A 58,816-nucleotide genomic window follows, 5' to 3' on the forward strand; every position below is an offset into this window, starting at 1 on the left:
CCATTGCTCCTAAAACAAAGGTGGGTTCTTCGCGGAGGCCTGCACGGTCACCCATTTCTCCCGCCTCACTTGTCCCCGCCTTCTTCGTTGCTTCAACCCCGTGGCCTCCTTGGCAACTTCAGCCACCACAAGCCCCTCCCGGCTGTGGGTCCTCCCTCCCCGAGCCCTGCTTCACCCACCCTGATGCCTGTGGTGCAGCGTGTTCCCTGTTGCCCTTCCCTGACCTCCTGGATGAGGCCATGGGGACGACGTCCCAGACCACCTTCTCCTCTGGAAGAGAAGCGAGGGGTCTCTCCTCCCTAGCACTGCTCCCCATTGTAATTTTGCCCAGCTGTGATTTCTTGCCTGTGTCCATCCCCATGGACATTGGATTCTCCAAGGCCCAGGACACTTGTCTGTCCCCCCGCCATGACTTGTGAACACCCAGCACGGTGTCCATGGGTCAGAGGCTCTCGGTGGCAGTGTGTTGGATGTGGAGGGGACCGTCGTGCTTCTGGGAGATGTGCTGTGGGGCCGGGGAGGTTTCCTGAGTGAATTTCCACATCCCAGTGATGGCGAGGGCTCCTACGTCTCTGGGAATAAATAATACCATCCAACAGCATCAGTACCAGAATCAACATTTTTTTTTCTTCTTCTTTTTTTTTTTTTTTTTGAGACAGAGTCTTACTCTGTTACCCAGGCTGGAGTGCAGTGACACCATCTCGGCTCACTGTAACCTCTGCCTTACGGGTTCAAACAATCCTCCCGCCTCAGCCTCCCGAGTAGTTGGGATTACAGGCACCTGCCACCATGCCCTGCTAGTTTTTGTGTTTTTAGCAGAGACAGGGGTTTCACCATGTTGCCCAGGTGGGTCTCAAACTCCTGACCTCAAGTGATTCGCCCACCTCAGCCTTCCAAAGTGCTGGGATATACAGGCGTGAGCTGCTGCACCCGGCCAGAATCAACGTTTTCTTTTGTGCTGAAGGAGCTGACAATCCCCCTAGAGTTCTGTTCCCTGCTAAAGATGGCTTCTGGTTTTCTCGAATTCCTCCCGGTTTGCTGGACCAGCAGGGCTGGCTGGGCAGCAAGACACATCAGGCCTGGGGCTTTATACGTCTTACGTTTACCGCAGCAGAAGCTGGGCCTGCCTGATACTTACAGCGAAGGCCTGTCTGTAGCAAGGAACATCTCTGTCCTCAGGTTGTGATTCCAGGGAAGTCTGACTTGGTTAAAGACTGCTGACTTGATGCCTTTTGTATTTTGTGGAACACAATCACATTTCATGTATTGATTAATTATTCCCCATTGCCTAAAATCCTGGCCTCCTCTCTCTTGACAGAGAAGGTTATCCCCAAAGTCCAGGCCTAGAATCTTTGACTGGAAAGATGGAAAGACTGTCCTCAGAGTCCGGACCTCCTCTCTGACTGAAAAGACTGTCCTCAGAGTCCGGACCTCCTCTCTGACTGGAAAGACTGTCCTCAGAGTCCGGACCTTCTCTCTCTCACTGGAAAGACTGTTCTGAGAGTCCAAACGTCCTTTCTCTCACTGGAAAGATTGTCCTCAGAGTCTGGACCACCTCCTCGCTCTGACTGGAAAGACTGTCCTGAGAGTCCAGATCTCCTCTCTCTGACTAGAAAGACTGTCCTCAGAGTCCAGACCTCCTCTCTCTGACTGGAAACATTGTGCTCAGAGTCCAGGCGTCTTCTGTCTGACTGGAAAGACTGTCCTCAGAGTCTGGACTTCCTCTCTCTGACTGGAAAGGTTGTCCCCGGAGTCCAGACCTCCTGTCTCTCACTGGAAAGATTGTCCTGAGAGTCCAGGCCTCCTCTCTCTGACTGAAAAGATTGTCCTCAGAGTCCAGACCTCCTCTCTCTGACTGAAAAGACTGTCCTCAGAGTCCGGACCTCCTCTCTCTGACTGAAAAGATTGTCCTCAGAGTCCAGGCCTCTTCTCTCTGACTGGAAAGACTGTCCCCAAGTGACTCTCCCGCCTTGGGCTCCCAAAGTGTTGGGATTACGTGTGTGAGCCACCACCCAATTTTTTATTTTTGTTTTTAGAGACAGGGTCTTGCTCTGTCACCCAAGTTAGAGCGCAGTGGCTCACTGCAGCCTCAACTTCTGGGCTTAAGTGATCCTCCCACCCTAGCCTCTTGAGTAGCTGGGACTACAGGCATGCGCTACCACCACCTCCTCTAACTGCAAAAAATTGTCCCTGAAGTCCAGGCCTTCTCTCTCTGACTGGAAAGATTGTCCCTGAGGTCAGAGCCTCCTCTTTCTGACTGGGCGGATTTTCTTCTCCATCTGAGGGTCCTGACTCAGGAGGAAGAGGAAGGGCCCCCTCCGGACCTCCTGGTGCCTGGGGCAGCAGCCTTCATGGGCAGATGCCTTCACCCAGGTGGCTGCGTGGATTCAGAAAATGGAATTCTGTTTGGAAGTCTGGGGCAGGGGCTGCTGAGCAGTGGAAGGTGGGTGTGGTTTGGTTCGGATCTTTCTCTCTCTTCTGAACCATCTTTTCCTATGGGACCGTTTGCGAGCCTGAGGAGCGGGCTGGCTGGAGGAGTTGGCAGTTGCACTTCACTGTGTTAGTGTTTGCCTGAGACCCCTGCCATGCCCACCCCTGAAAACACACGGCCCTCCCACCATCCCCAATGACCTTTGCCCTCCCTCTGGGGGTAGTGCTGGGGTTGAAGCCAGGAGCCACCATGAAGCCACTTTCCCGCCTCTCCCACCCCATCTCTGGATGGGCCAGCCCATTGCACACACGTCTGCTGTGCTCACAAAGTTCAAATGTGCTGTGGTTACTATTTCCATGTAGCTATCAGTTTTCACGATTCCGGGGTTCCCCGCCCCGTCCAGTCTTGGCTGGGAGTTGAGGGAGGGAGGAAACTTTGAGTTTTTGCTTGTCTCTGTGCTGACTTGGGGACACAGCAACTGTAGGATGTACCTTTGGCCCCATCCCAGAGCTAAGTCTGAACTTCTAGGTGTGAGCGTTTTACCAAAAGCTCTCCAGCCGACACTTCCACAGCGAAGCTGAGACCTGCCACTCTAGCTGACGGGCATGTCCTGCTGGAACTTACCTTTGGGTTAAAATCTGACATATTAGGAGCTAGGAGCTTTTTTTTTTTTTTTTTAGACAGAGTCTTGCTTTGTTGCCTAGGCTGGAGTGCACTGGTATGATCTGCAACCTCTGCCTCCCAGATTCAAGCAACTCTCCTGCCTCAGCCTCCCGGGTAGCTGGGACTACAGGCACGTGCCACCATGCCTAGCTAATTTTTGTATTCTTTTTTTTTTTTTAGTAGAGTTGGGGTTTCACCAGTGTTGACCAGGTTGATCTCGAACTCCTGACCTCAAGTGATCCACCCACCTCAGCCTCCCAAAGTGCTGGGATTACAGGTGTGAGCCACCATACCCAGCCTAAGAGCATTTTTCCCACACTAAAAGGTAACACAGTCCAGCTGGCTTGCTTTTTAAACAGAGCATTACAGGGTCACCTGTTTGGAGGAGGCGGACTGAGGTCAGAGCAGGCTCCTGTCAACTCCAACGGGACATTTCACAGTGGCCACAACAGGCTGACCTCTGTGTCCTGTGTCCTGCTGAATGTGTGTGGAGGCCTCAGAGGGGCTCTTTCCCCTTGCACAGAGAGAGAGCACTGGCTCATGAGCCTTTTTTCTGCACTACCTTACCTGGAACTCAAGTTTCTGGGACTTGCCATGCTGGGGTAGAGGTGACTTTGATCGTCCTGAAAACAGCCCTCATGCCCCCACACCCACATGGAAGAGGAACTGTTCCATGGTGGTCCATATCCAAAGTCACTAGATCTTGGCCTGCCATGGTGGCTCATGCCTGTAACCCCAGTACTTTGGGAGGCTGAAACGGAGGGATCACTTCAGCCCAGGAGTTTGAGACCATCCTGGGCAACATGGCAAGACCCCATCTCTATAAAAACAACAACAAAATAACAAGAAGTCACTAGGTCTTAAAGCACTAGATCTTAAACTTGTGATGGGTAATTTCCTCGTCAGTTCAGCCAGGCTCTGATACTCATGTTTCGACCAAACGCTCGCCTGGGTGCTGCTGTGAGCCGCGTGGTAGATGCGGTCAGCACTGACGATCACGGGCTGGAAGTAAAACGTTCTCCTCTGCGAGGTGGGTAGGCCTCATGCAATCGGTTGAAAGGCCTCAAGGGCAGAACTGAGGTTTCCCTGAAGAAGAAGAAATCCTGCCTGGGGACTGCAGTGTCAGCTCCTCCGGGGAGCTTCTGGCCTGCTGGCCTGCCCTCTGGATTTCAGACGTGCCTAGCCAGCCCCCACAATCACGTCAGCCGATTCCTTGAAATAAACTTAATCTATATCTCCTTCTGGTTCTGATTCTCTGGCAGATCCTCTCCCTAAACGGTGCCCGGGACGGGGGAGGAGCTGGCGCGACTTCATTTCTTCCCTTTCACACAGACATGCTGACTTTTCAACCACTGTCCTTTTCAAATGTTCTCTCTTCCAGGGAAGGGCTGACTTTTTTTTCTCCTTGTCAACAGCCCCTTTGGGATCTGTTACTGGTCTCAGCCTTCTCCTCCATCCCCTCTTTTTCATTATTTTTATTTTCATTTTGTAGAGACAGTTGCTGAAGGTGGGGTCTGCCTGTGTTGACCAAGCTGGTTTTGAACTTCTGGCCTCAAGTGATCCTCCCACCTTGGCCTCCAAAGTTGCTGGGATTACAGGTGTGAGCCACCACCCAATTTTTATTTTTAGAGACGGGGTCTCACCCTGTCACCCAGACTGGCGCAATCATGGCTCCCTGCAGCCTCAACTCCTGGGCTCAAGCAATCCTCCTGCCCTGGCCTCTCCAGTAGCTAGGACTACAGGCACGCATACCACCTTCCCTGGCTAATTTTTAAATTTTTTTTGTAGAGATGGAGTCTGGCTGTGTTGCCTGGGCTGGTCTTGAACTCCCCGCCTGAAGTGATCCTCCCACCTCAGCCTCCTGCATCCTTTCTTTCCTCCCCACATTTCCTTCTTATCAACAGGTGCTGGGGAGAGGCAGGACAGGCCTGTCCCCCGAGTCCCCTCCGGATGCCGTGGACCGGCCAGCTGTGAGTGTTTCTTTGGCAGTGTCTTAGCTGGTTGTTGTGAGCAATAGTAAGGAAGCAATCAGCAAGTATACTGCCCTAGAAGTGCTACACATTGTGGGGCCTGAGAGGGAAGATGAGGCGAGAGATGCCCAGACCAGTGGGAGACGCCAGGACTTCGGAAGCTCTTCTGCACCACGGTGGGTGGTGAGGGCGGCTGGGAAAGTGAGCTCCAGGGCCCTGGGAGCAGCCTGCTCGTGGGTGCGGAAGGAAAAAGGCACAGGGGCTTGGTGTGGGCGGCTTTTGGCTGGGAGAAGTTTGCACGTAGGGAGAATAGTAGCCAGTGTTTGCAGAGCACTTACTATGCAGGAAGGCCTGTCCTAAGCATTCTAAGTGTATGACATCATGAACAAGTGTCTGTGATTAGCCCCGTCTTGCAGAGAAGGAAACAGAAGTACAAACAGAAAATGTAACTAAGCATGCACTTAATAAAAAGGCACCAGGTTTTGAACCCAATCAATCCGGCTCAAGAATCTGCGCCCAGCCACTGGCTCCTGTTCTTAGAGATGAACGTAGTGTCCTGGAGCCTGCTCCACATTGTGACTTGATCATGAGTGTACGCGCTTCCTGTCCCCAGAGGACAGATTTCCAGTGCAATCATAGAAAGTGCCTGTGTGGGCTTCAGGAGATGTGTCTGCCTTGGGGAGAATTTTCCTTTTCAGCTAGAGCCAGGCCCAGGATGTTGACGTCAGTGAGACGCTGGTGACGTTCTCTGATCCAGTGGCTGATAAAAGTTTCTCCAAGACAGCTCAGTCTTGAAGTCCCACTGGCTTCACCTACAGATGCAAACTTTGAGGCCAGTGAACTGTGAGGCCAGCTGGGCTGATTGCCATGGCAACAGGAATTGGACCCAAGTCACCGGAGGATGGAGAGGGAAGACACAGTGGCGGCTTCCCCAGGTCTTGGACCACAAGGCACAGCCGTGGCCTCCAGAAAGCCTGAGAGAACCCGTTAGTGGGTCCTGCACTGTGACACAGCTCACGCAATCAGCCTCTGGTCCTCGCCCTCCTCCCATTGGTGTCGTTGTACTCTCTGACAGTGACATTGAGCAGTGAGTGCTCCAGATCTCGTTCTACTGATTTTTCCCACTGTTCTCCAGTCTAGCGCTTTCCAAAATTCATCCAAACTTAAGAGGTGACGCCAAATGTCAGTGGCTTATACCTCAGACCCCATGGACTAAGACAAGCCTCTGGGGTCCATGTGGCACCAAGGATGGGGTCTTCTAGTACCTTTCAGACAGGCCAGGGATAGCACCTGCTGTGAACCCCGCCCCCAGCCTCTGCTTCTTCTCCCATTCCCCTTCCAGCCACTGCCCTGGGCACCTCCCCTGTTCCCACCCCCCTGCCTGGGCCCATCTTTCTGCCTCACTGATTGCGGGGCTCCCTAGCACTGGAGGGGAAGGGAGCCTGCTTCCATTCTCACCACTCTGAAAGTCAGAGGCCCCGCAGAGAGATTTTCTGGGATTTGGAGCCTAACCTTGGTCTTGACACAGTCTGGCTGAGAAGGCCATCCCCCAGTTAAGCCAGCCCTCCCTCCCTCTGCAGAGGAAACAGGCAGCTAGATGCTTCAGCAAACGGGAATTGTTCTTTTTTTCCTCAAATAGACTGGAGTGCAGAGGACTTGCTTCAGAGAGAGCCCCTTTGTAACGCACATTGCACGGGCCGTGCCCCATGCCCACTCGGCCACAAACTCCCCTCAGCTGCCCAGCCCCGTGGAGCCAGGCGTGGGCTGAAGTGGAGCCAATGAAATGCTTGGAATGCCAGCCGCAGCGACAGGCCAGCACTCATGCCTCTTGGGAGTTCTGAGCGAAGCACCACTGAGGACCGCTTCAGAGCAGATGTCTACACCATTTTCTCCAGTTTTAGGCAGAAGTAAAGAATGTCTCTGCCTTCTCCCAACCAGCAATTGATTCAGAGTCCTGAGCTTTTAAATGAAAAGGACCCCTCTGTTGCTTTATGCAGTAGCCAGCCTATTCATTTGAGTTCAGGTGAAATCATTTTCGAGTAAACTCTTCCTATCCAGCTTTGCTTTTAGTTATGCTGACATAAAAACAATAAAAATTGCCCTTCTCAGAGTGCACCTGTAAAAGTTCCTGGATAATTAGTAAGGAAACAGAAACAGCAGACAGTTGTTGCTTCAGATAAAATGATGTCTGGGCTGGGCATGGTGGTGCATGCCTGTAATCCCAGCACTTTGGGAGGCCGAGGTGGGTGGATCCCTTGAGCTAGGGAGTTTCAGACCAGCCTGGGCAACATCTCTACAAAAAATACAAAAATTAGCCGGGCATAGTGGCAGGCAACTATAGTCCCAGCTACTCAGGAGGATGAGGTCGGGGGATGGCTTGAGCCCAGGAGGCACAGACTGAAGTGAGCTGAGATTGCGCCACTGAACTCCAGCCTAGGCGACAGAGCCAGACCCTGTCTCAAGAAAAAAACAAAACAAAACAAAACAAAAAAAAAAAAAAACAAAGTAATGTCTTTGTGATCATTTAATTAACTTCTGCATTCTTTTTTTTTTTGAAATGGCCAGTGGTACCATCTCAGCTCACTGCAACCTCTGCCTCAGGGGTTCAAACGATTCTCCTGCCTCAGCCTCCCGAGTAGTTGGGATTACAGACGCCCGCTACCATGCCTGGCTAATTTTTGTATTTTTAGTAGAGACGGGGTTTTGCCATGTTGACCAGGCTGGTCTCCAACTCCTGACCTCAGGTGATCCGCCCACCTCGGCCTCCCAAAGCACTGGGATTACAGGAATGAGCCACTGCACTCGGCCTACTTCTGCATTCCTTAGAGTACATCCTAGCTAGGATATATTCAGTTGTCTTTAGAGCTAACAGCAGAAGAAAGGTACTTGGATACATATGTGGCTGTTTATCTTTCTAGAAATTCTAGAAGATGAGAGGGGCAGTGGTGGCTCCAAGGGAGTGATTTTAGGATGGACTGGGACAGAGAGGGGCTACTTACACATACACACACAGAGGCCATTAATTTAGGGAGTTCAAGGTTCAGGAGGTAGACGGTATCCAGGCCTGTGGCAGAGTGCACTCCTGCTTTGGGGAATGGATGGGCAGATTCTTGCCTGTCGTTGGAGGGTTAGAGAGAGGGATGAATAATTTCATGGTTGGACTTGAGTTTGGAAGCAAGTGGAGTTAGATACAAATTCTATGTTTTTGGGGAAAGTATTTGATCTTCTTGGCTGTGAGGCAAAGCGAGATTTAAAAATATTTTTGGCTTAAAATATATATATGCATGTATATTTAATACCATCTATGGATTATGCCAATATCTGTTTCATAGTTTTGATATTGTGTAGTCATACAAGGAGTTACCACTGAACAAAACTGGGGGAAGGGTACACAGAATCTCTGTACTTTCTTTGTTGTTGTTGCGATTTCCTGTAAATCTATGATTATTTTAAAATAAAAAAGTTAAAGCATACATATTTACATTTGATTAAATGCAGTGTGATATCCTGGGTTGGATTTTGGAACAAAAAAAAAGGCATGAGTGGAAAAGCTGGTAAAATCCAAAAAAGCCTTTAGTTAAAAGTAATACCAGTGTTAATTTCTTCGTTTTGACAAATGTGCCATGGCTGTGTAACATGCGAACGTTAGAGGGAACTGGGCGACGAAATTGAGGGAACTCTCTGTACTACTCTTTGCAGCTTTTCCGTAAATCTAAAATTATTCCAAAATAAAAGTCTATTAAAAACGTAAGTATACACGCACACATTTATATTTGAACACATCTAGGCAGCCAATGCCCTTAAAGAAGACACTCTCTTCAAACGGTGCCTCTGGGATGGGTGAATAACTAAGGGCCCCTTTGACAGCTGTGCTGCAGGTTATGTTACTCCCTAATGTGGCTGTCTGGGCTGAGGGAACCCTAGAGAGCTTTAAAACCAAATAGAGCTGGGCACGGTGGCTCACGCCTGTCATCCCAGCACTTTGGGAGGCCGAGGTAGGCAGATCACCTGAGGTAAGGAGTTCGAGACCAGCCTGGCCAACATGGTGAAACCCCGTCTCTACTAAAAATATAAAAATTAGCTGGGTGTGGTGGCGGGCGCCTGTAATCGCAGCTACTTGGGAGGCTGAGGCAGGAGAATCGTTTGAATCCAGGAGGCGGAGGTTGCAGTGAGCCGAGATAGCGCCATTGCACCCCACCCTGGGCAATGAGAGCAAAACTCCGTCTCAAAAAGAACAAACAAACAAACAAAAAAAGGAACACTGGTCACATGTCAGAGAGAGTTAATTGTAATACAACCCCATTTTCCAGGCTAGAAACTGAGGCACAGTTGGGAGCTGATGCAATTAGATTGCAATTTCCTGGAATATTTAAAACCAAATTATTTTCTGTTTTCCAAACGTGTGCTTGCAACATACAAAATACAAATTGTAGTAGCTGTGATACATTAAAAAAAAAAACAAAACAACGGAAATGACCTTTGGTACTCTTCTTAGCACTCCTCAGGATCCGTGGTTAAAATTGGTGGGTGGGGGCCGGGCGCGGTGGCTCAAGCCTGTAATCCCAGCACTTTGGGAGGCCGAGACGGGCAAATCACGAGGTCAGGAGATCGAGACCATCCTGGCTAACATGGTGAAACCCCGTCTCTACTAAAAAATACAAAAAAAAAAAAAACTAGCCGGGCGAGGTGGCAGGCGCCTGTAGTCCCAGCTTACTCGGGAGGCTGAGGCAGGAGAATGGCGTAAACCCGGGAGGCAGAGCTTGCAGTGAGCTGAGATCCGGCCACTACACTCCAGCCTGGGCGACAGAGCGAGACTCCGTCTCAAAAAAAAAAAAAAAAAAATTGGTGTGTGAGGTGGGGATCCAAGCAAAATGCCAAGTATTAATTCAGCACTTACCCTGTGCCTTGCATTTGGCAGGATGCTTCCAGGATGCTCAGGACTAGTAATCAGGGGTTTTTGCTGCCCAGCTTCCATTCCTCTCCTAGCAGCACCTGATACACTGTCAGGTACAGTTCAGGGGTCCCCCACCAAGATGCCTGCCCTTCCCTGGTCAAGATGACCCCAACTTCGTGATGGAATGTGAGTCATCAAAAGCTTAGCGTGCAGAGGAAACATGCTCATGCTCACTGGCCCCATTGAGAGCTTGCTATATGTATGTATGTTTGAGATAGAGTTTCGCTGGAGTGCAGTGGTGCAGTCTCAGCTCACTGCAACCTCTGCCTCCCAGATTCAAGTGATTCTCATGCCTCAGCCTCCTAAGTAGCTGGGATTGCAGACGTGCGCCACCACGCCCAGCTAATGTTTTGTACTTTTAGTAGATCTTGAATTCCTGACCTCAAGTGATAATATTTTTTTGAGACAGAGTCTCCGTCACCCAGGCTAGAGTAGAGTGGCATGATCTAGGCTCACTGCAATCTTCACCTCCTGGGTTCAAGTGATTCTCCTGCCTCAGCCTCCCAAGTAGCCGGGATTACAGTCACACCCCACCATGCCTGACTAATTTTTGTAGCTTTGTTAGTAGTAGAGACAGGGTTTCAGCATGTTGCCAAGGCTGGTCTCGAACTCCTGGCCTCAAGTGATCCGCCTGGCCTGGCCTTCCAAAGTACTGGGATTACAGGTGTGAGCCACTGCGCTGGGTTGAAACTCACTGATACACCTCCCGTGTGGGGAAGGGAGCGGGGAGGAGCGGGAGGAGCTGAGGAGGAGGAGGAGGGGGAAGGGGGGAGGAGGAGGGGGAAGGGGGGAGGAGGAGGACAAGAAGGAGAAATGGACTCTCACTCTTCATCCCAAGTGCCCCTCATTGTGTTCATCATCCCCCAAGGTGGAGAATTACCTGAGGCCACTGTGGACCAGCCTCTTCCTCCTCCTTTGGAACTGAAAACATCAGAGTAAACTACCAAATATGAAGGCCTCTGGACTCCAGTCGAGAAGTACTTTGTGTACTCCCGAGTATTTCTGCAACAGTGGTGCAGGCTGGTGCCACCTCTCCCCTGCCAGGACCCTTGATGCTGCATCATTGCAAAACAAAGCATGTCTCAGTCTAATTTTCTTTTCCTTTTTTTTCCCTGAGACAGGGTCTTGCTCTGCTGCCCAGGCTGAAGTGCAGTGTGCGATCATGGCTCACTGCAGCCTTGACCTCTTGGGCTCAGGCGAGCCTCCCACCTCAGCCTCCTAAGTAGCTGGGACTACAGGTGTGCACCGTCACACTTGGCAAACGTTTACATTTTTTCTAAAGACCAGGGGGAGCTCGTTATGTTTCCCAGGCTGGTCTCGAACTCCTGGACTCAAGCAATCCTCTTGCCTCAACTTCCCAAAGTGCTGAGATTACAGGTGGGAGCCACCACAGCTGGCTCTAATTTTCATAACTGCGACTGAAATCACAGCTGTCTGTCTTTAAATTGGTAACCTTGAGGGAGTTGTTTTTCTGCCTGGAGTCACTTACTCCTGAAATGAATCTGGTTAAGAGAGGAGAGATGAGAAGAAACGATGAACAATGTGGCAGCCTCATGGACTCTCCCTGTGTCTGGTCTTGGAAGTTTCCACCCCGCTCAGATCAGAACAGGCAGCCCTCCTGATGACTCAGTGGCTCCTGGTGACATCATTGTGCCCTGGACACCCTTCGGCCTGCCTGTTCCTCTCTTTGCTGTCCCCCAGCAACAGAGCTGGCTTCCTTGGGTGTGCAGCCTGGATGGCCACACAGGGACAGGGCCCGGTGCCTAAGGGGTCCATGTTTGGGGTGTGGCTATGTTGAAATATGTGAGGATTATTTGGATGAGGGTCCTGTGAACGCAGGAGCTGTTTCAGTGGCCTTACCACAGGGCTCGGCTGGCCACAGGGATCCTACCATCCTGCACCATCCCGGATGGGATCAGGACTTGGTACCCACTTCCCAAGAGGGTCGGGGTGAGTAGGGCTGAGTGAGCTCAGAATCCTCCCTCTCACCAAACCCAGGGCTGCCCGGGGACACACACACATAGAGAGCCCCAGGCCCTGTGTACGGGCTGCTGGTCCCCGTCAGAAGCTCCTACAGGTAGTTCCTCAGGATGCAGGAAGGGATCTTACTGGTTGGTGAGTTGCAACCATTTGCAACCTCCGCCTCCCAGGTTCAAGTGATTCTCCTGCCTCAGCCTCCCAAGTAGCTGGGAACACAGGTGTGGCCCACCACACCTGGCTAATTTTTGTATTTTTAGTAGAGACGAGGTTTCACCATGTTGGCCAGGCTGGTCTCAAACTCCTGACCTTAAGTAATCCACCTGCCTCGGCCTCCCAAAGTGCTGGGATTACAGGCGTGAGCCACTACCCGCGGACCCCCAGGCCTCTCTGCTTGGCTTGGAGATGCTGTCTTCTTGTGTCTCCACTGGTCTTCCCTGGGTTCTTATCTGTGTCCCTGTTTCCTCTTTTTTTTTTTTTGAGACAGGTTCTTACTCTGTCGCCCAGGCTAGAGTGCAGTGGCATGACCTGGACTCACTGCAGCCTCAACATCCCGGGTTCAATTGACCCCCTACTTCACCCCAAGTATCTGGGGCTATAGGCGTGCGCCACCAGGCCTAGCTTTTTTTTTTTTTTTTTTTTTTTTTTTTGAGACAGAGTCTCGCTCTGTCACCCAGGCTGGAGTGCTGTGGCCGGATCTCAGCTCACTGCAGGCTCCGCCTCCCAGGTTCACGCCATTCTCCTGCCTCAGCCTCTGGGTAGCTGGGACTACAGGCGCCGCCACCTCGCCCGGCTAGATTTTTGTAGTTTTTAGTAGAGACGGGGTTTCACCGTGTTAGCCAGGATGGTCTCGACCTCCTGACTTTGTGATCCACCCGTCTCGGCCTCCCAAAGTGCTGGGATTACAGGCTTGAGCCACCGTGCCCAGCCTTTTTTTTTTTTTTTTTTTTTTTTGTATTTTTAGTAGAGATGAGGTTTCACCATGTTGCCTAGGCTGGTCTTGAACTCCTGAACTCAAGCTATCTGCCTGCCTTGGCCTCCCAAAGTGCTAGGATGACAGGTGTGGGCCACTGCACCGGGCCCATGTTTCCTCTTAAGGACACAACCATGCCGGATTAGGGCACCCTAACCATCTCACTTTAACTTAGTTGCCTTTTAAAGAGCCTTTCTCCAAATACAGTCACATCCTGTGGCACTGGAGGCTAAGATCTCAAAATATGAATCGGAGGCTGGGCATGGTGGCTCACACCTGTCATTCCAGCACCTTGGGTGGCCGAGACCAGCCTGGGCAACATAGTGAGACTCCATCTCTACAAAAAATTTTTAAAAAAGTATGACTGGGCACAGTGGCTCATGCCTGTAATCCCAGAACTTTGGGAGGCCAAGGCAGGCAGATAGCTTGAGTTCAGGAGTTCAAGACCTTTGGGAGGCAGAGGGGGGCAGATCACCTGAGGTCAGGAGTTCAAGACCAGCCTGGTCAACATGGTGAAACCCCATCTCTACTAAAAATACAAAAATTAGCCAGGCGTGGGCTGGCTACAAAAGTAGCCAGGGCAACAGAGTGAGACTCCATCTAAAAAAAAAAAATGCTGGAATTATAGGCATGAGGCATTGCACCCGGTCCATTTTAACCACTTTAAAGTATACAATTCAGTGGTGTTGGTGGCATTCACAATATTGTGTAACCATTACCACTATCTATTTCCAGAACATTTCCATTACCTCCAACAGAAATCCCATATTCCTTAAGCAATAACTCCCCATGGCCTCCTCCCCCCAGCCCCTAGTAACCCTGATTATTTCTGTCCCCATGAATTTACCTATTCTGGATGTTTCATATAAGTGGAATCCTACAATGTTTGTTCTCTTTGTGTGTGGCTTATTTCTCTCAATATAATGTCGTTGGGGTTCGTCCATCTTATAGCATGTGTCAGAATTTCATGCCTTCTTATGGCCACAAAATATTCCATTGTGTGGATAGTCCACCTTTTGTTTATTATTCATCTGTTCATGGACACCTGGCTGTTTCCACCTCTTGGCTATGGTGAAAAGCGCTGCTATGAATAAGCAGTGGCTCTTAATACTGGTTGGGGGAAAGATAACAGGAATGAGCATCCCCCCTCCCCAGAAGCCCTTCAGAATCTTCCAGAGGATGTGAGATTTCTTTTGCTTTGTAAAAGCGGACTGAACGCACATCGGCTAAACTAGGCTGAAAACTCTGACTTTAAAGAAATGGGGTTAGGCCGGGCGCGGTGGCTCAAGCCTGTAATCCCAGCACTTTGGGAGGCCGAGACGGGCGGATCACGAGGTCAGGAGATCGAGACCATCCTGGCTAACACGGTGAAACCCCATCTCTACTAAAAAAAATACAAAAAACTAGCCGGACGTGGTGGCGGCGCCTGTAGTCCCAGCTACTCGGGAGGCTGAGGCAGGAGAATGGCGTAAACCCGGGAGGCGGAGCTTGCAGTGAGCTGAGATCCGGCCACTGCACTCCAGCCTGGGCGACAGAGCAAGACTCCGTCTCAAAAAAAAAAAAAAAAAAAAATGGGATTAAAAGGAAACTTTCAATAAGTACTGTATATCAGTTATGCACAAAACATTGTTACATATTACATAATGTATTCAACAGGAACATCTTACCTAAACGTTGAGCTAGGCCAGGCACGGTGGCTCTTGCCTGCAATCAGTACTTCGGGAAGCCAAGGCGGGAGGATCACTTGAGCCCAGAAGTTTGAGACCAGCTTGTGCAACATAGTGAGACCCCCTCTCTACAAATAATTTTAAAAATTAGCCGGGCGCAGTGGCTCACACCTCTAATCCTAGCACTTTGGGAGGCTGAGGCGGGAGGATCACTTGAATTCAGGAGTTCAAGACCAGCCTAGCCAACATGGTGAAACCCCCATCTCTACTAAAAATACAAAAATTAGCTGGGCATGGTGGTGGACACCTGTAATCCCAGCTACTCGGGAGGCTGAGGCAGGAGAATTGCTTAAACCCAGGAGGTGGAAGTTGCAGTGAGCCGAGATCATGCCATTGCACTCCTGCCTGGGTGACAAGAGTGAAACCCCATCTCAAAAAAAAAAAAAAAAAAAATTAGCCAAGTTTGGTGGCACATGCCTATAGTTCCAGCTACTCAGGAGACTGAGGTGGGAGAATTGCTTGAGCCTGGGCAGTCAAGGCTGCAGTGAACCATGGTTGTGCCACTGCACTCCAGTCTGGGTGACAGAGTGAGAGCCTGTCTCAAAAAAAAAAAAAAAAATTGAGCTGGTAGAATATGTTCTGTGTATTGTTGGCTTATCGGCTGTCCCTGCAGAATGCATGCTTGCTAAGGGTAGGTATCTGGTCTATATTGTGCAGTGTCTGCCACACACAGTAGGCCCTCAATCAATCTTTGTGGAACACATAGTGGGAATATGGAGCAGCCAGATGACACAGAGGTGCAGTGGGCCCTTGGCTGCCTTTCTAAGGCAGGTTCTCAGCTGGCGGTTCAGCACCTGCAGGGCAACCAGGCAGTTCTTATTTTTTACCGACTTCTCATAGCAATTGCCCATTTCCTTTATTCATGAATAAAGATGGGCAATAAGTTTCAGGAGGGTGTTTTGTTTTGTTTGCATTGTTTTGAGACAGGGTCTTGCTCTGTTGCCCAGGCTGGAGTGCAATGGTGCGATCATAGCTCTCTGTAGCCTCAAACTCCTGGGCTCAGGGGATCCTCCTGCCTCAGCCTCCCAAAGTGCTGGGACCACAGGTGTGAGCCACCATGCCTGGCCTTTGGGAGGTTTTTGTTGTTTGTTATAGTAGTATGTGTGATTCTGTTAACAATAGATATTGCAGATATTTTTATATGTTGGAGTTGTTGCAAAATATCATTAATTCTCCTCGCTACTTTTTAAATTATAGTTATTTGACCGGTTGTTATTAGATATTATTTAATGCGCTAACACTCTCATTGGCACATTACTACTATCTACTATGACATACTACTACTGTCATATCTACCACGCTATACCAGATTTAGCTTTATCAAGTATTTCAATCACTGTATTTCACTAGGATTGGTTAGCTTTGTAATCCCATGTAATTTATGCCTTTATCCTGAGAATCCAGCGAGTTCACTAGACTGGCAAAGGGGTTTGTGGTATAACCAAGGTTATGGGCCTGCTCAAAAGGCTTGCCTAGCTTCCCCGTGCACAGTCAACCCCATGACACACATTGTCCTGGCCCCACGTTCACACCCAGTCTGCACATCACGACCGATTTATACCAGTAGTGCTGCCTTCTCACCACCAGGAGGCACTGCTTCACCCGAGTCACAGAAAGTCCTGGGCAGGTTAGGGCTTCCTCCCTCTCATCTTCATCCTAACCAGGGCTGGCATCAGAATCCTCTGGGAGACTTTTTTTCCTTCCTTGCATCCCTCCTTCCTTTTTTTTTTTTTTTTTTTTTGGAGACAGAGTCTCACTGTCTTGCTCTGTCGCCCAGCCAGCAGGCTGCAGTGCAGTGGCACGATAGCTCATTGCAACCTCCACTTCCTGGGTTCAAGCGATTCTCCTGCCTCAGCCTCCAGAGTAGCTGGGACTACAGGTGCGTGCCACCACCTGCTAATTTTTGTATTTTTAGTAGAGACAGAGTTTCACCATGTTGGCCAGGCTGGTCTTGAACTCCTGACCTCCAGTGATCCTCCTACCTCAGCTTCCCAAAGTGCTGAGATTATAGGCATGAGCCACTATGCTCAGCCACTCCTTCCTTCCTTCCTTCCTTCCTCCTTCCTTCCTTCCTTCCATTCCTCCTTTCTTTTTTTCCTTCCTTCCCTCTCCTTCCTTCTTCCCTCCCTCCTGTCTTCCATCCTTCCTTCCCTTCTCCCTCTCCCTCCTTCCTTCCTTTTTTCCTCCCTTTTAACTTTTTGTTATGAAAAATTTCAAGCATACAAAAGTATATGAACCCCACAGAGAGCCATCAGCGACTGCAGTGATCGTCTCAGGACCCAAGTCATTTCTGCATCCGCCTGGGAGCCCTCTAAAGATACAGATGCCTGCCCTGCCCTATATGGGCGATCAGAGCCTTAAAGTTGACAGAGCTCCCCGGCTGTTTGGGAACCACGGTCACAGCCTGGCCCCTGGCCCCTGTCACACCAGACCCCTGGTGACCACGCATGGGCTTCCAGCAGCCATTCCCACACACATGAGCGTCTGCCCATGTCTGCCCCAAGCCCTGGGCTCACACTCCTGTTCTCTTGCTCAGGCGCCACAGGAATTGGGGAACAGTTGACTCCTGTTCCCTGCGCAGCCTCTTCCTGTGACTCTGAAAGCCAGAGTGAAGTAACACCCATCAGCCTTGCCCTTGAGCAAGCAACCACAGCCACGTTTTGCTGGCACGAGGCTCATAGTGTGGCCTCTTCCTGTGATGGAGGGCAGGCCCTGGGTTGGCAGTGTCTCTGCGTTTCAGACTGAAAGACATTGTCAAGCTATTAAAGCTTGGTTCTGAGTGTCCAGAAAGATCCCTGTTACGAGCTGAATTGTCCCCCATCCCCATCCATTTTTTTTCCTTTTTTTCCTTTTTTTTTTTTTTTTGAGACGGAGTCTCGCTCTGTCGCCCAGGCTGGAGTGCAGTGGTGCAATCTCAGCTCACTGCAACCTCCCACAGTGATTACAGGCACCCACCATCATGCCCAGCTAATTTTTTATATTTTTAGTAGAGACGGGGTTTCGCCATGTTGGCCAGGTTGTTCTCTCAGTCCGGCTCCTCTTCACCCAGGCAGCTAGGAACTGCAGGGCAGTGGCCACGCCAGGAGCTGCTGCAGTGGAAGAGCTGCCAGGACCAGGATCTTTCTTTTTTTTTTCTTTTTTTTTTTGAGACAGAGTCTCACTCTGTCGCCCAGGCTGTAGTGCAGTGGCGCAATCTCGGCTCCCTGCAAGCTCCTCCTCCCGGGTTCACGCCATTCTCCTGCCTCAGCCTCCCAAGTAGCTGGGACTACAGGCGCCCGCCACCTCGCCCGGCTAATTTTTTTGTAGTTTTAGTAGAGACGGGGTTTCACCGTGTTAGCCAGGATGGTCTCCATCTCCTGACCTCGTGATCCGCCCGCCTCGGCCTCTCAAAGTGCTGGGATTACAGGCTTGAGCCACCGCGCCCGGCCAGGACCAGGCTCTTTCTAAGATGTGTGCAGGTCAGAGGGCCGGGTGCACAGCAAGCGGGGGCAGCAGCCTTCGTTGTTGGGGTAGGGAGGGGCAAGACTCAAGGTGATCAGGGAGAGGTTAAACACATCCCACTGAGACCAGAGGGCTCCTGGAGGAAAATACACCCACCAGATGGGGTCCCTTGAAGAGGAGGCTCCTGACTCCAGCAACGGTGCTGGCCAGGCTTGCCCTGTTCTTTATCTGTGTGGCCCAGTGGTCACATGAACATGCCCAGGGGTTGCAGGGCCTCCTTGGGGATGCTGGAGGTTCACCGTTGCTCACCGTGATGGTTAATATTGAATGTTAACTTGACTGAAGGATGGAAAGTATTGTTCCTGGGTGCGTCTGTGAGGGTGCTGCCAAAGGAGATTCACATCTCAGTTAGTGGGGTGGGAAAGGCAGACCCACCCTCAACCTGGGGGGCACCATCTAATCAGCTATCAGCTCAGCCAGAATAAAAGCAAGTAGAAGAACATGGAGAAGGCCAGGCAAGGTGGCTCACACCTATAATCCCAGCACTTTGATGCAGGTGGATCAACCTGAGGTCAGGAGTTCCAGACCACCCTGGCCAACATGGTGAAACCCTGTCTCTACCAAAAATGCAAAAATTGCCAGACATAGTGGTGTGACTGCACTCCAGACTGGGCGACAGCACGAGACTCCATCTCAAAAAAAAAAAAAAAAAGAAGAAGAACGTGGAGAGATTAGACCAGCTTAGCCTCCCAGCCTACATCTTTCTTCCTTGCCAGATGTTTCCTGCTCTTAAACATCGAACTCCAAGTTCTTCAGCTTTGGGATGCAGACTGGCTTCCTTGCTCCTCAGCTTGCAGACGGCCTAATGTGGGACCTTGTGATTCTGTGAGTTAAAACTCCTTGGCTGGGCACGGTGGCTCACACCTGTAATCCCAGCACTTTGGGAGGCCGAGGCGGGTAAATCACAAGGTCAGGAGATCAAGACCGTCCTGGCTAACATGGTGAAACCCCGTCTCTTCTAAAAATACAAAAAAAAATTGGCTGAGTGTGGTGGTGGGCACCTGTAGTCCCAGCTACTCAGGAGGCTGAGGCAGGAGAATGGCGTGAACCCGGGAGGCAGAGCTTGCAGTGAGCGGAGATCACGTCACTGCACGCCAGCCTGGGTGGCAGAGTGAGACTCTTCCTAAACAAACAAACACACAAACAAAAAACTCCTTAATAAACTCTCCTTGGCCGGGCGTGGTGGCTCATGCCTGTAATCCCAACACTTTGGGAGGACGAGACAGGTGGATCATCTGAGGATAGGAGTTCAAGACCAGCCTGTCCAACATGGAGAAACCCTGTCTCTACTAAAAACACAAAAATTAGCCAGGCGTGGTGGCATGTGCCTGTAGGCCCAGCTACTCAGGAGGCTGAGACAGGAGAATCACTTGAACCCAGGAGGCAGAGGTCACAATGAGCTGCGATTGTACCACCACACTCCAGCCTAGGCGACAGAGCGAGACTCCATCTCAAAAAAAAAAAAAAAAAAAAAAAAAACTCCCCTTTATATTTACATCTATGCTATTAGTTCGGTCGCTCTAGAGAGCCCTGACTAAGACACTCACCACGGTCCCCAGGCAGGAAGGAGCAGCATGAGTTCCCTCCCTTCATGATTCGGGCAGTGATCAGTGGCAGAGCCTGTACCACACTCACCTTTCAAACAGGGAAATGAGGAAGGGGGCCAGCCCAAGCTGAAAGTCCCTCTTCTGTTCCAGTTTTAAAACTACCTTTGTGGCTTGTGACTTACGTTGGAGTTGACCTCAGAAAAATCATTTCAGATTCCTCCAAATGAGATACACCAAACTGTCACCTCTATTGAACTTGTCAGAAGAGAATCTTGTGCCAGTTCCTGGGGTGAGAGGAGGAGGAGGAGAAAGTAACCCAAAAACTAGCTTTCTCTGGGGGCTGCTCGCCACTGTGATGGGGCTTTTCTGGGTCTGGGCCCTAGCTCTGCAGCCAGACAAGTGGGGTGAAGCGAGGTTGTGATGATGTGTGAGGACATGGGACACGGCCCCTTTGGATGCTGGACATGGAGCGGCAGACAACTGCCAGCTGGCTTGGCACAGCTACTAGAGAAACAACTCAGGGCCCAAAGAAGATGCATCTGGGTTTCTTACCAATTCCCCCAAAGATGAGGCAGGAGAGGGGGTCCTGAAAGACCGGAAACTGAAAAGGTGGCTAATGGGACATCCCACACCGTCTGGGGCAGGGATCATTAGAGACGGCTCAGAGCCTGGGGTTTCTCTAGGCTTGTTCTTCTCAGTCAGACCTCCCCACATTCCCCCAAAGAGGAGCGGAGCCCCAGGAGCTCTGAGAGTCCCAGGGTCAGGAACCCCAAACTCCCTTTAGTGGAGACCATGCTGGGCTACCTGAGATCCCACCTGCGATGCGAGTCACGGTTCCCACCTCCTGATAAATGCCTGGACCCATGTAGACAACGTCCATGACCCTGGACAGTGTAAAATTAGCTTCACATTTAAATCTAAGCAATTTGAAGCTATATCATTGCACGTCTTTCACAGTTTTTCCCTAGGTGTAAGAAGTATGAAAGTTCTTTGAATGTTGTTTTCCAGTGCAAAGAAAGCCAAGCAATTTCCTGATGAAAATGGTCTATAAGCGAGGGTGGAAAGTGGGGGAAAAAACATAAAAATAAATGCTTGTAAAACAGCCAGCTGTTCACCTGGAGATTTAGGCAAAGCACTTCAATCTCAATAAAGCAGGAAAGATCTAGTTAAAACTGATCTGCTGACAAAGCAGGTTGCTACAAGACCTCTCCTGTGCCCCATCTCCTCCCCGCTCCTCCAGATACTCCAAGGATTAAATGACCGAGCTCTGGGGAGGCAGAATCCATTCCAGACTCTTGCCTTGCCGTAGTCCAAAGCCCCAGGCTGATTGCAAAAGCCAAACTTAAAGCTACTTCCATCAGTGAAAAGCTGAGAGGCTTCATTGACAGAACTCTCAGCCAGGTTCTGTTTATGGTCTGGGGTCCTCTCAGGAGGAGGTCAGGGGTCTTTTGAACGATCACAAGTGACTTGGAAGGAAAGCAGCCGCTCTTAGCTCTCTACAGAACAAACTCCACAAATATGTTTGCTCGCACTGCTGAGAACTGTATGTAGTAACATTTTTTCTGATTAAAAAAGAATCTATGCTTATTCCAGCATTGCTTATAATAGCCAAAACCTGGAAACAACCCAAATGTCCTAAAACAATAGAATGGATAAATATACAATTATTTATACAATGGAATTATTTATACAGTGGAACACTATACAGTAGTGAAAATGAGTGAATTGCATGTAGCAAATAGTAAGAGGTTGGATGACTCTCACAAAAATAATGTTGAACAAAATACAGAAAACACAAAAGGGAAGAGAGAGTACGATTCTGCTTACATAAAGCTCAATGACAGGCAAACTGCACTGTTTTGTTCAGGGATGCATACATGGATGGGTAAGAGCAAGAGCCTCCAGTGGTGGCTTCTACCTGTAGTCCCAGCTACTTAGGAGGCTGAGGCCAGAGGATTCTTTGAGCCCTGGAGTTAAAGACCAGCCTGGGCAAATAAAAAAAAAAAAAAAGCAAGGAAATGACTGAGGGGGAAGGGGTTTGGGGGAGGTTTGTGGTATGCTGGTAATGTTATATTTCTTGCTCTGGATGGCTGTTTATAATTATCTAATAAATTGTACATTTGTATTTTAGGCACTTTTCAATATGCATCTTTCATAAAACAATTTTATTTATTTTTATTTTATTTATTTATTTATTTTGAGACAGAGTTTCACTCTTGTTGCCCAGGCTGGAGTGCAATGGTGCAATCTCGGCTCACTGCAACCTCTGCCTCCCAGGTTCAAGCAATTATCCTGCCTCAGGTTCCAAAGAGCTGGGGTTACGCCCTGCAACCATGCCCAACTAATTTTGTATTTTTAGTTGAGATGGGGTTTCGCCATGTTGGTCAGGCTGGTCTCGGAACTCCTGATCTCAGGTGATCTGCCTGCCTCGGCCTCCCAAAGTGCTGGGATTATAGGCAAGAGCCACCATGCCTGGCCTTTATTTTATTTTTGTATGAGATGGAGTCTCACTAAGTCGTCTAGGCTGGTCTTAAACTCCTGGCCTCTCAAGTGATTCTCCCATCTTAGCCTCCCAAAGAGCTGGGATTACAGGCCACTGCACCTGGCCAAAACAATTTTTTTAAAGTTAGATATACAAAGATAATCTTTGCTTTCTATGAACCAAACACGAGATCAAACCTAATGTACACCAAAAACTATAAGACATCACTGAAGGAAGTTAAAGAAAAGCTAAATAAATGGAAAGACATTCTTGGTCCATGGATAAGGAGATCTCATAAATATAGCATAATTCTCCACTTTTATCTACAGATTCAAAGCGATCTCTATCAATCTTTTCCATTTCTTTTGCAGAAATGGGAAAACTAATTCTCAAATTAATAGGGAATTGCAAGGGGCATCGGATAGCCAAAACAATATTGGAAAAGAAAAACAGTGTTGAAGGGTGGGGCACGGTGGCTCAAGCCTGTGATTCCAGCACTTTGGGAGGTTGAGGCGGGCAGATCACTTGAGGTCAGGAGTTCGAGAACAGCCTGAGCAACATAGTGAAACCCTGCCTCCACTAAAAACACAAAAATTAGCCAGGTGTGGTAGTGGGCGCCTGTAGTCCCAGCTACTCGGGAGGCTGAGGCAGGAGAATCATTTGAACCTGAGAGGCGGAGGTTGCAGTGAGCTGAGATCCAACCACTGCACTCCAGTCTGGGCAACAGAGTAAGACTCCATCTCAAAAAAAAAGAAAAAATAATCTTGAAGGACTCACTTCCCAATTTCAAAACTTACTACAAAGCTACAGTAACCATAACAGTGAGGTGCTGGAAAGAAACAAAACAGAGATGCAAACCTTCATGAGTTTGGCATAGGCGATGGTTTCTTAGACGTGACAACAAAAGCACAAGCAACCAAAGAAAAAAATGGACAAATTGGACATCCTCAAAAACCACTTTTTTCCTTTGAAGTACACTATCAAGAAAGTGAAAAGACAACCCACAAAATGCTAGAAAATATTTGCAAATCACATAGCTGGTAAGAGTGTAATAACTAGAATCCATAAAGAACTCTTGCAGCTCAACAACGAAAAGACAAACCAATTTAAAAATAAGAAAGAAAATTGGCCAGGTGTAGTGGCTCACGCCTGTAATCCCAGCACTTTGAGAGGCTGAGGTGTGTGGATCACTTGAAGTCAGGAGTTTGTGACCAGCCTGATCAACACGGTGAAACCCCGTCTCTACTAAAAATAGGAAAATTCGCTGCGTGTGGTGGCTGGTGCCTGTAATCCCAGCTACTTGGGAGGCTGAGGCAGGAGAACTGCTTGAACCTGGGAGGTGGAGGTTGCAGTGAGCTGAGATCACGCCACTGCACTCCAGCCAGGGTGACAATATGAGACTCAGTCTGAAAAAAAAAAGAAAAGAAAGAAAGAGAGAGAAAGAAAAGAGAAAGTTAGTTGAATAGACATTTCTCCAAAGAGGATATGCACATGTCCAATACACACATGGAAAGATGTTTGAGGTCATTATTCATCAGAGAAATGCAAATCAAAACCACAACGAGGAACAACTTCACACCCACTGTGATGGCTATTATCACAAAGATAATAAAAAATGTTGGAAGGCTGGGTGAGGTGGCCTCACACCTGTAACCCCAGCACTTTGGGAGGTCAAGGCAGGAGTCTGAGACCAGCCTGGGCAACATAGTGAGACCCCATCTCCAAAAAAAAATTTAGTAGGGGCTGGGCAAGGTGGCTCACACCTGTCATCCCAGCACTTTGGGAGGCCAAGACGGGCAGATCACCTGAGGTCTGTAATCCCAGCACATTGCAAGGCCAAGGTGGGTGGATCACCTGAGGTCAGGAGTTTGAGACCAGCCTGGCCAACATGGTGAAACCCTGTCTCTACTAAAAATACAAAAATTAGCAGGGTGTGGTGGTGCACACCTGTAATCCCAGCTACTCGGGAGGCTGAGGCAGGAGAATTGCTTGAACCCGGGAGGCAGAGGTTGCAGTGAGCCTAGATTGCACCACTGCACTCCAACCTGGGCAACAAGAGCAAGACTCAATCTTAAAAAAAAAAAAAAAAAATTAGTAGGGCATGGTGACATGCACCTGAAGTCTTAACTACTGGGGAGGCCAATTTGGGAGGATTGCTTGAGTCCAGTAATTTGAGGCTGCAGTGAGCTGTGGTTGTGCCTGCACTCCAGCCTCGGTGACAGAGACCCTGTCTCAAAAAAAGTGTTGGACAAATGTAGAGAAATTGTGACCCTCATACATTGCTGGTGCAAATTTAAATGAAATGTACAGTCACTTTGAAAAACACCTTGGCAGTTCCTCACAAGGTGAAATATAAAGTTACGTATGGCCCAGCAACTCCATTCCTAAGTATACACATAGGAGAACTGAAAACATACATCACAAAAAACTCGTATGCAAATTTTCATAGTGGTATTATTCATAATAGTTAAAAAGTGTTAACAACCCGAATGTCCATCGGCTGATAAATAATAGCTCAGTGAAATGTGGTACATCCTGCTGAGCACGGTGGCTCATGCCTGTAATCCTAGCACTTTGGGAGGCCAAGGCAGGCAGACTGCTTGAGCTCAGGAGTTCAAGACCAGCCTGGGCAACACGGTGAAACCCCATCTCTACTAAAATAGAAAAGAAATTAGCCGGGCGAGGCGGCATGTGCCTGTAGTCCCAGCTACTTGGGAGGCTGAGGCAAGAGAATTGCTTGAAGCTGGGAGGCGGAGATTGCAGTGAGCCGAGATCATGCCACTACACTCCAGCCCGGGGGACGGAGGGAGACTTGGTCTATAGAAAAAAAAAAAAAAAAGTGGTATATCCATATAATGGAATATGATTGGGCAGTAAAAGGAATGAAGCACTGCTGTATGCTACGATGAACCTCGGAAACGTGCTAAGTGAAAAAGTCAGACATGAAGGCCACAGAGCATATGATTTTATTTATAGGAAATGTACAGAACAAGCAAATCCACAGTAAAAGAGTGGTTGCCAGGGCTGTAGGGGAGAATGACTACGGGCTAACAGCTAAGGGATAAGGATTTCTTTTTGGCGTGATGACAATGTTCTAGAATTAGATAATAATGATAATAACGATGGTTGCACAAACTTGTGAACATACTACTGAATTGTTCAGTTAAAAGGGCCAATTTTGCGGTATGTGAACTACATCTTAATTAAAAAGTATGAAATTTTTAAACAACAAAAAGCCGCGCCCAGCCTAGCATTTCATTTTTAAAAAATCACACCTGGTTAGCTATTTTTTTAAAAACAGCATGTTTATTTTAAGAAAAGTTGGAAACACCAGCTTCCCCAAGTCACCACCACCAACTTGTGAACACGTCGGGATCACGGCTTAAGGAATGAGGATCACACCCGAGAGTTGCTTCTGTTGCTAGTGGAAAGAACGCCTCTGATCCTCACGCCCTTCCACTCACAACAGACACAGAAGCTGGCTGAAAAGAGGGAAAGTAATATGAGCCCTAAAAGGGCCAGTCCTTCCTCTCACAAGGACTGGACGTCCCAGACACCTGGCAAGAGCAGGGGGGGCCTGGCAGAGTGTGGAGGAACAGGTGCTGGGACCTGGGGGGCCCGGGGGTTGGGCTTAGTGGCTTAGGGGCTTAGGGACGTGGTGTGAGGGCGTGGGCGGGGCTCAGGAGCCTCGGGCACCGGGTGGAGCTTGGAGGCCGCAGGGGCGTGGAGGGGGCGGGTCTCAAGGCCCGGGGAAACGGGACGAGGAGGGGCACCTGGGCGGGGCTCAGACCGGGATATAGGGGCGGGGCCCTGGGCGTGGGCGGGGCTCAGGGCCCAGAGCCCAGATGGGCGGGGAGCGGCCGGACGCGGGCGGGGCGGGCGCCTAGACGCGAGCCTCCGGCGTCTCGCTGCCCAGACGGCGGCGGCAGTGGCCGCACGCGCGGCCCGGGTTCTGCCCTCGCGGCGCTCTGGCTCTTGGTCCCCACGCCATGCCGCAGGCCCCGCAGCCCACTGTGCTGGTGCCGTCGGAGCGCGCTGTGGTGCTGCTGTCGTGCGCGCTCTCCGCGCTCGGCTCGGGCCTGCTGGTGGCCACGCACGCCCTGTGGCCCGACCTGCGCAGCCGGGCACGGCGCCTGCTGCTCTTCCTGTCGCTAGCCGACCTGCTCTCGGCCGCCTCCTACTTCTACGGAGTGCTGCAGGACTTCGCGGGCCCGTCGTGGGACTGCGTGCTGCAGGGCGCGCTGTCCACCTTCGCCAACACCAGCTCCTTCTTCTGGACCGTGGCCATTGCGTTCTACCTGTATCTCAGCATCGTCCGCGCCTCGCGCGGGCCCCGCACAGACCGCCTGTTTTGGGCCTTCCATGTCGTCAGGTGGGTGGCGGTGGCGCTGCTTTTCCAGTAGCCCCCGACACAGGCCGACCCCTCCCGGTGTTGCCCTCCCAGAGGCCGCGTCTAGTTTGGACCCCCTACCTGCAGGGAGCAGCGTCTGCTCGCGCCCCCAGGGCAGCCCTGGGCCAGCGGGAGGAGGCCAGACTTACCCGAGATTCGCTCCCGAGGGAGCTCCTCTATGCCTGCCCCAGGGCATAGCCCCTTGGGGTAGTGGGGTCAGAGTTTGCCCCCAGAGCCAGGCCCTGTTTCCTTGGACGGGGCTGGGGAGGACACTCTGAGTGCCTTGTGACCTGCTTCATTATGTCCTGGCCGTCTCTGCTGCCCATGGGGAAACAGGCTGGGAGACGAGTTGGGTAACTGTCCCGGGCTGGAGAGCTGGCAACTCCTAATCCCACGCCACCAGCCCACCCCAAGCCACAGTGAGCCTGGTGCACTCCGCCACTCCCGAGCTGCCCTGTCTCTGCTGTACAGTTTACAAAGGACTGTCCTTTTTATTCTGTCTTTGGTCGTTTCTAAACTCAGGCCCCAGCCCCTTGTATTTCTGTTCTTGGTGATCTTGACTTTCCAGAGTTCAGTTATTTTGAGATTGAGGTCAGGGGCGGAGGGCTGGTCTGGGAGTCTAGGAGTCCTCCTGGAGGCTCTCTGAGAGTGGGGAAAAGCCAAGACCTTACTCTGCGGTTCAAGCATCTTTCACATAAGCCTCGCTGAAGAGGATCGGCCATTCCCTGGGGAATGTCAGGTTTTGAAAATCTCCTGGCGTCCTGTGCTGAACTGTGGGCAGGAATCCTGGGGGCTGTTTTTCTTTTCTCCTTCTCCCAGATCAGAGCACCAGATACTGCCCTAATTATAGGTCCTTTCTATTAAAAACTTAAGTGCCTTCCAACGACTGCAAGCACAGTCAGCACTTTGGCAGAGACAGGTCACCTGGGTGTCACACGGTGAGGCTACAGGGCTGTAAGAGTCGCTTGACCTTCAGTTGTGCACTGAGGCCAGGTGGTTCTTGAGAAACGAAGTGACCTGCTTCTCAGCTGTGCAAGTAAAAACTCTTTGCAACACATCATTCAAACTGTGGCTCAAATGCTGCAGGGCCCCACGGAATAGGGCCCCGCCTTGCTTTCCCGGCAGCATCCCGTCTGACCCTGTCTGGGTCCTGTGATGACTTGGCTGGGTGTGGGCAGCGAGTACTTGGGAGATCGTGTGTACTTGAAAGGAGTCGAGGCTGTACCTATCTTTTTTTTTTTTTTTTTTTTTTTGAGACAGAGTCTTCGCTCTGTCGCCCGAGCTGGAGTGCAGTGGCCGGATCTCAGCTCACTGCAAGCTCCGCCTCCCGGGTTTACGCCTCTCCTACCTCAGCCTCCCGAGTAGCTGGGACTACAGGCGCCCACCACCTCGCCCGGCTAGATTTTTGTATTTTTTAGTAGAGACAGAGTTTCACCGTGTTAGCCAGGATGGTCTCGATCTCCTGACTTCGTGATCCGCCCGCCTCGGCCTCCCAAAGTGCTGGGATTACAGGCTTGAGCCACCGCGCCCGGCGGCTGTACCTATCTTTGCAAGAACCTGTTCTCTTTCCCTTCTTGTCTTTAAAAATATTCAACAAAGTATATTTTTTAAACGATAACAGAACCTGGTCCAGCTTCTGTGGAAAAGAAGGATTGGCCAGCAAACCTGAGTTGGGGGTTTTTCTGTTTGGTTCTCATTAGGGACCCTGTAGGGGGATTTCTGTGTTATTCAGGATGGGCTTCTTTGATAAGTAGGCCCAGTGTGGTGGCTTGTACCCGTAATCCCAACACTTTGTGAGGCTGAGACAGGAGGATCGCTTGAGCCCAAGAGTTTAACTGGCCAACATAGTGAGGCTTTGTCTCTACTAAAAATTTAAAAATTAGCTGGGCTTGGTGACGCATGCCTGTAGTTCCAGCTACTTGTGAGGCTGAGGTGGGAGGATCGCTTGAGCCTGGGAGGTTGAGGCTATAGTGAGCTATGACTGCAGACAGAGCAACACCCTGTCTCAAACAAGAAAGAAAATAAAGAAAGAGAAAAAAGAAAAGAAAAAACAAGCAACTTATTCATCTGGTCTGTTGAATGTGACCTGCTTGCCTCTTAAAAGAAAATAAAATTACCTGTATCCAAGCTAGAGAGGGAGTTTGACAATTTATTCTCTGGAGTTCTCAGCATTCAGACTTCACTAGTCTAAGGGAATTGGTTAAACTTGTCTAACAGGTTCATCTGTTGACCTAGATCTTCCTAGACTGTATTGCCAATGACCTTACTAAGGACTCTCCAATGTATTTCCAGTAAAATTTCTTTGGAATATTAGTTTATTGTTTGCAGGATCTATTGATGTGAGAAATACCACCTTCAGGCATAGACTACATGATTATCCACTTTTTAACCATTTCATACTGCTGGAATTCAGTCCTCTTCAAAGCTTTCAGTTTTGGAAAGTATTTTAAAATATGACAACACAAAAGTTGATATCCCTATTCTTTTTTTTTTTTTTTTTTTTTTTTTTTTGAGAGCGGAGTCTCGCTGTGTCGCCCAGGCTGGAGTGCAGTGGTGCGATCTCGGCTCACTGCAAGCTCTGCCTCCTGGGTTCCCGCCATTCTCCCGCCTCAGCCTCCGAGTAGCTGGGACTACAGGCGCCCGCCACCTCGCCCGGCTAGTTTTTTGTATTTTTAGTAGAGATGGGGTTTCACCGTGTTAGCCAGGAGGGTCTCGATCTCCTGACCTCGTGATCCACCCGCCTCGGCCTCCCAAAGTGCTGGGATTACAGGCTTGAGCCACCGTGCCTGGCCGATATCCCTATTCTAATGTGCGTTTAGGAATTCAATTTTTTTAAACCCACAAATATCCTGAAAAATGGACAAATGACATACTCAAGCAAAATAGTAACAGCAATTGATAAATATATATCATATACCATTAATACTCAAAGCAATGCAAGTTATAACAATAAGGTACTATTTCCTCATTTAATTAGGAGGAAAAAAATAGTAAGGCAGAGCTGGGCGTAGTGGCTCATGCCTGTAAATCCCAGTACTTTGGGAGACCAAAGTGGGCGGATCATTTGAGGTCAGGAGTTTGAGACCAGCCTGGCCAACATGGTGAAACCCCGTCTCTACTAAAATTGCAAAAATTAGCCAGGCATGGTGATGCATGCCTGTAGTCCCAACTACTCAGGAAGCTGAGGCAGGAGAGTCGCTTGAACCTGGGAAGTGGAGGTTGCAGTGAGCCACAGTCGTGCCACTGCACTCCAGCCTGGGTAGTAGAGCGAGTCTCCATATCAGAAAAAAAAAAGTAAGGCAGAATACAAACATGATAAATGCCAGTTTCACTGGCATTTTTCTACAGTATTATTGATGGTGTGAATTGAAACAGTCTTTGTAGAAAGTATTCGGTTCATACACCTTGATCCAGTAATCCTATTTACCAGAGCCTAGTCTAAGGAGATAATCTAAAATACGTACCAAGCTTTATGTACAAAGCTGCTTGTGAGGCACTTATCATGGTGAGAATTTGGAGGTAACCTCAATGTCCAGCAGTGGGGGAACAGGAAGTTAAGAGTCTACCCTCCCCTTCTGAAATGGTGTGCAGCTCTTAAATAACTGGTTTTGAATTCTGTAAGTCTTTTTTTTTAATGATATGATACAATGCGAAGTGACAGAAACCATCACTAAAACTGATTACAGTCACATAAAGGCAGGAGGTTAGAGAGAATCCTCCACACGCACAAGTTCCTAGGAGAGCACCTGCGTGGCCGCCTGGGGCCCCATCATTATACCTACCGTGGCCCCCTTTCCAGAGAGAGGAGGCAGTTTAGACCTCATCCTCAGGAAATCATATTTCAGCATGAGCTGTGTCTGGCCCCTGATGTTTGCAGAGTGCTGTTCCATTCATTAGCCCACTAATCACCAATAACCCAACAGGGCTAGGGGCGGTAGCTCACACCTGTAATCCCAGCACTTTGGGAGGCTGAGGCAGGAGGATCACTTGAACCCAGGAGGTTGAGGCTGCAGTGAGCTGAGACCACCACTGCACTCCAGCTGGAGTGACAGAGTGAGACCCTGTCTCAAAAAAAAAAAAAGGAAAAGAAAAAGAAAAAAAAAAGTAACCCAACAGAATGGATGGTTGGGGCGATTACCCTCATAGCAGATGTGATGGCCCAGAGCTACATAGCTAGTAAGGGAGAGGCTCAGGGTTAGAATCTACTTCTGATCCAGCCCAGGACTCCTTTTAGGAGTCTGTGTTGTCTTTTGGCTGTAACAGTTTTTAAAAACTGAAATACAATTTCAACAATAATTTATTTTTAGGCTGGGCGCAGTGGCTCACGCCAGTAGTCCCAGCAGTTTGGGATGCCACGGTGGACGGATTACTTGAGCCCAGGAATTTGAGACCAGCCTGGGCAACATGGTGAAATCCTGTCTCTACAAAAAATTTTAAAAATTAGCCGAGCGTGGTAGTGTGCAGCTGTAGTCTCAGCTCCTCAGGAGGCTGAGATGAGAGGATCGCTTGAGTCCAGGAGGCAGAGGTTGCAGTGAGCTGAGATTGCGCCACTGTACTCCAGCCTGGGCGACAGAGCAAGACCCTATCTCAAAAAAGTTAAAAAATTATTTTTAGTTTTCTAGATTTCCTAAATGTTAACATTTTACCATATCAGCTTTATCCTCTCCAGTTACTTTTTTCTGAAACCATTTAAGAGTAAGTGACAGGGCCTGGGTGCAGTGGTTTAATCCCAGCATTTTGGGAGCCCAAGGTGGGAGGATCACTTGAGGCCAGGAGACCAGCCTGGCCAGCATACTGAGACCTTGCCTCTCCAAAAAAATAAAAAAAGAGAGGGAGAGAAAAAATTTAAACATAGAATAAGAGTGACATACTCAATACTTCAGTAAGTATTTCCAGAAGCACAATTTCTTACTGAACCGCATGCATCTACCCAAGCAGGAAATTAATACTGAATTAATACTATTACCTGATTGGTGGACTTTATTGATACGTGTGTGTGTGTGTGTGTGTGTGTGTGTGTGTGTGTGTATGTATGTGTACATATATTTTTTTCTCCACTCGAGACGGAGTTTCACTCTTGTTGCCCAGGCTGGAGTACAATGGTGTGATCTCTCGGCTCACTGCAACCTCCACCTCCCACATTCAAGTGATTCTCCTGCCTCAGCCTTCCAGGTAGCTGGGACTACAGGCGTGCGCCACTATGCCTGGCTAATTCGGTATATTTAGTAGAGATGGGGTTTCACCATGTTGGCCAGGCTGATCTCAAACTCCTGACCTCAAGTGATCCACCCACCTCAGCCTCCCAAAGTGCTGGGATTACAGGCGTGAGCCACTGTGGCTGGCCTTTGTTGAGATTTTTGTCCATGGACTAACAGTATCCCTGATAGCAAAGGAAAATCTAGGCTTGTATGTTGACTTAATTTTAATATACCTTTATTTTCCTTACATCTGAAACACTTCTCCCACCTTTCTTGGTGTTTTATGATTTTGACATTTTTGAAGAGTACAGGCCCGTTATTTTATAGAATGCCTCTCAATTCAGGTTTGTCTGGTGCTTCCTCATAATGGCTTCAGGTTCTGCATTTTTGGCAGGATATCCCAGAAACGTGTTTTTCTTGTTGCTTTCTACCTGGTGGCCAACAACTTGGACGTATTCCCTTACTGGTGATGTTAACTCTGATATCGCTAAGGCGATATCTGCCAAGTTCCTGCACCGCAAGTTACTAGTTTTCCTTTTGTAGTTAAGAAGTGTCTTGCTGCGAGACGTTGGTGGCTCGAAACAGCCTATCACATCTCCAGCTTTCACCCAAGGTTTTCGTGTCCGTTGATTCTGACAGCATTTTGAATTTTTTGGTGGCAGTTGCTTTTTTTTTTTTTTTTTTTTTTTTGAGACAGAATCTCACCCTGTTGCCCAGGCTGGAGTGCAGTGGCACAGTCTCGGCTCATTGCAAGCTCTGCCACCTGGGTTCCTGCCATTCTCCTGCCTCAGCCTCCCCAGTAGGTGGGACTACAGGCGCCTGCCACCACGCCCGGCTAATTTTTTTATTTTTTTCGTATTTTTAGTAGAGATGGGGTTTCACCGTGTTAGCCAGGATGGTCTTGATATCCTGACCTTGTGATCCACCTGCCTCGGCCTCCCAAAGTGCTGGGATTACAGGCATGAGCCACTGCGCCTGGCCGGCAGTTGCTTTTTTAGGGTTGTGTGAGATACTCAGTGTTCAGGGGAAGTCCCTGTGTTTGAGAAGTCCCTTTCTACTGTGTCTTAGCTGGTGAGGCGGCTGCCACAGACGTCCCATCTTTGACTTTCTGTAGTGTGCCTGAGTGGCTGTATGTTTACCATGCCCACCTGAGGAAGGCCAGAGCTATGGGGAGGGGTCATTTCTCCGCCTCGCATATAAGGGGACCTCCTTTCCAAGAGTGGCGCAGCCCTTCCTCCCCGCACGGTGGTGGGCGCCTGCGTGATGCCAGATCAGGGTCAGCAGGGGCGAGGTGACCACCCCCTCCACCAGGACCTCCATGGTGCCAGGCATCAGCTGTGTGACCTGTGAGCATGGGGGGGCAGCTAAAGGGTCGGGGCAGCTCATTTGGGGGTCAGAAGGAAGGGTCCTGGCCGACCTGGTTTTCCTTGGGCATCTCTGAGTTTCTTCTGGCCCCGCTGAGCTAAAGGCAGGTGTGGGTATGACTCCAGCAGGGTCCAGCCCCCGTGCCTCTCACACACATGTTCATCCACCCTTTGGAGTTTGCTTAGGGTTACAGAGGAAGCAAGAGTCTGTGACCCCCATGTTTACCAAAAAAACCCTGCTCTGAGGGGAGCGGGAAGTCCCAATGTAGCAAAAAGGGGAAACCTGGGCCTGGAGCTGGAAGGTTCTCAGAGTTCTCTAATTTGTTTTTTGTTTGTTTTGAGATGGAGTCTAGCTCTGTCACCCAGGCTGGAGTGAAGTGGTGCATTCTCGGCTCACTGCAACGTCCACTTCCCGAGTTAAGCCATTCTCCTGCCTCAGCCTCCCAACTAGCTGGGAATATAGGCACACACCACCATGTCTGTCTAATTTTTTTGTATTTTTAGTAGAGATGGGGTTTCACCATCTTGGCCAGGCTGGTCTCGAACTCCTGACCTCAAATGATCCACTTGCCTCGGCCTCCCAGAGTGCTGGGATTACAGGTGTGAGCCACCACACCTAGCCCGTTTTTTTTTTTTTTTTTTTTTGAGACAGAGTCTCACTCTGTCGCCCAGACTGGAGTGCAGTGGTGTGATCTCTACTCACAACAGTCTCTACCTCCCAGGTTCAAGCGATTCTTCTGCCTCAGCCTCCCAAGTAGCTGGGATCACAGGCGTGCACCATCACACCTGGCTAACTTTTGTATTTTTAGTAAAAACGGGATTTCACCATGTTGGCCAGGCTGGTCTCGAACTCCTGAGCTCCCGTGATCCACCCGCCTCGGCCTCCCAAAGTGCTGGGATTATAGGCGTGAGCCACTACACCCATCCTGAGTTCTCTAATTTGAAATGAGCTCACCGTGGCACTGCAAGGACGAGCCAGTGGCAGAGCTGGCCTGTCTCCCCAGGCAGTGGCATCTGAATGAGGGATGGATGCAGTGGCCACATGAATAGTACCCCATGTTGGCCACTAGTCCCAAAGATAACAATCATTGAACTAGTTTCGTTTATTCCCCATAAGTTTTCCGAGGTGACTGGTGAAGGTGGCAGTGCTGCATCCCTGTGTGCAGCAGGAAGCCCACGGCAGGGGACTGAGCACCAGCAACTTGGCAGGAGGTGTGAGAGCTCAGGCTGCCCCTTAACCTTCAGCTGAGCTGCCCATCCCTGAGCTGAGGGCTACAGACAGTAGCACTAGGGTGTGAGTGTGTATCTGAGAGTTCCTTTAGACATTCCTCTCCCCTTCTGCAGAGTGACCTTGTGGTGGCCTGGCCCAGTGGCTGACTCCCTGAACTTCTCCCAAGTCCCTGACCCTCTGCCCCTGGAGCTGGACAATAAGTGTCCATTGTTCTCAGGGAAGAAACCTCCTCCACGCAGCCTCTCACCAGGCCTCACTCCCTACAGCTGGGCTTCCCCCAGCCCTGCTGTGTCCTGAGGTTTTTAAATTGGCATATTGTTGCACAAGAGTTTGGTTCTCAAATCATTTTCTGAGTTATGTTAACGTCCCCAGGCCTCATGGTACCTACACCAGGCATGGTATGTTTGGCCCAGAGAAGAGGCCTGCTTGTTTTCCCCCAGCAGGTGCCAGCCCCCAGAGATCTGTAGGAAGGATGAGGTTTGTGGGCGGGGGGAAAGGCACAGGAATCCCAGGGTTGGAGCTGGTGATGGAGCAGACCCTGCCTTCAGCCCGCTTCAGTCTGACCTCTGACCCCTTCCTGGCAGCGGGAATGGCATTCTAAGGGTCTTTGAAAACCAGTGGGCCGCTTTTCAGTGTGACTGTCCATTTGTGTGTGAAGTGGAAATGTGTCTCCCTGTCTGCAGGTGCCCCTGCCCTGACTCTGGTGGGGACAGGTTCCAGAACCACACAACTGAAGATCCCCAGCTGGGCAGGGCTGGGAACTCCCAAGGACCCGCTCTGAAGGGCAGGGAAGCCGAGAGCATTGCTGTCCTGGGGACACGTGGCCTGGTCTGACGGACACTCGGCCAGCCGGGGCAGGTGGTTTTTCACTGCTTGGCTAATCCCCGGTACAGGGAAGCCGAGAGCATTGCTGTCCTGGGGACACGTGGCCTGGTCTGACGGACACTCGGCCAGCCGGGGCAGGTGGTTTTTTCACTGCTTGGCTAATCCCTGGCAGTACTTCCACTTCCTTTCTCTGGAGGACATTTAAAAACAAAAGGTGTCGAGTTCCAGAAAGGGCTGAGCTCCTGACAAGTAGGAATGGCTTTTTGTCAGTTTCTCCTCCATGAGCTGGTGGAGGGTCCTGGCCCACCTTTGCCAATCTGGGCATTGTGGGGGTAGGGAGTTTCCAAGTCATCCATGACCTGTAAGACTGGGGGCCCTAGGAGCTGGGATAGTACCCGCTGCCGGGACACGTGTCTCTCCTGTCTAGTCTGTAAAAAACCTCTGCAATGTTTACTCAGGCTTCCCTAACAAAGTACCACAGCCTGGGGGCTTAGACAACAGAAATTTATTTTCTCACAGTTTTGGAGGCTGAAGTGCAAGGTCCAGGTGAGGGCAGGACTGGTTCTTCCTGAGGCCTCTCTCCTTGGCGGGTATATGGCCATCTTCTCCCTGGGTCTTCCATTGGTCTTCCCCCTGTAAAGATCTGTGTGCTCATCATCACTTCTTGTTTTTGTTGCTGTTGTTTTTTTGTTTTAAGACAGTCATGGCCAGGCATTGTGGCTCACGTCTGTAATCCTAGCACTTTGGGAGGCCAAGGTGGGCGGATCACCTGAGGTCAGGAGTACCAGACCAGTCTGGCCAACATGGTGAAACCCTGGCTCTACTAAAAATACAAAAATTAGCCGGGTATAATGGTGAGTGCCTGTGATCCCAGCTATTTGGGAGGCTGAGGCAGGAGAATCACCTGAACCTGGGAGGCGGAGGTTGCAGTGAGCTGAGATCACGCCACTGCACTCCAGCCTGGAGACAGAGTGAGATTCCATCTCAAAAAGAAAAGAAAAGAAAAGAAAAGACAGGGCCTCACTCTCACCCAGTCTAGAGTGCAGTGGCACAGTCACGGCTCACTACAGCCTCAACCTCCTGGGTTCAAGCAGTTCTCCCGCCTCAGCCTCCTGAGTAGCTGGGATTTCAGGTGTGTGCCACCACACCCGGCTAATTTCTATGGTTTTTTTTGTAGAGACAGGGTCTCACTTTGTTGCCCAGGCTGGTCTTAAACTCCTGGGCTCAAGCGATCCTTTGGTCTCCCAGAGTGCTGAGATTATGGGTGTGAGCCACCATGCCCGGCCTTTCCTCTTATGACAGCAGAGTCGCATTAGGTTAGGTTCCACTCTGATGACTGCATTTTAACTTAATCACCTCTTGAAAGACCCTGTCTCTCAAATACACTCACAGTCTGAGGTTCTGGGGATTAGGACTTCAACAGATGAAATTTGTGGGGGACACAATTGAACCCTTAACAGCCTCTGAGTGGGGAGGAAGCCGACTTGAAGTCTGGCTTTTGTTTCTAGGCAAATACAAGTTGGAGCTGGGGCCTGGACACCTCTGGGAGAAGCTTGTAGTGCCCCTGCCACATCAGAGTCACACTCAAGTTACAGAGTTACCTTCCTCCATCCAGGCAGGCTCCGCCTGGCCTCCTCCCAGCCTCAGAGTCACAGGTTTAGAGAGGAGGGGCCTTATCGGTCACCTGCTCTAACCCACATCCCCACCATGCATCCCCACCCAGCACCTGTCATGGCACCCCCTGAACATGGGCACTCACCTTCTCTGGGTGGAAGCTGCCTCTTCAGCCCCCGGGTTTAGGATTGGGCAGGACCCCACCCATTCCTCCAGCATCTAATCATTTCTCCACCACCAGGTCCTCTTCAAGACTTTTTAACCACGCCGGGCGCGGTGGCTCACGCCTGTAATCCCAGCACTTTGGGAGGCCGAGACGGGCGGATCACGAGGTCAGGAGATTGAGACCATCCTGGTTAACACAGTGAAACCCCATCTCTACTAAAAATACAAAAAAAAAATTAGCCGGGCGTAGCGGCGGGCGCCTGTAGTCCCAGCTACTCGGGAGGCTGAGGCAGGAGAATGGCGTGAACCCGGGAGGAGGAGCTTGCAGTGAGCCGAGATCGCGCCACTGCACTCCAGCCTGGGGGCAGAGCGAGATTCCGTCTCCAAAAAAAAAAAAAAAAAAAGACTTTTTAACCATTTGAGGATCGCTCAAGGCCCAGCGTCTCTTCACATGCTCCTGAGGTGCCCTGGCACTGGGGCCAGCCTGCCAGTCTCAGGTTTAGAATGTGGGCTGCATATGGCCACTCATAGGCAGGCAGACAGCACCAGCCATTGGCTGTTCTGAGCCACCCACATCTGAGCAGCAGCACAACCCCTCCAACCACATGAATTTCTAGGTTGTAATCAACTAAATCCCTTGGTCTTTTTCATGTGTGCAGTTATTAAGCCCTGTGTTACTTGTTCTGGCTTTATTTTTTGGGGGGTGGTGGCTTCCCTTGTGAAGGAGGGAAAAACTGTTAGGTGTTACACGTCAGAACTGTGGGGTTTTTTTTGTTTGTTTTGAGACGGAGTCCCACTCTGTCACCCAGGCTGGAGTACAGTGGCACGATCTTGGCTTACTGCAACCTCCACTTCCCAGGTTCAGGTGGTTCTCCTGTCTCAGCCTCCCCAGTAGCTGGGATTACAGGTGCCCGCCACCACAGCCGGCTAATTTTTTGTATTTTTAGTAGAGATGGGATTTCGTCATGTTGGCCAGGCTGGTCTCAAACTTCTGACTTCAGGTAACCTGCCCACCTCGGCCTCCCAAAGTGCTGGGATTACAGAAATGAGCCACCGTGCGCGGCTACATGTCAGAACTGCAATACGCATTTCTAGAAAGCAGGATTTATGCCACACATGTGTTTGTGGAGCACCTATCAGATTTAGACTACCTGCAGCTCGGAGTGGCCCCCTGGCTGGAGAACTGCTCTGTTTATCCTTCTGAGAATTCCAGAAACACCGACTTTCTCCTTATCCAGTAGTCGGGAACCTGGAGCACTGTCAGCTCATCGTTTTTATCCTATGTCTGGTGGTGTCGTGGAGCCAGCTTGAGAGACACGATTGTTACATTTTAGGGAATTTTGTGAGCTGATTGTTAGATACCACCAGTATTAAAAACTAGATTATATTAAAAACAAAGCTGGGCCTGGGGCTCCTGTCTGTAGTCCTAGCTCCTTGGGAGGCTGAGATGGGAGGATCACTTGAGAAAACATAGTGAGATCCCATCTTAAAAAATAATAGACCGGGCATGGCGGCTCATGTGTGTAATCCCAGCACTTTGAAAGGCCAGGGTGAGAAGATCACTTGAAGCCAGGAGTTCAAGACCAGCCTGGGCAATAAAGCAAGACTTTGTCTCTACGAAAAGCAAAAAATAAGCCGGGCATGGTGGCATGTGTCTGTAGTACCCCCTACTCTGGAGGTTGAGGTGAGAGGATTACTTGAGCCCGAGATTTGGAGGCTGCAGTGAGCCATGACTGTGCCACTGCACTCCAGTCTGGGCAACAGAGTAAGACCTTGTCTCTGTCTCTAAAATAATAATACTTTTTTTTTTTCTGAGACGGAATCTCGCTCTGTCACCCAGGCTGGAGTGCAGTGGCGCGATCTCGGCTCACTGCAACCTCCACCTCCCTGGTTCAATCGATTCTCCTACCTTAGCCTCCTGAGTAGCTTGGATTGCAGGCATGCGCCATTATGCCCAGATAATTTTTTGGATTTTCAGTAGAGACGGGGGTTTCACCATGTTGGTCAGGGTGGTCTTGAACTCCTGACCTCGTGATCCGCCCACCAAGGCCTCCCAAAGTGCTGGGAATAATAAAATAAAAATTAAAAAGCCATAAATATTCAAAGCTCATTGTGTCATAGCTATTTTGCTCTTTACACACTTGAGGTTGTTGCATCTATCAAATCTGTGTGGTGAAAATACTGTATAATGGTGCGCTGCGTGCATCTGTTTCCAACTACATGTGTTGGTGGCTGGAAATTGGCCATGGTGGAAGTATTTACGCATGGAAGTTGGCAAAGACTACAAAATCAAGGCTTGATGGCTTGATTTATTGCTTTGTTGATTGTGTAGGGCAGAGGTCAGCTAAGTTTTCCTGGAAAGTAAGTGTTTTCAGCTTTTTGGGCTATGTAGCCTCAGTTATAACTGCTCGACTCTGCCTGAAAGCAGCGGTAGACAATCTGTAAATGACTGAGTGTGGCTGTGTTGCAGTAAAACTTTATCTAAAAAAAACAAACAGTGGGCCAGATTTGGCCTAAGAGCCATAGTTTGCTGGACCCCTAATCTAGACTTAAAAAAGTAATGGAGAAGACGTTAAAGGTATAGATTAAACTTAAGTGTTACTCATCTCTGAGCTTAAGAAGAGATGGCAGCTGTGTTGGGGCAGGCAGAAAACCCAGTATGGAAAGAAGAGATGAGAAGAGACAGGATCATGGAGCAGAAAAAAATTGAGGAAACACTCTCCCAGTGTGGGGGGGAAGAAAACTCGTACCTGATTCAGCAGAGAAGTTGCTCATGTCACTGGTTGGTGACAACTTATGTCTTGTTTTCTATTTCTTCCTTATTTCATTTTCATCTTCTTAAGGGAAATGAAAGCATCAATTAACTTCATGCCACAGAGCTCTCTCATTTGCTGATTGCATCCACAGGTTGGCAAAATCCAGGGTTTGGCTGAAATCAACAAAAGCATTCTGTGAGCATCAGTCGGCTGCATGGAATGGACGATAAAGAAGGAGTATTATTATTACTTATAAATTGTGTGCTTCACATCCTGCGCGTGAAATTTATACATTTATATGTGTTTGTGTAAACATGCATACATGCACACCTGCAGACGTCTGCGCTTTTCTGGAGAGCCAGCTGTGAAATGTTCCCAACACACCATTGTCCATGCCTGTACATGAGTCAGTCTGGCCCAGCCTGCTTTGCAGGATCACTGGACCATTCCACTCTCTTCATTCCCACCGGCTCCTTGATTCTACTTCTTACCGCCTCTCACTTAAAGACCGCTCCCACCCCGGCAGCTTCTGGCCCTCACACAGCTGCTCCTTCTGTGTGTTCAAGCAACCCCTCCCTGTTGATCAGGCCCACATTCTTATATTCTTTTTTTTTAGACGGAGTCATGCTCTGTCACCCAGGCTGGAGTGCAGTGGCACAATCTCAGCTCACTGCAACCCCTGCCTCCCGGATTCAAATGATTCTCTTGCCTCAGCCTCCTGAGTAGCTGGGATTACAGGTGTGCATGACCACACCCAGCTAATTTAAACCCACATTCTTAACCCTTTCAAAACCCTCTGCCTATTTGACCTTCCCTTTGGTTATTTCCCAGCACAAACTCAGTATCACAGAAGAAATCTACCGCTGTGTAGCTTTAGTATTGCAACCCTAAAGTTACAGAGTGCGGGTCTGTGTGGTCCCCTGGTTTCCCATAAGGCTTGTCGGGGATGTAGAGGGAGCCCAAAGGAGTGCTGTGCCGACTGTGACCCTCCCATGCCCAACTCAGAGGGGAATCCCCTATTTGAGTGACCCCCCCAGCTCCAGACCAGCCCCCTCCAGGGAGACTGTTCCTACATACAGTGCTCACCCCCTTCCCAGAATTCCTTAGCAGAATCCTGCAACTGTAAAGTAATGAGGAACAGCGCATTATGACTGGAGGATTGGCTTGGTGGCACTTTAAAGGCCACTTGCTTTTTTTTTTTTTTTTTTTTTGAGACGGAGTCTCACTTCGTCATCCAGGCTGGAATGCAGTGGCACAATCTCAGCTCACTGCAAACTCCATCTCCTGGATTCAAGGGATTCTCGTGCCTCAGCCTCCCACTAAGCTGGGATTACAGGGATGCACTACCACACCCGGCTAATTTTTGTATTTTTGGTAGAGACGAGTTTCACCATGTTGGCCAGGCTGGTCTCGAACTCCTGACCTCAGGTGGTCTACCCGTCTTGGCCTCCCAAAGTCCCAAAGTCCTGGGATTCAGTCATGAGCCACCTCGCCCTGCCCATCATGAGTTTTAAAACAACCTTTTCTTACTTTTTATGGGTGGGGGTTTTTTTTTGGTTTTTTGGTTTTTGGGTTTTTTTTTTTTTGAGATAGGGTCTTGCTCTGTCGCCCAGGCTGGAGTGCAGTGGCATGATCTCGGCTCACCGTAACCTCTGCCTCGCAGGTTCAAGCGATTCTTCTGCCTCAGGCTCCCAAGTAGCTGGGATTACAGGCGTACACCACCACGCCCTGCTAATTTTTGTACTTTTAGTAGAGACGGAGTTTCACTATGTTGGCCAGGCTGGTCTAGAACTCCTGACCCCAAGTGTTCCACCCACCTTGGCCTCCCAAAGTGTTGGGATTACAGGTGTGAGCTACCACGCCTGGCCTTTTGTGGTCTTTTTGCTCCAGTGTCTTTGTGACTTCCAACAGGACACGCTGCCTCCTGCCACCGAGGCCACTGAAGGTGACGTGACTCTGCCATCAGCACTCCTGCCCCTCCCTACAGAGGCCAGTGGGGACTGGAGAACGCTGCAGAGGGGATGGTTGGCCAGAGCCCCTCTGTTCTGGAAGCATCCTACATGAGGCCTTCCCAGTCCCAGGGAACTGACTTTTCCCTCTCATCTTCGTCCCTGCCCGGCCTCCTCTGCCAGCCCTGCAGCATTTGGGAGAACCCCTTGAAGCACAATTCTCATGGCCTCATTCTGGCCTCAGATTCACATTGAATTTTGATCTCATAGTTATCATAGTATCATTCCTGTTTACCTAAGGCTTTGCACTTCAGGCACCTGACTTAGGACAGGGGTACTGTGTCTTCTTCCCCAGACAAATCAGACGGGCCCCACGCAGCACCAGTGTCTGCACCACAGGCCTGAACCCTGGGACGGCAGAACGTGACTCACAACAGTCATGACAGCAGCAAACACTCACATACGTGCCTGGCCATGTGCTCTGTACACACATGTATTTATTCTCGTAACGACCCTACAATGACACCCTGCAGTCACTGTCGTCATCCACACTTTGCAGAGAACCTGGCGTGTTGAGGGTAAATAACTTTCCCGAGCAGGGGCAGAGCCGGGACTTGGATCCAGCCCACTACACTGAAATCCAAGCTCTTAACTACCCCACTGGCTGCCTCTCTCAGGAGCCCTGTAGCCTTTGTGTACTCCATTGCTGTGTAAGGAACAGTCTGGTTCAGGGACTGCAGGGAAGGGGCCTACCCCTGGCTGTGTGGCTGGCTGTGGGAGAGCACTCTAGAAAACTGAGCCTGGGCTGGACATGGTGGCTCATGCCTGTAATCCCAGCACTTTAGGAGGCTGAGGCAGGTGGATCACCTAAGGTCAGGAGTTCGAGACCAGGCTGGCCAACATGGTGAAACCCTGTCTCTACTAGAAATACAAAAATTAGCTGGGCGTGGTGGTGCACGCCTGTAATCTCAGCTACTTGGGAGGCTGAGGCAGGAGAATCGCTTGAACCCAGGAGGTGGAGGTTGCAGTAAGCTGAGATTGTGCCATTGCGCTCCAGCCTGGGTGACAGAGCGAGACTCCATCTCAAAAAAAGAAAAAAGCTTTGTATACATGTGTGTACAGAGCACACGGCCAGGCAGGTGTGTGTGTGTTTGCTGCTGTCATGACTGCTGTGAGTCACGTCCTGCTGTCCCAAGGTTCAGGCCTGTGGTGCAGACACTGGTGCTGCGTGGGGCCTATCTGGTTTCTGTTCCGGGAAGCCTTGGACACCAGCGTGCGAACACCTGTCCATGCTCGTGCAAATGTGCCACAAACAATCAGCGCCCCTTGGTCAGCCCTTGGGTCTAGTGGTGCACACGTCAGGGGCTTAGGGTTGCCTGGGCGGGGAATTCCAGGGTTCTGCCTGGACTAATTTTTGTATTTCTAGTAGAGACAGGGTTTCGCCGTGTTGGCCTGCCTCATCTCGAACTCTATACACATGTGTATGCAAAAGCAGCTGGGCACACGCTGGGAGCTGGCTGTCCCACGTCACTCCATTCTAATGCCAGTCCCTGAAGAATTCTAAAGTAGAGCCAGGCTCCTGGGGCAACACCTATCCCTTATTTTCCAGGGCCACTGTGCCATCCAGGCTCTGGAGAGCACCATTCCCTTTCTGAAGGGCGTCCTCTGTCATTTTTGTGAGGGCTGACATTGCTGGGAGCCATGGCCTGACCCCAATGCCTCTTCCTCTCCTCCTTCCTCAGCTGGGGGGTCCCACTGGTCATCACTGTGGCAGCCGTCGCCCTGAAGAAGATTGGCTATGATGCCTCGGACGTGTCTGTGGGCTGGTGCTGGATTGACCTAGAGGCCAAGGACCACGTCCTGTGGATGCTGCTGACGGGGAAGCTGTGGGAGATGCTGGCATACATATTGCTGCCCCTGCTGTACCTCCTGGTCCGGAAGCACATCAACAGAGCGGTAGGCGCTGCCCCCAGAACTCAGGGCCCTCCTCATGGCCTCTGTGCCCAGGTGCAGGGCCTGGCGTTGAGTTTGACCACCCGAGGGGACAGGCTGCGTCTCTGGGGACAGAACCAGTGATGGGCCGGAGGGGACCAGGCACTTAATGTGCACCAGACACCATGCAACATGCTGTATTACACAGATCGTGCATCGGTTCCCGCTGCCCCATTAGGAGCTGGGTCCTTTTGCTCCTTTGTAGATAAGGAAAGGGAGGCTTAGCCGATTAAGGGCCTGCCGGGGCGTAGGGCTCCTGCGGACAGAGCTGCCATGTCCTCGGTCACGGCCCTCTCCTGCCCCCTGGTGGACGACCTGTGGTGGCTGCTTAAACTTGAGAAATTTAGCTAAAAGGGGAGGATGGACCCAAGACCGGGCTGCCCCAGGGAAGGGAGGACTGTGGAATTTCACAGTCAATGATGCAAATAACTCACCTAACTTTGCTTAGTGATTTATTATATCCTAAATGGCAGGGTTTTCCGGAATTCAGAAATCAGTAGGCTGGGCTGGCTGGAGAGCCTAGGAAAGCATGGCTTTCCTCTGACACCTTGGCCCAGTTCCTCCTTGTTCCTGCCTCCCAGTCTGCATATGTGAACTAGGGGCTTCCTCTTGGCCGCAAGCAAACGCCTGCAAAAGGCCACAGATAACCCATTCACTGATCCACTCGACCACTCATTCCGTATGTTATTTTAGTTTTGTTTATTTATTTTTTGACAGGGTCTTGCTCTGTCGCCCAGGTTGGAGTACAGTGGCACAATCTTGGCTCACTGCAACCTCTGCCTCCCAGGTTCAAGTGATTCTCCTGCCTCAGTCTCCCGAGTAGCTGGCATTATAGGCACGTGCCACCACGCCCAGCTAATTTTTGTACTTTTAGTAGAGACAGGGTTTCACCATGTTGGCCAGGCCGGTCTCAAACTCTTGACCTCAAGTGATCTGCCTGCCTCAGCCTCCCAAAGTGCTGGGATTACAGGTGTGAGCCACCGTGCCCAGCCTCATTCAGTATGTTTTTACTGAGCATCTACTAGCACCAAACTGTGTATAGCATGGGGGTTTATCTTGAGGACTCGGACATGGATCTCGCCCTCCTGGAGTGAGGCAGAAGTGCAAGTAACTACGGGCAAAGATTCCATGTGAGGAGTGGCTGGGGCAGTAAGATAGGTCCAGAGAAAATGCTCTAAATTCCGACTTCCGGGCTCATCCTGCAGGCTTGCTGGGGTGAGTCCCTGCGTTTCTTTATGCCCTGAGTTTTCAGGGCTGAAGTTAAGGAGGGTGTGTACCCATCGTGTAGGCCATTCTGTCCACCCAGCAGCCATTCCTGAGCCAGGATGCACCTTGCAGCTGTGGCCATCTGGACACCTAATCCCCGCCCTCCACTCCCATTGTGTCTTCTCGCATCAAGACCTCTAGTTTTCTCTTCTTTTTACTTGGAAATTTAACCGGTTCTCACCCGCCCTAGACCCCTCTTCTGCCTCACTTGGACTCCTTGCTGGAGATGGCTGCGGGACTTCCCAATTGGTCTGAAATCCTTTTTGGTCTGGGCACGGTGGCTCATGCCCATGATTCCAACACTTTGTGGGGCCAAGTTGGGTGGATCACGTGAGGTCAGGAGTTCCAGACCAGCATGGCCAACATAGTGAAACCTCATCTCTACCAAAAATACAAAAATTAGCTGGATATGGTGGCACATGCCTGTAGTCCCAGCTACTCAGGAGACTGAAGTGGGAGAATCGCTTGAACCCAAGAGATGGAGGTTGCAGTGAGCCGAGATTGCGCCTCTGTACTCCAGCCTGGGCGACAGAGTGAGACTCCACCTCCAAAAAAAAATTAAAATTAAAATTAAAATTAAAATTAAGGCTGGGCGTGGTGGCTCACACCTGTAATCCCAGCACTTTGGGAGGCCGAGGCGGGTAGATCACCTGAGGTCAGGAGTTCGAGACCAGCCTGGCCAACATGGTGAAACCTCGTCTATAATAAAAATATAAAAGTTAGCCAGGCATGGTGGCAGGTGCCTATAATCCTAGCTACTCAGGAGGCTGAGGCAGGAGAATCACTTGAATCCAGCAGGCAGTGGTTGCAGTTTGAGCCTAGATTGTAGCATTGTACACCAGCCTGGGCGACAGAACAAGACTCCATCTGAAAAAAAAAAAAAAAATTAGCTGGTGTGCTGGTGCATGCCTATAGTCCTGGCTACTTGAGAGGCTGAGACAGTGAGGCAGGAGGATCGCTTGAGCCTGGGAGTTCACTGTATTCCAGCCTGGGTGGCAGAGTGATTCCCTGTCTCAAAAAAAAAAAAAAAGAAAGAAATCCTCTTTTGTCTTCTTATAGCCTTTTATTAACTGTTGGTCTCCTGGCTGGGTGATGGATGCTCTTCTCACCTCCTCTTCTTCTCCACTGCCCTGGGAAGTTTCCGGGACCCCGACGAAGGCTCCCAGGTGCTGCGCCAGGCCCTGCCCAGGACTCTCCTCTACAGATGCTCTTTGTGTGTCTTTCTTTCTGCCTTTCCTTTGGCAGGGCAGGAAGCCTGCGGGGCTGAGGCCGACCCCTGCGGGTGACAATGGGTCCTCTTTTCCAAATCAGCAAGTTTTCAAAATAACGGGGTAGCAGTGGGCAGGGAGCTGAGCATGTGCTAGTTGCCTCTAGCTAGGAAAGAGCCAAGAGTCGGTGAGCTGGGACAGGCATCGCTAGGAGCAGACTGCAGCCAAGCTAGTGGGCAGTTCGTGCAGCAGTCCCACCCTGGAGCTCCCCTACTTGTTTCGGAGGGGTGCAGCGGGAAGTCCAGCTCCCTGGGCTGCTGCTAAAAGCCATAGGAGGAGGAGAAGGAGGAGGAGGAGGAAGGCTCTGAGCAGGTGAGTTGCAGAAGCTTGGGGGTTCAGAGGTGCCACAGTGCGCCAGTGACTCCACAGGACACCAGGTGCTGGCAGAAAACCTTGGGCACTTCCCCTCCCCTGGGCCTTCAGCGTCCCTGGCACAGGACCAGCTCAAAAATGCATTTTTTGTTTTTGAGGCAGGGTCTCACTGTGTTGCCCAGGCTGGAGTGCAGTGGCGCGATCTTGGCTCACTGCAGCCTCCACCTCTGGATTCAAGCTGTTCTTCCACCTCAGCCTCCCGAGTAGCTGGGACTACAGGTGTGTGCCACCACACCTGGCTAATTCTGTTTTTGCTTTTAAGGCAGAGTCTTGCTCTGTTGCCCAGGTTGGAGTGTAGTGGCAAATCTCAGCTCACTGTAACCTCTGCCTCCCGGGTTCAAGCAATTATCATGCCTCAGCCTCCCAAGTAGCTGGAACTGCAGGCATGCACCACCACGCCTGGCTAATTTTTGTATTTTTAGTAGAGACAGATTTTACCATTTTGGCCAGCCTGGTCTTGAACTCCTGGCCTCAAGTGATCCACCTACCTTGGCCTCCCAAAGTGCTGGGATTACAGGCGTGAGCCACCGTGCCTAGCCTAGTTTTGTATTTTTAGTAGAGACGGGGTTTTACCATGTTGGCCAGGCTGGTCTTGAACACCTGGCCTCAAGTGATCTGCCCACCTCAGCCTCGCAAAGTGCTGGGACTACAGGCATGAGCCACTGCTCCTGGTCAATGCCCAGCTAATTTTTAAATTTTTTGTAGAGATAGTGTCTCACTCTGCTGCCCAGGTTACTCTCAGATTTCTGGGCTCAAGCAATCCTCCTGCCTTGACCTCCGAAAGTACTGTGATTTCAGGCATGAGCCACCACTCCTGGCCAAAAAAAGCACATCTTCATTATGAGTGGTTTCATCTATTTTTACAAATTCAGCTTTGATCTGGAAGGAATCTCCTCCTTCCTCTCATGAAAGACGTTCTCCAGGAGAAGGAAAGCCAAGACTGGCTCAAGATCACGTTTTTGTTCTCCTCCCGGAGAGGTGGGTGGGCTGGGGGCACAGCAGGCCCTCCCTGTGCAGGGAGGAGGCTTGCATTCTGGAGGGGAGGACGATGATAAGCAATAAGCCCGAGGAACAAAGATGAATGATGTCCTGGGACTGAGGGTGAGACAAACTATGGGAAACAGACTAAAATAAAGAGCGGAACGTGAGGATGGGACTATCTAGGAAGTGCCTGTGTAGTTATTATTTATTTATTTATTTTCTTATTTATTTTTGAGCTGGAGTTTTGCTGTTGCCCAGGCTGGAGCACAGTGGTGCAATCTCGGCTCACTGCAACCTCCATCTTCCAGGTTCAAGCAATTCTCCTGCCTCAGCCTCCCAAGTAGCTGGGATTACAGGCATGTGCCACCACGCCCAGCTAATTTTTGTATTTTTAGTGCAGATGGGGTTTCACCATGTTGTCCAGACGGGTCTCGAACTCCTGACTTCAAGCAATTTGCCCGCCTCGGCCTCCCAAAGTGCTGGGATTCCAGGCATAAGCCTTTGTGCCCGGCCTCTGTGCAGTTTAAATAGGGGCATCGGGCCTTATCCAGAAGGTGCTGCTTGAGCAAAGTCTTGAAGTGGGCAAGGGGGGAGCCCAGGGACAGATGGAGATGGGCATTCCAGAGCAAGGGAGCAGCCAGTGCGGACCCCTGGGGTGTGGGTGCTGTGTGTCTGCAGTATAACAAGGGGGTCGGTGTGGCTGCAGGGTTGACCTCGCTGTGACCATAAGGGTTGGCCCTGCTGTGACCATAAGGAGCATGTGGAGTGGGGAGCGCTGAAGAGCTCCGAGTGGACTTGCTGGAGCAGATGGGTTTTCAAGCAGCCCTGCTGCTTCTGTGTTGAGAATGGACCTCAGTGGGGAGCAGGACAGAGTGGCGGGGCGGAGGAGGGAGCCCATCCAGAGAAGCGGTGACACAGCCTGGACATGGGGACAGTGGCAGAAGGTGGCAGAAGTACCCAGAATCTGGATCTGTTTTGAAGTTAGAAGTCGGCACGGTGGCGGCTCATACCTGTAATCCCAGCACTTTGCGAGGCTGAGGCAGGAGGATTGCTTGAGTTCAGGAGTTTGAGATCAGCCTGGGCAACACAGTGAGACCCTGTATCTATTTTAAATAAAGAGGGCCGCAGGGCTTGCTGGGATCGGATGTGGGCTACGGGACAAAGAAAGGGCTCAAAGCAGAGCCCCAAGGCTTTGGCCCAGGCAGCTGGAAAGCTGTTGTTTCCATGAGCTGAGACCAGGAAGGGAGCATTGGCCTCAGGGGTCAAGATCTGTCTTCTGTCTTGGATCTGAGCTGTTTCAGATGACTTTGAGACCTCCACATGGAGATGGGGACTGGGTGGAGGATCTAGCAGTCAGGGTTCAGGGAAAGGATCCGGGCTCCACCACACATCTCCCCTACCTCCCTGAGCTAGTTCAGGTCCCTGGGAAGACCTGGGCAGCCTGGGTGGATGTGGTGGGAGAGTGCCCATCTGCTCAAGTCTGCCCTCGCTGTCCCCACACAGCACACGGCGCTCTCTGAGTACCGGCCCATCCTCTCCGAGGAGCACCGCCTGCCGCGCCGCTGCTCCGTGGCGGACAAGAAGCTGGTGCTCATCCCGCTCATCTTCATCTGCCTCCGGGTCTGGAGCACCGTGCGGTTCGTGCTGACCCTCTGTGACTCCCCCGCAGTGCGGACTCCGGTGCTGGTCGTTCTGCATGTAGGTCGTTCTGCCCTCCCTGGGCCTTGTTGTCATCCCTGCCCCCAGAGGAGGCACAGCCTGATTCCTTCCCGCAGCACAGTGGCTGCACCCCAGTGTCGGCCAAGGCACAGCTGCAGGGAGGGAGCTCGGCCCCACTGTGCTGTGCCTTCCTCTCTGCCCGAGACAGGGCCTTGAAGAGAGGAGACAGAGTGGGATCAGTGTGGTCCGGGGTGGGGAGGTGCTCACCAGTGGTCTAGGAGTAGCCCCAGGAGAGTTGACTGCTCCTGGGTCCTTCCCAGCCCAGAAGACCTGGAGCCCTGCTGGAGGCCCACTGCCAAGGTCATCCCAGATCAACCATGGTGGGGAGGATAAGGGGAGGTGCTGGGGTACACAGCACTTCCCAGCCACCCCATGTGTGTGCATGTATGCATGTGTGTGTGTGTGCGCATGTATGCATGTGTGTGTGTGCATGTATGCATGTGTGTGTGTGCATGTATGCATGTGTGTGTGCGTGTATGCATGTGTGTGTGCGTGTATGCATGTGTGTGTGCGTGTATGCATGTGTGTGTGCGTGTATGCATGTGTGTGCGTGTATGCATGTGTGTGTGCATGTATGCATGCGTGCGTGTGCATGTATGCATGTGTGCGTGTGCATGTATGCATGTGTGTGTGCGTGTATGCGTGTGTGTGTATGCATGTGTGTGCATGTATGCATGTGTGTGTGTGCATGTATGCATGTGTGTGCATGTATGCATGTGTGTGTGCATGTATGCATGTGTGTGTGTGCATGTATGCATGTGTGTGCATGTATGCATGTGTGTGTGCATGTATGCATGTGTGTGTGCATGTGTGTGTGTGTTTATCTGTGTGTTTCTCAGCCATTTCTCTTTTTTAGGGGGGGCGCAGGGACAGAATCTGGCTCTGTCACCCAGGTTGGAGTGCGGTGGTGGGATCTTGGCTCACTGCAATTTCCACCTCCTGGGTTCAAGCGATTCTCCTGTGTCAGCCTCCTTGTCGCTGGGACTACGGGTGCACACCACCACGCCCAGCTAATTTTTATATTTTCAGTAGAGACAGGGTTTCACCATGTTGGCCAGGCTGGTCTTCAACTCCTGACCTCAAGTGATCTGCCTGCCTCAGCCTCCCAAAGGGCTGGGATTACAGGCGTGAGCCACCGTGCCCGGCCTCGCCGTTTCTCTTCATTGGAACAATTAAGAGAACATGTGTTTCTGAGACCAACTCCAGCCCCATGCTCACAGCTCCTTTTCTCCTGACAGGGTATCGGGAACACGTTTCAGGGAGGTGCCAACTGCATCATGTTTGTCCTCTGCACCCGCGCCGTCCGAACCCGGCTCTTCTCTCTCTGTTGCTGCTGCTGCTCTTCTCAGCCTCCCACCAAGAGCCCGGCCGGCACTCCCAAGGCTCCCGCGCCCTCCAAGCCAGGAGAATCTCAGGAATTCCAAGGGACCCCAGGGGAACTTCCAAGCACCTGAGCTTTTGTCCTTTCTAGTTCTGTGCATAGGTGCTGCCTTCCTGGGGGTGGACGCTTCTGTGAGTGCCTGCTGCAGGGGCAGAAGTGCGTGTCTGCTGCACCGGAAGCCCAGGGTATTGATGCTCTCGGCTCCACTGGGAGAGCAGTCGCCACCTCAGCTTCTACCTCCCAGATCCTCAGGCAGCAAGTTCCACCTGTACCAGTATCCTGGCGCACTGGGGTGGGCGTTCATCTGCATAAGGGTAGCAGTGAGATTCAGGGAAACCAGTGGTCCATGATTACAGCCACGGTGCCTCCACCCAGTGGACCTTGGTGTCCTGAGGGCCACAAAGCACTGTTTACAATTTGAGGGATCCACACCTGTGCACCTGTCTTCCGTGTGATTAAATAAGCTGTCGGGGGCCCCAGAGATGTGTCCCCATCCAGACATCATGATGTTGAGACATCATGGTCCGGGTGTTGAGATTCTCTGGAGAGCCCAGCTTTCCTTGGAGAGTTTGCTCAACAGCGGAACCAGCTGCCATTCACCAGGTTGAAGGTTCCCCTGAGGTTGCGTGGTGATCACCAGGGGTGAGCCCAGCCCAGCACAGCTGCTTAGGGACAACAGACTCCCTGCGCCTCCTGGCCTCTCCCTCTGTGGACTGCTAACCCTTGCTGTAGCTCGGGTTTGAGTGTCAAGCACAGGCCAGAATCCACACTCCTGCCCCCACCTGTCAATCACTTCAGACACAGGTTCCCTCCTTCCAATTCCAAGGCTGGAACAGGGGCAGGAAGAGGCGTCTCAGGGAACCCGTGAAGACCCCACTGTCTCCCCAGCTCCTTTCTTATAATCCTCTTGTTCTTGGAGAGACCAAAGTGGGTGAGCAGGGAGAGATTCTGGCTTATTTACTTCTTAGTTTAGTTTTTTGTAAGTTAAAGTGGCCGGAGAGATGAGTAATCCAAATACGATTCCTCAGGCTAGGCACAGTGACTCACACCTGTAATCCCAGCACTTTGGGAGGCCGAGGTGGGCAGATCACCTGAGGTCAGGAGTTCGAGACCAACCTGGCCAACATGGTGAAACCCGCTCTCTACTAAAAATACAAAAATTAGCCGGGCTCCGTGATGCGCATCTGTAATCCAGGTACTTGGGAGGCTGAGGCAGGAGAATCGCTTAAATCCGGGAGGTGGAGGTTGCAGTGAGCCAAGACTGCGCCATTGTACTCCAGCCTGGGCAACAAGAGTGAAACTTGGTCTCAGACAAACATTCCTCCCTAAAAGTGAAGGTTTTAAGATTGAGATTCAGCTTTTTGTTTTGTTTTGTTGTGTTTTGTTTTGTTTTTTGAGAAGGAGCCTCATTCTTTCGCCTAGAGCGTGTGTGGTGGTGCGCACCTGTGGTCCCCACTACTCAAGAGGCTGAGGTGGGAGGATCCCTTGAGCCCAGGAGGTTGAGGCTTCAGTGAGCTGGGATGGCACCACTGCCACTCGGCTGTGTCCTGCCTGGGAAACAGCAGGACACTGTCTCTAAAAAAAAAAAATTTAAAAAAAAAAAAGGATTCAAAAGGATTCGGCTGTTTTGGTATTCAGTTGGGGTAAGTGGCGGCATGGATCATGGAGCAATTATTTACATTTAAAAGAAAAGAATTGAAAGAGTAAGCACTTGTATCTCTATTTTTATTCTGTGGCTCTTCCACAAACGCTTTCGTCTTATTTCAGAAAAAGCTTCTCTGTTCAGTCACAGGAGCCATTGGCAAAGTATGGGAAGTGGAGATGCTACCTCCAGGTGCTTGGCGAGAGAAAGTACAGCTTTACCTGTGATAGGTGATTTCCCTTGGAATCCCTCGGAACTGGACAAAGCATGCTTTTCTGAGCTTAGTAAAATGGTTCTGGATCAAAACCAAAGTCACGTTGTGCTGCCGATCCCTGTTTGACTCTCAAAACCAAAATCTGTATCAGGAAGGAATAATCATTTAGCGGACTGAGTCCAAAATGCTGATTTTTGGTTTCCTGTGAAAATGGATTTCTGTTTCTTTTTTTTTTTTTTTTTGAGATGGAGTTTCACTGTTGCCCAGGCTGGAGTGCAGTGGTGTGATTTTGACTCACTGCAACCACCGCCTCCAGGATTCAAGCAATTCTCCTGCCTCTCAATTCCAAGCTGCTGGGATTACAGGCACCTGTCACCATGCTTGGCTAATTTTTTGTGTTTTTAGTAGAGACGGGTTTTCACCATGTTGGTCAGGCTGGTCTCGAACTCCTGACTTTGGGTGATCCACCTCAGCCTCCCAAAGTGCTGGGATTGCAGTCATGAGCCACTGTGCCTGTCCGAGAAAACAGATTTCTTGATGGAAATTAGCGAGACAGACATCCCCTTAGGATTGAAAGAGAGCTCTGGGCTGCTCCAGGGACAGCCACTCGGCAGAGATAGCCTCTGTAAGTGAGTTCTGGACTCCCCCAAAGACATTCCAGCAAATCTCTGGGTATGTCTCTGGTAAAGACCCTCACTTGAGCTTCTAGAAGGGAGCAAAAATTCAGGAATTTGCTTGCGGCAAAAGAGAACATGATTTACAGATAAAAGAGAAAAGACAATACTAGGACACAGAGGAACAGTGTTAGAATGAACCCTCCTCAGCAGGGGCCTCCAGAGCCCTCCCTGCTGTACCCAAGCCAGGGCTGAGACGTGACTCCCCAAACGGGCTGGCCGTGGTCACGAAAGGCCTGTAGAGGGAGCTGAGGGCTCAGAAAACACCTGCTCTGGGTGCCTGGGCTCAAGTTCTCATTCCATTTCTTTGATGCCACTGGCCACTCTATCTGCTTCTGTAAAAACCTCCAAAAAGTTACACATCGGGTATCTAATTCAGCTTCCCCCGCTGCCCACCTGTTGCCACAGATGAATGATCACTGTGAATGGTGGTGACCAGGTGGGCAGGGCAGGGGCTTGTCTGAATGCCTTAGCCCAGGCCTCTGGCCCACCGACCTTTAAAACAGCAATATTGCCTCCTTCTTAGATCCAGTTACCAAGTCAGTCTAGCTGGGTGGGTAGTGCTCAGACAGAAAGACTGGATGGGAAGCAAGTCACATCCTAAAAGTCCAGGAGGAGGCCAGGCACGGTGGCTCACGCCTGTAATCCCAGCACTTTGGGAGACCAAGGTGGGGGATCACCTGAGGTCAGGAGTTCGAGACCAGCCTGGCCAACATGGTGAAACCCTGTTTCTACTAAAAATAAAAATAAAAAAAAAGCCAGATGTGGTTGCGTGTGCATGTAGTGCCAGCTACTTGGGAGGCTGAGGCAGGAGAATTGCTCGAACCCAGGAGGCAGAGGTTGCAGTCAGCCGAGATCGCACCACTGCACTTCAGCCTGGGTGACAGAGTGAGACTCCATCTCAAAAAATAAAACAAGTCGAGGAGGGGCTGTTACTTCTGTTACTTCTTTGTAATGTATTTATTTTTGTGAGGCGGGGTTTTGCTGTCTGGAGCACCACACCCAGGCTGGAATGCAGTGATGCAGTCATGGCTCACTGTAGCCTCCACCTCCCAGGCTCAAGCGATCCTTCCACCTCAGCTCCCCGAGTAGCTGGGACCACAGGGCTGGCTAAATTTTGATTTTTTGTAGAGGCAAGGTTTTGCCATGTTGCCCAGACAGATCTCGAACTCCTGGGCTCAAGAGAAGGGCTGTTATATCTGATCAGGGCAAAAGGGGCTGTGCTCCTTGGACACTTTGCACAGCCCCAGTGGGCTTCTTTCTCCTCTTTTAGTGTGGTTAATGTTTATCTGCCTGCATCCCCAGTCACCCAAGTGTAACCTCAGCCATAACACATTCTACGGCCAGAACAGTGTCCTCAGCTCAGCGTCCCTCTCCCATGCACTTTCTGAAGTTTGGTCTTTTAACCAGGTTTACCAGCTGCTTTCTGCCTCTTTGTGCTTTTGAGGTTTTTTTGGTTTATTTGTTTTGTTTTTAAATAAAGATTATTATTTGACCCAGGCTGAAGGTACAAACAGAACTCTTCACGTGTCCACAGCAAGAAAAATTGTTTTTACAAACTTCTAGTCGTGGCATCAAAAGTGTGAGTTTTTGCATCTGCAGAATTGTAATACAAGCCCTGATGGGGTGGAAGCTGAAGTCTTGCTGTTTTAAATTAAATAAATAAATTATTTTTCTCCTATATGTTCGGTAAACTGATTGCCTGCTGCTGTGTTGTGCAGGGCGGGGAGGGGGCGGTTGCTGCACAGGTGGCTCACATTGGCCTGTGTTGCTGCGGTTCCAGAGCCTACCATGAGGCTGAGATCTGGAGAAGACAGCTCTGCCCTTCTCTCTTGGCAAATGTAGCTAAAGAGGCAACTGCCCTGTTGGCATAGACAGCTTCCCCTGAGTTTGCCTAATAAACACCATGGGGGTGGAGAGATAGGGAGAGGGTGTTAGAATACAGATTCCTGGGCTCTGTCCACAAAGTTGGTGCTTACCAGGGGAGTGAAAGGCACTCCTATAGCAGGGCCCTAGTGTAACCGCCCAGTGGGTTCCCCTTGCCTGCTGCCTACATAGAGCCGATGAGGGTCAACAGGTCCAAGCACCTGTGACTTGGGGCTGAACTTGAATAAGAGAGATGCTCCAGGGCTGAGCTGCCAACCCCTTCACGCTTCATGCATAGTTGTGTCACGCACGTGGCGACCCACTGCAGCTGCAGCTGCAGGCTTCCTGGTGGTCAGGGACTGCTGGGACACCAGGGGCTCTTCTTGGAAGGGAGCAGCCTTCCAAACACATCTATCAGAGGTGGCTGCCTTGCTTTGTGACTTGCAGGTCTGCACTGGCCATGCAGCCCCACCTTGCGGTCGTATTTTTCTTTAAACTGCTCCACCTGGGGAATTTTGCTGCCAAAAGCTCCTAAACTTCCTTCCACTTTCTGGATTTTGTGCAGTTAAAACTGCATTGAGGAGAATGGCTTGAACCCGGGAGGCAGAGATTGCAGTGAGCTGAGATCATGTCACTGCAGTCCAGCCTGGGTGACAGAGCAAGACTCCAGCTCAAAAAACAAAACAACAACAACAACAACAACAAAAACTGCATTGAATAGCCCCTAGAAGTGGCATCTTGAATTTGGTTAGTAAGGTACAATATTAAGGTACAATATACACAAACTTAAGTAATGCTAGAATGGCAGTGCCTGGTCCTGCGTCTTCGAGGCGACCATCCTGAGGTTTGTTAACTATTCTCTCCTGTCTTTGCCTTTGTGTCTCTAAACTTGATGCTATGTGCTTATCTGGGAGAAAATGGAAGCATCCCCTCCCAGCCCTCTCCTGTGACCCTCCCCTCATTAACCGCCATGTGCCTTTCCCTTTCCATCTGTCTCCCCTCAGTGACCTTTTGTCACCTTTCCCCTGACCTCTTTCCCAGAGTTCTCTTCGCCTTCCTCACCCCAGCAAACGCAGCATGCGTTCAGAATCCAGGCTCCATGTTCCACCCTGTTCCCTCTTGCCTGGCCTCCTGCTTCTGCCGTACGCAGCCCACACTCCACAGGGTCACCTCCTTCTGCTCCCATAGCCTTCTAAGCGGGTCTTTGGGATGCCACAGTCTCTGCAGAGATCATAAGTTCCAGGGACCACTCTACCAAGCCTTTTCCCCAGAGCCGGCCAGGCTCCTGGCACAGAGTCAGGCTGTATCCAAGGGTCAGCTCAGCACACAGCTGAGGCTTAGGCCTTGCACATCGGAGAAGCTATAGCAGGGAAGCTTTGGGGGAAAGGTGGACCACTTTCTGAATGAAGCACGTGGGTCTAGAAACAATTACTCACTTGTTGGAGGAGAGTCCAGAATCCAGGCTCCATGAGGAAAAGGATTTGCCGGATGTGGTGGGGTCAGGACACTGTCGCTAGCTAATAGCTGGCATTTCCTGAGGGCTTACCCTGTGCCAGGCCAGATATGAAGTTGCCCTTCTGTGGACAGGATCCTGGAACCTGCACGGGTCACAGGCCCATGGAGTTGGCACTGCCTGTACACAAGACCAAGGTGGTGCTTACCAGGGGAGTGAAAGGCACTGCTATTGCAGGGTCCTAGTGTAACCACCCAGTGGGTTCACCTTGCCTGCTGCCTAGACAGAGCCAATTTTTCAAGACAGGGGAATTGCAATAGAGAAAGAGTAGTTCACATACAGCCAGCTGTGTGGGAGACCGGAGTTTTATTATTATTCCAATTGGTCTCCCCAAGCATTTGGGGATCGAGTTTTTAAAGACAATTTGGTGGGTGGGGAGGGTCCAGTGAGTCAGGAGTGCTGATTGGCTGGGTCAGAGATGAAATCATAGGGAATCAAAGCTATCCTCTTGTGCTGAGTCAGTTCCTGGGTGGGGGCCACAAGATGAGATGAGCCAGTTTATCGATCTGGGTGGTGCCAGCTGATCCATCAGGTGTGGGGTCTGCAAATATCTCAGGCACTGACCTTAGGTTTTACAACAGTGATGTTATGCCTAGGAGCAATTTGGGGAGGGTCAGAATCTTGAATCCTCAGCTGCATTACTGCTCAACCATAATTTCTAATCTTTTGGCTAACAAGAAGGGGGTCTACCTTGAGAAAAGGGCTGTTATCTTCTTTTTTCTAAACTATAAACTGTAAGTTCCTCCCCAGGTTAGTTCAAAGCCCATGCCCAGGAATGAACAAGAACAGCTTGGAGGTCAGAAGGGAAGATGGAGTTGGTTAGGTCAGATCTCTTTCACCATCTCAGTCATAATTTTGCAGTGGCGGTTTCACTAGCAGGGTCTCAGAGTAGGAGAGAACAACATTGGGATATTTATTCTTTTTTGTTTGTTTGTTTGTTTTTTGAGACAGAGTCTCGCTCGGTCGTCCAGGCTGGAGTACAGTGGCACAATCTCGGCTCATCACAACCTCCAACTCCCAGGTTCAAGCAATTCTCCTGCCTCAGCCTCCTCAGTAGCTGGGATTACAGGCATGTGCCACCACACCTGGCTAATTTTTGTATTTTTAGTAGAGACAGGGTTCAAACATGTTGGCCAGGCTGGTTTTGAACTGCTCACCTTGTGATCCACCTGCCTCTGCCTCCCAAAGTGCTGGGATTACAGGTGTAAGCCACCACACCCAGTCCATATTTTTGAAGATCAAAACATGTAGTTTCAGATGAGTCTTTCAGCCTCCTTGGAATTAGCAAGTCATGATGTAATCCTTTCACATATGTGAACACAGCATGATGAGGATTTGCTGGTGGTGAGTTGAATGAGTTTTGAGTCTAAGCTATCATTGGATGCTTTTTATTGAAGAGCTGATGAATCTTTCCAGGAAGTTCCTGGAGTGAACCATAAAGTTATTTGCAGCATTTGTCTTGCAGGACAAGAATCTCCTGGGCATAGTGAAATGATATTGATGAAGGCATCTGTGTGTTTATTAAGTCATCTTATGGTAGACAAGCCAAGGGGATGGCTTTGAATCTCCAAGGAAAGGAGAAGCAGGTGGGTCCCAGTGACCAGGTTTGTGAACGACAAGACTCTGGAAAGAGAGAGACTGGGTTCCAACTATGGCTCCGTTGTTTATTATACTTGATCTTGGCCAGAAGGCTGATAAGTGGACTCCGTCATTTCTCCTTTTTTGGGGGAGTGGGGAATGGAGTCTTGCTCTGTCACCCAGGCTGGAGTGCAATGGTATGATCTTGGCCTACTGCAACCTTCACCTCCTGGGTTCAAGCGATTCTCCTGCCCCAGCCTCCCATGTAACTGAGACTGCAGGCACGTGCCACCATGCCCAGCTAATTTTTGTATTTTTAGTAGAGATGGGGTTTTGCCATGTTGGCCAGGCTGTTCTTGAACTCTTGACCTCAGGTGATCCGCCTGCCTCAGCCTCCCAAAGTGTTAGGATTACAGGCATGAGCCACTGCACTGGCCCATTATTTATCCTTGTATTACTCTGAGAAAATGTTGACATCACTCAGCTGCAGGTTCATCTAAAATTGGGTGATATTGAGGCTTAAATGAGATCCAGTGCTTCTAAAACTGCCTTTGCAAAAATTATGACAGTGAGAGAAATCTGACATCGTTGATTCTGTCTTGCTTCTAAACTCCAGGCTGCCCTTGGTCATTC

At 50.4% G+C, this 58,816-nt stretch overlaps 1 protein-coding gene and 1 long non-coding RNA gene across 2 annotated transcripts; one reads left to right on the plus strand and one right to left on the minus strand.

Moving 5' to 3' along the window:
* Nucleotides 1-25,961: 25,961 nt before the first annotated feature.
* Nucleotides 25,962-54,907, plus strand: GPR157 (G protein-coupled receptor 157). Its single transcript, XM_033228477.1, has 4 exons — nt 25,962-26,597; nt 43,460-43,673; nt 49,100-49,294; nt 50,554-54,907. The coding sequence occupies exons 1-4, from the start codon at nt 26,215-26,217 to the stop codon at nt 50,767-50,769; spliced, it is 1,008 nt and encodes a 335-aa protein (XP_033084368.1). The 5' UTR covers nt 25,962-26,214; the 3' UTR covers nt 50,770-54,907.
* Nucleotides 34,479-40,384, minus strand: LOC117093362. Its single transcript, XR_004441113.1, has 3 exons — nt 40,099-40,384; nt 39,763-39,941; nt 34,479-35,866 (listed from the first exon to the last, which is right to left on the minus strand). It is a non-coding gene; the product is annotated as an uncharacterized LOC117093362 (long non-coding RNA).
* Nucleotides 54,908-58,816: the final 3,909 nt, after the last annotated feature.

This window comes from Trachypithecus francoisi, unplaced genomic scaffold, assembly GCF_009764315.1.
Source record: "Trachypithecus francoisi isolate TF-2019V2 unplaced genomic scaffold, Tfra_2.0 Lachesis_group12, whole genome shotgun sequence".
In the NCBI taxonomy this organism is placed as follows: Eukaryota; Metazoa; Chordata; class Mammalia; order Primates; family Cercopithecidae; genus Trachypithecus; species Trachypithecus francoisi.

Excerpts from the sequence above, each read along its gene's own strand:
- GPR157 (XM_033228477.1), top strand. The coding sequence starts at position 26,215 with ATGCCGCAGGCCCCGCAGCCCACTGTGCTGGTGCCGTCGGAGCGCGCT. Across the intron at positions 43,674-49,099 it reads GGAAGCACATCAACAGAGCG|CACACGGCGCTCTCTGAGTA; the intron begins GTAGGCGCTGCC and ends GTCCCCACACAG. Across the intron at positions 49,295-50,553 it reads CGGTGCTGGTCGTTCTGCAT|GGTATCGGGAACACGTTTCA; the intron begins GTAGGTCGTTCT and ends TTCTCCTGACAG.